The sequence below is a fragment of the Lithobates pipiens genome, unplaced genomic scaffold (assembly GCF_037356315.1).
Source record: "Lithobates pipiens isolate NorthernLeopardFrog02 unplaced genomic scaffold, aLitPip1_a1.2 Scaffold_1, whole genome shotgun sequence".
NCBI lineage: Eukaryota > Metazoa > Chordata > Amphibia > Anura > Ranidae > Lithobates > Lithobates pipiens.
This window is the reverse complement of record NW_027507685.1, coordinates 155,091,154-155,163,242: the sequence shown is the minus strand read 5'-3', so window position 1 is coordinate 155,163,242 and position 72,089 is coordinate 155,091,154. Positions and strand designations below refer to the sequence as shown.

Below are 72,089 nucleotides of genomic sequence, written 5' to 3'. Positions count from 1 at the left end.
GAGCGGTCTTGCAAGGTACACCCCCCGTAGGGATATTAGTACATGTAAGCTCTTTTGAGCAGGACCCTTCCAACTATATTGTCAAATGCTGGAGCATCATTTCCATGCCTTTTATTTATTTTTTAAACCCAGGTACATTAATGTAACAAATGTTTATACTACTGTTGAAATAAAAAGTTGATTGTTTTTTGCTTTATGTTTGACTCTTTATACATTTTTTCATATTTTTTTGTTATTTTATAAGTGCTATTCATATCCCTTTAAATCTGTATTAAATCTAGTTGCATACAAAAGTATTTGGTTGTGCACACATGCTTTTCCTTAATTAGAAAAAAAAATGATATATATATATATATATATATATATATATATATATATATTGTGGCAGCAGGCAGGTAAAGTCACCTGGTTGTATCCAGGATGGGAAATATGTATGCCTTAGATTCAGGCTTTATGCAGACTTGTACAACTAGAGGGGAAGAGTTAATGAGCCCAGCTGAAGTAAGTGGGCTCATTAAGACCTCTACAAAAAACCCCAGCATGCTTAGGGAGATGCTCCATCCTGGAACCAGTTTTGTGTTGTATAGACTGGGGAGTGTGACACCTGTTCTGTGCGGTGAGTTAACGCCTGTGTGGCAAACCTCTACAACAGAGACAGGGACTGGTGCAGCACAAGGCTGCACTCAGTTGTTAGACAGGGAATCTATGTGTGTAATTAGAGGTCAAGCTGACCAGGATTTATTTTCATGTTTTATTTTTGTTTGGCTGTTATATGTTTCACTGCATGGAGCATAAATAAACCGCATCTTTTGTTTTTTTGCACCTACAACGCTGTCTGCTGTGCCTGATTTTGTGTTGTGAACCCATCCAGGGGGTCACACACACCCGCTGCCGAGCTAACCCCTCACAGTTGGTGGAGAATTTTGGCAGTTTTTTTTTAAGGCCAGCATGGAAGAGATACTGAGACAGCTGGCTCTAGCAAATGCAAATCAGCAGCAATCAAATGCAAATCAGCAGCAAACAAATGCAAATCAGCAGCAAACAAATGCAGCTTTACAAAAGAGCCTTGCAGCCCAGCAGCAGGCAAATGCAAATCAGCAGCAGACAAATGCAACTTTGCAGCAGAGTCTGGAAGCTCAGCAACAAGCCCAGCAGCGATCTGAAGCCCGCTTCATAGACCTGTTGCAGAAGCAAGAGCAGAGTTTTCAACAGCAAATAGAGACATTAATACAGCAACGTCCGCAGACCAATGAGGCAAGTGGTTACACTAATACCGCATCCTTTGGTGTGAGCCGTTTACTGACAAAAATGACTGGAGAGGATGATCCGGAGGTGTTTTTGACCACATTTAAAAGGACTGCTGAAAGGGAAAAGTGGCCTAAGGAGCAATGGGCTGGACCGCTGGCCCCTCTGTTAACTGGGGAATCGCAGAAAGCTTATTATGACCTAGAGCCTGACCAAGCAAAAGACTATGTGGTGCTAAAAACAGAAATATTGGCACGGCTGGGTGTCACCCTGGCCGTCCGGGCTCAGCGTGTGCATAATTGGACTTTTCAGGTTGGAAAACCCCCCAGGTCTCAAATGTATGATCTCATTCACCTGAGCAGAAAGTGGCTGCAGCCAGAGATTTTGACCGCACCAAACATTGTGGAACGTGTTGTTATGGATCGTTTCCTGAGAGCTCTTCCTACTCCCATCCAAAAATGGGTAAGCCATGGAGATCCAGAAAATGCAGATAAACTTGTGGATCTTGTTGAGAGGTACTTGGCTACAGAGAACCTGACCACCTCTTCCAGGGACTCACGGACTTTCCACCCTAAGACCAGATCATTCCCAGTGGCGGGTAAGATGACTCCAAGGGGTGAGGGTGGAGAGAGTGAGAGAGTGGGAGTTCTACCTAAGGTCTGGCGGGAGGAGCCCGGGAAGCCCAGGCTGCAAGAGGCAGCGAAAAAGATTATTTGCTACCGCTGCCGCCAAGAGGGACATATTGCAGCCAATTGCCCAGTTGTGGATGAGCCTATGCAATGTGACTTTATAAGGGAGAGACGTCAGTCGCTGTTTGCGACAGTTGCATGCACTGCCATTCGGGGACCTGAGAAACATTTATGTAAAATGTGTATTAATGGTAGAAATGTTGATGTGTTGCTGGATTCAGGTAGCCTGGTAACATTGATAAAAGCTGAATTAGTTACTACAGAGGTCTCTGGGAAGAACAGGGTGGCTGTTATTTGTGTGCATGGGGACACCCGAGAGTATCCTGTAACTTCAGTGTTTTCTGAGACCCCCAAAGGTAACCTCTCTCATCAGGTGGGGTTAGTGTCTCACTTACCACATGATGCTATTGTGGGAAGGGATTTTCCAAAATTCTGGGAACTCTGGGATTGTCCTGAGCCCCCCACTGGTGCCCCTATAGACCAGGAAGATGACCAGAATTCCTCTGGGAGTGGTGAGGACTCTCCTGAATTTCCCTTGTCGGTATTGGCCGGGGAAACTCGAGAAACTGGGGAGGAGCCAACATCCTCAGATGAAAACATGCCGTCTGTGGAGTTTTCAGATCTTGAGGTTCACAGGGAAAATTTTGCCACAGAACAGTTAAAAGACCCCACCCTAATAAAGGCACGGGAAAATGTGGTGAAAATAGATGGCGAGTTAGTGAACCCAGATAAGACTTGCACTTATCCTTACTTCACTATGGAAAGGGACCTGCTGTATCGAGTGGCTCAAAGGGCAGAAGAAACCATTGAGCAACTTGTGGTGCCCAAACCTTACAGAAAGTTGGTGTTAGAATTGGCCCATGGGCACATTCTGGGAGGTCATCTGGGGACCGAGAAAACCAGATAGAGGGTACTGCAGAGATTCTATTGGCCTGGGGTCATGAAGGAAACAGAAAATTATTGTTCCTCCTGCCCTGTGTGTCAGAAGTCGGCACCTATCCCACATTTCCGTAACCCGCTGGTACCTCTTCCTATCATTGAGGTCCCCTTTGAGAGGATCGCAATGGATTTGGTAGGTCCGATAATGAAGTCTGCTAGGGGGCATCAGTACATTTTGGTTATATTGGACTATGCCACCCGTTATCCGGAAGCAATTCCTCTTCGAAATACCTCGGCCAAAACCATAGCCAAAGAGCTATCTCTTGTTTTTAGCCGCGTGGGTATTTGTAAGGAACTGCTTACGGACCAAGGTACACCCTTTATGTCCAGGGTTATGAAAGAACTATGCAAGTTGTACAAAGTGACACAATTGCGTACATCTGTGTATCACCCCCAAACAGATGGGCTGGTTGAAAGATTCAACAAAACCCTAAAACAAATGTTAAAGAAGGTGGTGGATAGAGATGGAAAGAATTGGGACTGTCTAATACCCTATCTGATGTTTGCCATTAGGGAGGTACCCCAATCCTCTACGGGTTTCTCACCCTTCGAGTTGCTCTATGGGAGACACCCAAGAGGGCTGCTGGATATCGCCAAGGAAACTTGGGAAAATGAGAGTTCTCCTCACAGGATCGTGATTGAGTATGTCGCCCTGATGCAAGATAGAATTGCACAGGTAATGTCAATCGTAAAGGAACATTTGACCCAAGCGCAGTTAGCACAGCAGAGAGTGTACAACCGTGGGGCCAAGACCCGTACTTTTTCCCCGGGGGATAGGGTCTTGGTGCTAGTCCCTACGGTTGAAAGCAAATTTCTGGCCAAATGGCAAGGTCCATACGAAGTGATTGAAAAAATTAGTGAGGTGAACTACAGGGTTAGACAGCCAGGAAGACGAAAGCCGGAGCAGATCTATCACGTCAATCTGCTGAAAGCCTGGAGGGATAGGGAATCCCTAGTCGCAGAGACTTTGTCACAAGCACAGCCTGATTGCTTAGTTCCTGAGGTTGGAATAGCAGACACCTTATCGAAAGCCCAACAACAGGAGGTTAAAGAGTTTGTAACAAAGAGATTTTCTCTGAGCTGCCGGGACAAACATCTGGCGTAGAGCATGACATTATCACCCCGCCAGGAGAAAGGGTAAAACTAAAACCTTATAGAATACCAGAGGCCCGACGGGAGGCAATACGTGGAGAGGTTCAAAGGATGCTAGAATTGGGTGTGATAGAGGAGTCCCAGAGTGACTGGTCCAGTCCTATCGTACTAGTGCCCAAACCTGATGGGAGCTGGCGGTTTTGTAACGATTTTCGACAATTGAATAAAGTTACAAAATTTGACACCTACCCCATGCCGCGTATAGATGAGTTGATTGACCGGCTGGGAACAGCCCGATATATGACAACTCTTGATCTCACCAAAGGGTATTGGCAAATTCCCCTGGCCGAGTCGGCCAAGGAGAAAACTGCGTTTGTAACCCCATTATAAGAGAATGAGCATTCCAATATAAGAGAATGCCGTTTGGGTTACAGAATGCACCGGCAACATTCCAGCGGAAAATGGATAAGATTCTGAGGCCCCATCAGAAATATGCTGCAGCTTACCTGGATGATGTGATTATCCATAGCACAGACTGGGTCTCACATTTGCCAAAAGTACAAGCAGTCCTAGACTCTATCCGGGAAGCTGGGTTTACGGCCAATCCAAAGAAGTGTACCATTGGACAGGAGGAGGCCAAATATCTTGGGTACACTATTGGGAGGGGGGTGATAAAACCCCAAGTCAATAAAGTCGAGGCCATACAGAGTTGGCCACGTCCCAACAGCAAGAAACAGGTACGAGCCTTTCTGGGAATCGCTGGCTATTATCGACGAATCATTCCCCATTTTGCTTCTCAGGCTGTGCCCCTCACCAACCTGACAAAAGGGAAAGAGTCTGTTATGGTTAAATGGTCCCCAGAGGCTGAAGAAGCATTTCAGTCCTTAAAAACAGCCTTATGTAGCCAGCCAGTGTTGTACTCACCAGACTTCTCTAAGGACTTCGTGGTACAAACTGATGCATCAGACGTTGGGTTAGGGGCAGTGTTATCCCAGGTCTGGAACGGGGAAGAGCACCCAGTCATTTACCTCAGCAGGAAGTTGAAGTCCCATGAGGTAAATTACTCCACGATTGAGAAGGAATGTTTAGCAGTGAAGTGGGCTCTAGATTCCCTTCGGTACTATCTACTAGGTAGGCACTTTGACCTGGTGACTGATCACGCTCCTTTAAAGTGGATGGCTCAAAACAAGGAGACCAATAGAAGGGCAAATAGGTGGTTCCTGGCCCTACAGGAATTTAACTTTACAGTTAAGCATCGCCCTGGTGTTAAAATGGGGAATGTGGATGCTTTGTCTCGGATACATGCGTTTCTGACTGCTTGTGTTACAACGCCAAGGTTGAAACAAGAGGGGGGGGGGGGGGGTATGTGGCAGCAGGCAGGTAAAGTCACCTGGTTGTATCCAGGATGGGAAATATGTATGCCCTAGATTCAGGCTTTATGCAGACTTGTACAACTAGAGGGGAAGAGTTAATGAGCCCAGCTGAAGTAAGTGGGCTCATTAAGACCTCTACAAACAACCCCAGCATGCTTAGGGAGATGCTCCATCCTGGAACCAGTTTTGTGTTGTATAGACTGGGGAGTGTGACACCTGTTCTGTGCGGTGAGTTAACGCCTGTGTGGCAAACCTCTACAACAGAGACAGGGACTGGTGCAGCACAAGGCTGCACTCAGTTGTTAGATAGGGAATCTAAGTGTGTAATTAGAGGTCAAGCTGACCAGGATTTATTTTCATGTTTTATTTTTGTTTGGCTGTTATATGTTTCACTGCATGGAGCATAAATAAACCGCATCTTTTGTTTTTTTGCACATACAACGCTGTCTGCTGTGCCTGATTTTGTGTTGTGAACCCATCCAGGGGGTCACACACACCCGCTGCCGAGCTAATCCCTCACAATATATATATATATATATATATATATATATATCTCTTATATATCTACTCCAAGCTGAATTTCAGGGCTCTACTAATTTTGTGGACTAGGTAAGCCATGAAATATGTCAACTAAATGTGAAGGACCACATTTTAAAAAAAATACTACAAAAACAATAGTTTAAACAAAGTTTGGTGTGTGCCCCCCCCCCCCCCCCCCTCCAAAAAAATCCATATCAGGCCCTTTGGGTCTGGTATGGATTTTAAGGGGAACTCATGCCAAAAAATGGCATGAGGTTCCCCCCAAAATCCATATCAGGCCTTTTGGGCTGGCATAGATTTAAAAGGGAACTCCACCCCAATTAAAAAAAAAATTGGCGTGGGGTTCCCCCCAAAATCCATACCAGACCCTTATCCGAGCATGCAGCCTGGAGGTCAGGATGGGGGCCCCCAGATCCCACCCCCCCATGTGAATGGGTATCACCCCAAAAGCAGTGAAAAATAGCTCTGAGCTGTCTTCTCCCAGAGACGCTTTCTCCTGGCGCCGTCTCTTCTGCCGCTATCTCTTCTGCTCCCATCTTCTCTTGCCGCTGTCTCTCCCGGTGCCGTCTCTCCTGCCGCCATCTGCTCCTTCCGCCGTCTTCTCCCGCTACTGTGTTCTTCCTCGCTGCTGTTTACTCGCTAAAAAAAAGGGACAGGCTCTCTGGATGACATCATCGGATGGCCACAGATGGCTAGATACGAGATTGCAGACAGCGGATGACAACACAATGGAGGAAGAAAGCCACAGAAGAGAGACGGCACCGGCAGGAGAAGATGGCGGCAGGAGAAGATAGCTTGGGGAGAAGACAGCTCAGAGCTATTTTACAATAAAGAACTTGTCAAAAACTGGCTCTTGTTTTTTTTACATTTCACTGATTTTTGGGGTGAATGTGTAGGGGTATGATGTACCCAATACCCATTCACATGGGGGGGCAGATTCTGATAAGCCCCTTGTCCACAGACCCCAACAACCACAGCCCAGGGTTGTCGGAAAGAGGCCTTGTTCTCATCAACATGGGGACAAGGTGCTTTGGGTGGGGGAGTAAAGAGCTCCCCCGCCCCAAAGCACCCACCCCCCCATGTTGAGGGCATGCAGCCTGATATTGTTCAGGAGAGGGGGGAGCTTACTTGTCCCCTCCCTTTCCTGACCTCCAGGATGCATGCTCGGGGGACCCCACGTCATTTTATTTTTATTAATCAAATTTTGGCATGAGGGGGTCCCCCCCAAATCCATACTGGACTGGACCTGAAGGGCCTAGTATGGACCTGGGGTGGGATCTCACGCTGGTTTTTTATTTTTTGTATTTTTGCTGGCAATTTTTATTTACATTCAGCTGTCAGTAAGGAATCCCGCTGGCATCGGTTGTTAAGGATGCAGATTCCCTGCCCCTTGCTTAGCAACCAGCTACAGTGCCTTGCAAAAGTATTCGGCCCCCTTGAACTTTTCAACCTTTTGCCACATTTCAGGCTTCAAACATAAAGATAAAAATTTTTTTTTTTTTGTGAAGAATCACCAACAAGTGGGACACAATTGTGAAGTGGAACGAAATCTATTGGATAATTTAAACTTTTTTAGCAAATAAAAAAAACTGAAAAGTGGTGCGTGCAAAATTATTCGGCCCCTTTACTTTCAGTGCAGCAAACTCACTCCAGAAGTTCAGCGAGGATCTCTGAATGATCCAATGTTGTCCTAAATGACTGATGGTGATAAATAGAATCCACCTGTGTGTAATCAAGTCTCTGTATAAATGCACCTGCTCTGTGATAGTCTCAGGGTTCTGTTGAAAGCACAGCGAGCATCATGAAGTCCAAGGAACACACCAGGCAGGTCCGTAATACTGTTGTGGAGAAGTTTAAAGCCGGATTTGGATACAAAAAGATTTCCCAAGCTTTAAACATCCCAAGGAGCACTGTGCAAGCGATCATTTTGAAATGGAAGGAGTATCAGACCACTGCAAATCTACCGAGACCTGGCCGTCCCTCTAAACTTTCAGCTCAGACAAGGAGAAGACTGATCAGAGATGCAGCCAAGAGGCCCATGATCACTCTGGATGAACTGCAGAGAACTACAGCTGAGGTGGGAGAGTCTGTCCATAGGACAACAATCAGTCGCACACTGCACAAATCTGGCCTTTATGGAAGAGTGGCAAGAAGAAAGCTATTTCTCAAAGATATCCATAAAAAGTCTTGCCTAAAGTTTGCCACAAGCCACCTGGGAGACACACTAAACATGAGGAAGAAGGTGCTCTGGTCAGATGAAACCAAAATCTAACTTTTTGCCCACAATGCAAAACGATATGTTTGGCGTAAAAGCAACACAGCTCATCACCCTCAACACACCATCCCCACTGTCAAACATGGTGGTGGCAGCATCATGGTTTGGGCCTGCTTTTCTTCAGCAGGGACAGGGAAGATGGTTAAAATTGAGGGGAAGATTGATGCAGCCAAATACAGGACCATTCTGGGTGACAACCTGTTGGAGTCTGCAAAAGACCTGAAACTGGGACGGAGATTTATCTTCCAACAAGACAATGATCCCAAACATACAGCAAAATCTACAAAGGAATGGTTCACAAATAAACGTATCCAGGTGTTAGAATGGCCAAGTCAAAGTCCAGACCTGAATCCAATCGAGAATCTGTGGAAAGAGCTGAAAACTGCTGTTCACAAACGCTCTCCATCCAACCTCACTGAGCTCGAGCTGTTTTGCAAGGAAGAATGGGCAAGAATTTCAGTCTCTCGATGTGCAAAACTGATAGAGACATACCCCAAGCCACTTGCAGCTGTAATCGCAGCAAAAGGTGGCTCTACAAAGTATTAACGCAAGGGGGCCGAATAATTTTGCACGCCCCACTTTTCATTTTTTTATTAGTTAAAAAAGTTTCAAAAATTCAATAGATTTCGTTCCACTTCACAATTGTGTCCCACTTGTTGGTGATTCTTCACAAAAAATAAAAATTTTATATCTTTATGTTTGAAGCCTGAAATGTGGCAAAAGGTTGAAAAGTTCAAGGGGGCCGAATACTTTTGCAAGGCACTGTATATACTGTAAAAATGTCAGGGCTGGCTTAGCCCTCCCTACTCTGGACTGGCTGACTACTCGATCCGGTTACTGGACTCTGGCTATGCTTTGACTACACTTACTCTATTTACCTTTTTATTTTTTATTAATAAACAAGTGTGATTTAATTGTACTTCTGTCTTGGTCTGGTTCATGGTTTCTGACAGAAAATAAAAACCGCAAAGCTTACATCTTAATCAGCAGCATATGCTGACAATAGGCGAATGCCTAATAGTCAATGCCACATGAGCATGGTCTTTACCGTAATATTAATGCCTCAAATGCAAACCATTATTGTATAGAATTAAAAGAACCAAACATTAGTACATGTATTTCTTATGCATGATTGTGGTCAGCTCAGTAGTGTAGTGGTGTGCCCTGCTACTTTCAAAGGTTCAAGCCATGGGTTTAAATATCACTGATAGTATCACCTGCTGAAAACTTGCATTGTACTCAGCAGCATATGCCAAAAATTAGACACTAGTTAACGTGCAGGGTGTTAGTGTACTTTTAATTCACTTGTGAACTGAAAAACACAACACAGCTACCTTAGGTGGGTGGTAAGTTGGCTGGGAACTCATAACCTGAATGCCTTGTAGACATCAGTGCACACACCAAGCCATTGTGCTAAGTACACTGAGATGTGAAGTGGTTACAATTGCCGGCACCCAGGTATTAAAACATCCAGGCAAAAAACACCGTGCTAAATGTTAAAAAAAATTGTGTGGGCCCCCCCCCAAAAAATCCAGACCAGACCCTTATCCGAGCATGTAGCCCGGCAAGTGAGGAAAGTGAGGGGACAAGCAAGCCCCCCCTACTGAACCATACCAGGCCGCATGCCCTCAACATCAACATGGGGGGATGGGTGCTTTGGGGTGGGGGGGCTCTGCCTTCCTTGGCCTTTTTTAACACATGTTGCCCTCCAATGCTCCTTGTTGCAGAGGCCAGTTATAGGTGGGGGCAGTGGCTTACCTTTTTGTACTGTTGATATCAGTGGTGGCCGGCGGCAAACAGTACTACCACCGGCCCCCCGTCGGTCGGGTCTGGAGCACTTACCCCATCTATGGTGGGCAGCACTTCTCCCGGGCTTCACCGGTGGCCTCCCGTACTCCAAGGTGGCAGTTTCTCTTGCTCCATGGGCATCACGGCGGCAGCGGCTTCCATTTCCTCCCTCCTCCTCGGCGGCCAATCTGGACTCTTCTATGTTCGGCCAATCGGAAAACAGGTCCCAGACCTGCTTCTGATTGGCTGGATTGAGGATCAATGTCTAAATAGCGAATGTTCATTCGCTGTTGTAACACCTGGGTGGGCTCATAGCTCAATGCTCTGTGCCCAGAGCCCACCCTATTTTGAAGCTTATTAGAGCCTCTGGCTCTAATCACATACTTAAAAAAAAAAACACTGCTGTAATTCATGCGCCCGGCCTCCTGAAAGCGGACAGACACATGAATAGGGGGTGCTGGTCGTGGACAGAGGGGGTGGTGTCTGGGTGCCCCTATTGGGCAGGCCGCCACTGGTTGATACACTGGTCAGGCAACGCACTGACACCTTTGCAGCCATTGTGCTATGTGCTGGGTGTTCAGTGTGCCCCTGTACCTTTAAGAAGCAGTAGGCTCCCTTCAGTCCATTTGCCCTCCACCTATCCATCAGAGTTCATGTGCTTGCACTGTGGAACCACTTATAAGTTAGTGGTAGGACTACAGATACCAGGGTGCATTAGAGGTTGACCGATATTTTGGCCGATATTTGGCCTTTTTAAGAAATCAGCATTGACACTATACCCGGCCCGCGATTGTTCCGGCCTGTGGAGATAAGTGCAGATAAGTGTCCTGAGACTCCTGACTGTACTCTGTGTTTTATAATAAAAAAATCTGCAATACAGCTCTGACCTCATAAGAGCGCCACTCGGCACTCAGGAGACTCGTCATTCACAGCCTCTCTCCTCCTCCTCTCCTCCTGACTGACATCATTCTCGGCCCCACCCGCTGCACTTGTTGGATGAGGAGAAGAGAGAGGCAGCGGCCGGCGAGTCACGTGCAGCACTAGTCTTAAAGACAAACTACAGTATTTATTTATAATAAACAATTCAGCTATACATAGACACTTTACAGCCACCTCTCTGCAGTTCACACCCCCCCCCCCCCCCCAACAATTTTCTGTATCCCTTCTTTATTATTTAACTTATCTGTTAGATTTTATAGGATGAGGGAAAAAAAAAAAAAAATCAGCCTAAAATATCAGCCGCAACAATCGACATCATATATATCGGCCATTGGCCTCTCAGATTTCTATATATCGGCAGCGGCCAGAGAAAAACCCATATCAGTCAACCTCTAGCCTTGGTGGGGCCTGTAGCTTACGCATGTATTTGCAAATGTGTGCAGACTAAACCCCTGTTTTTAACGCATTCTGTTAAAAACTTTGGTTGTCCACCGGCTGGTCGGTAAGTGAGCTTGGAAATTTCCTTGGCCCTTTTCTAACATATGTTGCCCTCCAATGCTCCTTGCTGCAAAGGCCAGTTATAGGTGGGGGCAGGGGCTTGCATTTTTGTACTCTACTGTGTGACACAGCTGTGTAAATCTCAGGACTGGATGGACAGGAATACCAATGCTTTGGCAGGTAAAACTAAACTCTTTCACCTCATTCACACAGGACATATAACCATACACCAGTGGAGGGCTGTGTTTACCCTTAAAGTGGAGTTCCACGCAAAAGTGGAACTTACACTTTAAGTACTCCTCACCCCCTTATATGCCACATTTGGCATGTAATTTTTTTTGGGGGGGAAAGGAGTGGGTACCCACTTTAGAGAGGGACTTCTTGTCCCACTTCCTCATTCAGTGTTCAGGCCGCTTAGGTGACTCCTCCCCTCCCTTTAGGTAATCTTCTGGGACACGTGACAGGTCCCAGAAGACTGCCTGTCCACTCTGAGAGCGCAACGTGACTCGCGAATGCGCAGTGCACGCTGTGAAACCACAAGCTCACACGGCCGGGTGCCCACAGTTCCAATGACAGCGCCGCGGAGAGGAGCGAGGCTCTGTGCGGCCACATTGCTTGACCGTGGGACAGGCGAGCAGCTGTTTATTAAAAGTCATCAGCTACACTTTTTGTGGCTGCTGACTTAATAAACTAAAAATAGCCTGGATCTCTGCTTTAGGGGGTACATAGGTGTTCCATGCATTCCCATATAGGCAATCCATTGTTATCAACTGGGACAAGGCTGCTCCCAATGTAACATCTATGTGATTGCACACGTCCCTCCATGGCATATGAGTCCTGCTTTAATGTGCCCTCCCAGGACTCACTGATCTTTGGCTGAGGGACCCTGTATAAGATTACAAGCTCATATGGTTGCACACTCCTGTCAATGAACTTTATTTATAAATCCAAGAACTGAACAAACCACGTGACAGCCCTCAGTGTGCAGACTGCTATCCGCAGCTGTTCTCTCACTGCATAGCTTTTCTGCTGACATTCTGAGCTGTTATGTGACACCAGCACATTTATTCTGTACAGAAACTGTCTGGGACTTTCTCCTGTGCTTCGTCACCATAACAACCGATGACAGCTCGCACTTCCGACTCTGCTGCGGGGCACTTCCGGTGAGAGTAGCAAGATGGCGGCGCCCATATATCTGCAGCTGGAGTTTGGGTGAGCAGGGAGTTTCGTTTTGGGGGGGATAATAGCGATGTAAAGAGTGTGCTGAGTGTGAGCAGGGGGTATCCAGAGAAGCTGGGGGCTCTGTAGCTCATTATTATGGACATCATACAGGGTGGTGTACAGGAAACACACGTGCACAGTATACACGATAGAAAAGGTCTGTTACAGCATCTGTGGCTCCAAAAAGCCTTTCATAGTACACCATGGGGTGGAGGGGTGGCATCAATAAGGGAACATGCAATGCCCAGCTACCTGTCAGCAAAGTATGGGCATATGCTATCACACATATTTATAAAACAAAAAATAGTACATCTGCAATATGCAAACATTTCTTATGTTGTTTTCTCTTTAAACTTGCAGCAAATATTGGAAAAACTTGTTGATCCTGCCATAAATCCAATGAGCTCACCATTTCCTGTTTCTTAAAGTGGAGTTCCACCCAGAACTTCCATGGATCTGATTCCTCCCGCTTCGTAATCTGTGCGGCGAACTATGCAATGTCCAGCCTCTTCTGCCCCCCCCGCTGCCTTCTATGAGACATACAGGTCCCAGAAGACAGCTAGGGCCATTCAGAAAGCGTAGCATGACTCGCACATGCACAGTAGGAAACAGGCTGTAACGCCGCAAGGCTTCACTTCCTGTTTACCTTAGGAAGGATGCCAGCGCTTGCACTCGGATCCCTGGACAGGTAAGTGTCCTTAAAATAAAAGTCAGCAGCTACAGTATTTGTAGCTGCTGACTTTTTTTTTCTTTTTCCCAGGTGAAAGGAAAAAAAGCTGCAATTTATCATGCCACACAATTTTTGCGCAGCTATTTGTCAAACGCATTTTTCAGCAAAAAGGTAAAATATTATTATTTTTTTTGTAAGCACGCACACAATTTAATACTCAATTTTTTAAATAAAATATAAAAGATGATGTAGCGTTGAGTAAATGGATACCAAACATGCCAACTCTTAAAATTGCGCGTGCCTGTGATATACCCAAAAACTATGGTACCCAAAAATCTCCAAAGGTGATGCTTTAAAAACCTTTACAGCTTCTCAGTATAGAGTTAACTGTGAGCTCTGGTGCTTGAATTACTACTCTCACTCTCATGTTCACGACAATGGTGCAATTGCAGTTTACATACATGTGCCCACATTTGCGTTTGTGGGTGTGTGCAGGGAAACAGGGGTTTGCTATATATATATATATATATATATATATATATATATATATATATATATATATATATATAGATATAGATATATATATATAGATATATATTATATTATATATATTTTATTATAATTGACATCCTTCTTTTTTTTTTTTTTTTACTTTATTGCTATTACTAAGGTGTTAACAAACCCCCAATGTGATAGCATTGGTTAGGTGACAGGGTACTCTTTATGGTGATGTCTATTAGACCTCCAATTTCCTAGAGCTGCATGATTCTGTCTAAAACGAGAATCACAATTTTTTTGCTCAGAAGATAGATCACGATTCTCGTGGCATTACATCATCTTTCACGTTAAAACAAAACAAAAAAAAAATTGGGCTAACTTTACTGTTTTTTTTTTTTTTTTGTTTTTTTTTTATTAATTGAAAGGCATTTTTTCCCCAAATTGCATTTGAAAGACCCCTGGGCAAATACAGTGTGACATAAAATATTGCAGCAATTGACATTTTATTCCCTAGGGTCTCTGCTAAAATATATATAATGTTTGGGGGTTCCAAGTAATTTTCTAGCAAAAAAAATTATTTTAACTTAAGAAACAAGTGTCAGAAAAAGATTTAGACTTTAAGTGGTTAAACTTCTTGCATTTACACATTGTTAAAAACTTAGCAGACTGCTTGGAATTTTTCTTTACACGGAAGTTTATCCCTTTGATCTAAGAAGGAAGAGTTAGTTACAATGTTTTATGTTAAAAACTTGGCAGACTGCCGGATGCTTTCTTTTGACAGCTGAGTGAGCAGATAAGTCTCTCCACTTGTTATATGAAAGAATTGCAAACTCTGCAATAGAAATCTCAGGGGGGTTGAATCAAGATCACGATTTTTTAACGATTAATTGTGCAGCTCTACAATATCTACCTTGCTCTCCAAAGCAACTAACAAAGCGCAGATCAATCTCTATCAGCCAGGGAATGACTGCTCTGAAACTGGTAGTGACAAAATCATCATTGCTTCCAGCTTTATTCACTGCAGAGGAGATCGATGAATTGATGTTCCTCGGTCTCCTTCTGCACAACATCTATTTCGGTGGTTCTCAACTCCTGTCCTCGGGATCCACCAACAGGCCAGGTTTCCAAGATAACTGAAATACATCACAGGTGATATCATCTGCTGCTCAGTGATTGCAGTATTCTAGTCTGCGTCTCCCCAAAGCAATACTTAAAATTTTACCTGTTAGTGGGCCCTGAGGACAGGAGTTGAGAACCATTGATCTATTTGATGTGGTCAAAGCCCAGAGAGATCCCAGGAGCCATGGGGGGAGGAGGACCTCCCCACCTGCACGGTAACAGTGATCAGTCGGCTATACAGATCGCTTTAACTTTATAGCTAGGAACCTTTTGAAGAATTTAAACACAAGCTTATGGCTGTTACTGCAGGCATGCACTTTTGCTTAAAACCAGCAATAGATGATTTGAATCTAAGCTGGTTCGGCAGGGACCAGCCAAGACTCAATCTATCTATGGGCAGCCTGGTTGTATCCAAGTCGATTTATCGATCAACTTGGATGTAACCAGCCTGTCTGATATATTACTTGCGATTACTACCGGCAGCTATAGATGCCAGCAGTAAACATGTTCTGCCGGCCGGGAAGGTTCCCTACAGGCAGAATATAATAGCCCTGCGGCAGGCATTCCTCCATCAACACTGACTGTGCTGATGGATGAATCAAGAAATGTTCTTTCCTTCCAATCGTGTTGGAAGGAAAGAAAATGTAATCCATGAATGGCTTGCCTAACCCTACACTCTCTGGATGTATTACGTCCAAAGAGCTGAACTGGTTAGGCGGACAACACTGCCTCTGCTTGCACTGAAATTCCAACCACTGTTGCCAACCTCACCCAGTTCTTTTTGCCATTATGATTCCCCCCCCCCCGCTTCTTATCCTTCTTGTTCTCATCTTCCTTTTCTCTTTTCTTACAACATCATTGCTGTATATACATCCTCATTCTGTACTCCACAACTTCCCTCAGCACTGTACATTCCATCTGGCACATGGGACCTCACCTGAACCCAGACCTTGTAAAACGAATGCACAAAGCAGGCACCAGAGAGTCATGCATGTATTAGCTTTCATTGAGGATGTCACCTATAAAGCCCAACTCTAGGCACAAAAAAGGAAACTACCTGTACACTGGGGTCCCCGCACTACAAGGGTTAAAGTGACACTAAACAATATCCTTATTTTCCAAAAATAATCCAATCACATTCACTACTTAATGGTCCTGTAATCTGTTTTTCATGAAATTATTTCTCCAAAACCTCTAATTTTCTCCCTAACCCCTGTTTGTTTTGAATGGGCCGTGCAAGTTACTTGTGGTTATCTAAACTGCTGTATGCACGCTACACTTCCCATGGTCCATCCTGGGAGTGTGCAAGAGATCATGGCTGCATTCCTACATACAGTGGGACCATGGAGGACAAACGTAGCCACCTTCTAACAGCAAGTCAGATCACAGTAACAAAAAAAGGGAATGTGGAGATTTGGAGGAGCCTGAGGTAAGTACCGTTGGGCTCCTTTTCACATGGGAATCCTGATCAGATCCCCCTGTCTGTTTCTCAGGTGGATCTGATTGTAATCAGGTCCACAAATTCAGAATCAGGTCCACAAAAAAAAAATTGTCTTCTGTTTTTGTAGAAAGGAACGGAGGCAGTTGGATGTGAATGGCCAGCGAAGTCTGTTTACACCCAGCCACCCATAGAGATCAGCGGGGTCTGCCAGTGTCTGCTTAGCATAAACTGATATGACAACTCCTCTGTTTAGCAGGGGATCCGCTCACAAATCCCCTGCTGATTGGAGCGGAATCCACAACATGTGATAAGGGCCTAAGGTGCACTGTCCAGCCACAGCAAGTGTCCGCTTCCCATAGAGTTTGACAGGCTGCTGGCAGCAGGGCTGGATGGCGCATAACTACTGGTGCCTCATAGCCTCATACACCAGGGCCAAACGCTCAGTGTGCATGGGGCATGGGGCCATGGTCACACACCTGCCTCCTCCACGTACAGATCTGAGATTGAAGCATCACCAAAATGTAATTGTCTGATTTATAGATTTATTCCAGGATAGGATCAAAGACGTTAACAAAAAAGAAACGCGTTTCAGAGGCCAGGGAATAACCCTGTTCATCAGGGCTTGTTTTTGCTGCCTGAGCCAGCTGTGGACAGACTCCAGTATCCAATACCTCTCTATTAAAGTCCTGATGAAGGGAGAAACCCCTGGCTGCTGAAATGCATTGGAATTGTTGAAATTGAGTTCTTGTTGTGGTACTTCAATCTCAGATTTCTCACAAACGAGGCAGTGGAGGTCCCTTGACATGGAGCAGCTGCTAGTCCCGACAATCCAGACATCTCAGTCGAATACCTCTATACCCCTTATAACATCAGGATTACCATAAGGATGCACCATACCATAAGTAATAACCCATCCAAAATTATTTTCCAAGTCCTCAGCATACAGTGCAGGGTTAAGAACCCTGCAATGTACATAATGGCACTGAAGGACCGCCCGGAGGGAGAGGAGGACAATGTCCCATCAAATTGTATATATAACCAGCAATTAATCCTTCCAGTGCAAGCAGGGGGCCACCCCAAGGGTTTTTTGAGCTTTAAAGTTTAAACTAAAGATAAACTTTTTTTTTTTTTTTGTTTGGATGTAGTGGAGAGAGATTATAACACGTCAGGTTTTTATTGCTGTATGTGACCTTGAGGCAGCCAATGAGTGGGTACCATTGGTCCTCCTGTATGGGGCCTGGGCAGCAGAGGGAATCAGATGTGGGCAGGGAGGGTGATCTTTGAATCGGGGGGGCAATTACTGGAACCGATCCCCTGTTTGGCTCTCTCTGAAGCAGCTGAAAGTCTGCTTTTTCTCCTCTCCCTCCTGCCAGCTTTGGGCTACTGCAGAGAGACCCATACAGGGGTTGGCTTCCAGTAGAGCCACACCGTTCACTTTGCTTGTGCACAAAACAAACTGCCCAGTGACAGTAAATGGGATGGACTGTAACACTGCCATGGCTGCTTACAATGGTCATATAGATTTTTTTTAAATGTTACCACAATTTACTCCGACTTTATGGCTAAGTTCTGCCAACTGCTATGCCCCTGTCCAATGAGAGCATCCCTCCTGGTCTCATTGACATTAAGGACAGTTTTGTAGAAATTGGTGACCAAAAACCGCAATGAAATCCATTTTATCTGCAAGTTGTAACCCTGTACAATGTGAAAGAGTCCACAGGATATCCATGCAAGCCACTGTACATGGTGGAAATATAGCGCAAAAGTAGGCAACCTTGGCACGCCAGCTGTGGTAAAACTACAAATCCCATAATCTTATGTCCTTGCCTCCAGGAGTCAGCTCTCACTACAGTATACTTCCTAGTGCTCTGACGCTGGACCTTCCAGCCTCTGATACAACAGTTTGCTTTGTCCACCCCTCCTCTCCTCTTATCCAGTCATGCAAGGTTTATATTATTCAAAGTAGTCTGTGAAAAGGCAGCAAAGTAGAGGGGCTGATAGAGCAGTTAGTGTGTAGCAGAGCACAACTTTCCTGGCCCTTATTAAAAATGTAGTTACATCGTAGGTGAGGTTGAAAAAAAAGACCATCAAGTCCAAGCTATGTGTGTGATTATATGTCAGTATTACATTGTATATCCCTGTATGTTGTGGTCGTTCAGGTGCTTATCTAATAGTTTTTTTAAACTATCGATGCCCCCTGCTAAGACCACCGCCTGTGGAAGGGAATTCCACATCCTTACCGCTCTTACAGTAAAGAACCCGCCACATAGCTTAAGGCTAAACTGCTTTTCTTCTAATTTTAGTAAATGGCCACGTGTCTTATTAAATTCTCTTTTGCGGAAAAGCTTTATCCCTATTGTGGGGTCACCAGTACGGTATTTGTACATTGAAATCATATCCCCTTTCAAGCGTCTCTTCTGCACAGAGAATAAGTTCAGTGCTCACAACCTTTCCTCATAACTATATCCTCCAGACCCTTTATTAGCTTTGTTTCCCTTCTCTGGACTCTCTCCATTTCCAGTACATCCTTCCTGAGGACCGGTGCCCAGAACTGGACAGCATAATCCAGGTGCGGCTGGACCAGAGTCTTGTAGAGCAAGAGAATTATCATTTTATCTCTGGAGTTGATCCCCTTTTTCATGCATGCCAATATTCTGTTTGCTTTGTTTGAGCAGCTTGGCATTGCATGCCATTGCTGAGCCTGTCATCTACTAGGACCCCCAGGTCCTTTTCCATCCTAGATTCCCCCAGAGATTCTCCCCCCAGTGTATAGATCGCATTCATATTTTTGCCACCTATTATTTTACATTTTTCTACATTAAACCTCATTTGCCATGTAGTTGCCCACCCCATTAATATGTTCAGATCTTCTTGCAAAGTTTCCACATCCTACAGAGAAATTATTGCCCTGCTTACCTTAATATCATCCGCAAATACAGAGATTGAACTGTTTATGAATAAATTAAATAGGATTGGTCCCAGCACAGAACACTGGGGGACCCCACTACCCAATCCCTGACATTCTGAGTACTCCCCATTTATCACCACCCTCTGAACTCGCCCCTGTAGCCAGTTTTCAATCCATGTACTCACCCTATAGTCCATGCCAACGGACCTTACTTTGTACAGTATATGTTTATGGGGAACTAACTATGTACAAATAAAAAAAAAAAAAAAAAAAGGTTAAGCCCATGAGGTGGCATAGACCTTATTAGACTTAACTCCAGAAGGACGTGCTGGAACTGGGGAGAGTCCAGAGGAGGGCAACAAAGCTAATAAAGGGACTGGAGAACCTCAATTATGAGGAACAACTACAAACATTAAACCTATTCTCTCTGGAGAAGAGATGCTTGAGAGGAGATATGATTGCAATATACAAATACCATACTAGTGACTCTAGCATAGGGTAGAAACTTTTCAGTGGGGGGGAGTTTAAAAAAACACTTGACCATTCGAATCCCAGCCATGGCACTACCTGCCTGGAGTTTGGATAGTCTCCATATTCCTGCGTAGGTTTCCTCCAGGTTCCCCCGCTTTCCTCCCACACTCCAAAGACATGTTGGTGGGATAATTGAATCCTCTCTAAATTGGCCCTAGTGTGTGTACTGTATGTATGAATGTGAGTGCAGGGACTTATGTGAATGTGAATGTATATGTAAAGCGCTGTGTAAATTGACAACGCTATATAAGTACCTGAAATGAAACATAAAAATAAAATCAGTAAATTGAAAGAGAAGCAGTTTAACCTTAAAGGCAGGGCTCGACAAACCCCAGGCGCCAGGTCGCCAATCGGACCAGAAATCGTGACCTGGCGCCTAAGCTGCCACCAGCCGACTCACTATCGATGCCCCAGACATGCAGCAGCATTAACACTGACTGCCGTCCTCCTCCCTCCTTCACACTCTGCAGCACCGCATTGTGTGTGAAACTGACACGCAATGGAGAGAGGAGGATCTGTCAGCCTGATGTCGGGGTGGGCGGGACCCGGCTGGGGTGGGGGCGGGACCCAGAAAGCTATCAAACACCAGCCAATAGGATCTGGGCGGGCCGCTACGTGTATGTGGCCCGCCCCTTTTCTTAAGCAGCCCAATCGTTGGCTGGTGTTTGATAACTGCTGAGTCCCGCCCACCCCGGCCGGGTCCCGCCCACCCCGACATCAGGCTGAAATCTAACATATCCACCTCTCTGTTACTTGTCAGTTTCACACCCCAGCAGGGTCCCGCCAGCTCCTCTGTTACATTTCAGTAACAGAGTGCTCCGTGTGAAACCTGCCAGTGCCAATCAGTGCCACCTGCCACCAATCAGTGCCAACCAGTGCCATCTCCAATCAATACCACCTGCAACCAACCAGTGCCACCTGCCAGTGCCAACCAGTGGCACCTGCCAGCGCCAACCAGTGCCACCGCCAATCAATACCACCTGCCACCAACCAGTGCCACCTGCCACCAACCAGTGCCACCGCCAATCAGTGCCACCTGCCACCGCCAATCAGTGCCAGTGCCAACCAGTGGCACCTGCCAGTGCCACCACCAATCAGTGCCACCTGCCAGCGCCAACCAGTGCCATCTGCCACCGCCAATCAGTGCCACCTGCCACCACAAATCAGTGCCACCTGCTAGTGCCAACCAGTGCCACCGCCAATCAATACCACCTGCAACCACCACCCAGTGCCACCTGCCACCACCCAGTGCCAATCAGTGCCACCTACCAATGCCACCTGTCACCGCCAGTCAGTGCCACCTGCCGCCGCCAACCAGTGCCACCTACCAGTGCCACCTACCAGTGCCACCTGCCACCACCTACCAATGCCACCGCCAATCAGTGCCACCGCCAATCAGTGCCACCTGCCAACACCAACCAGTGCCACCGCCAATCAGTGCCATCTGCCAGTGACAACTAGGGCCATCGCCAACCAGGGCCACCTGCCATCACCAACCAGGGCCACCTGCCATCACCAACCAGGGCCACCTGCCATCACCAACCAGGGCCACCTGCTAGTGCCAATAGTGCCACCTGCCAGTTTCAAACCAGTGTCATCTGCCAGTTTCAAACCAGTGTCACCTGCCAGTTTCAAACCAGTGTCACCTGCCAGTTTCAAACCAGTGTCACCTGCCAGTTTCAAACCAGTGTCACCTGCCAGTTTCAAACCAGTGTCACCTGCCAGTTTCAAACCAGTGTCACCTGCCAGTTCCAAACCAGTGTCACCTGCCAGTTCCAAACCAGTGTCACCTGCCAGTTCCAAACCAGTGTCACCTGCCAGTTCCAAACCAGTGTCACCTGCCAGTTCCAAACCAGTGTCACCTGCCAGTTCCAAACCAGTGTCACCTGCCAGTTCCAAACCAGTGTCACCTGCCAATGCCAACTAGTGTCACCTGTCGGTGCCATCTGGCAGTTCCACGTGCCTTCCAGTGGCAACCAGTGCCACCTGCCAGTGCCAGCCAGTTCCATCTGTTGCCAGCCTTACTTTTTCTGGTCAGCCCATACCCCTATTGTAACAGCGTTTCAATGGAGTTATTGACTGGGTGCTCCATTGTGAGTTAGGGATAGGGGGTGAAAATGAGTGGCCTTACCCCGGGAGCTGAAAAAAAACTGGCTCCTAACTTTTTTAACTGGCTCCTAAATTCAAAGCAAATTTGTCAACCCCTGCTTAAAGGGGTTGTAAAGGTTCATGTTTTTTCACCTTAATGCATCCTATGCATTAAGGTGAGAAAACACCTGGCAGTCACCGGCCCCCTAGCCCCCTGTTTTACTTACCTGAACCCCTTCATTCAGTCTTCAGGGATGTGCTGTCTCTCTCTCCACAGGCTCCCGGCTCTTGATTGGATAGATTGATAGCAGCGCAACCATTGGCTCCCGCTGCTGTCAGTCAAATCCAATGATGCAGGTATCGGGGGTGGGGGCGAAATCCAGCATTCGGCGGCTATGGACACGGAATGCTGGACTTGGGAACGCGCCCGCAAGGTAACCCCCTCGGGGAAGCGCTTCTCCGAGGGGGTTATCAAATGTGGGGAGGAGCAGCGAGAGCCATCGAGGGACCCCAGAAGACGAGGTTCGGGGCCACTCTGTGCAAAACGAGCTGCACAGTGGAGATAAGTGTGACATGTTTGTTATTTAAAAAAAAAAACCCTTACAATCACTTTAAACGGTGTAGAGGGTTCTTTACTGTCAGAGCAGTAAGGATGTGGAACTCCCTTTCATGGGCAGTTGATACCACTGCTCAATACCACGAGCAGTGGTATCAGCAGGAAGTATCAAGGGTTTAAAAAAACTATTAGATGGGCACCTTAACTATGGCAACATACAGGATTTGTTATTGACATAAAGACACATGCGCACACACACACACACACACACAACACAGGTTGAAAAGGATGGACTGGTGTCTTTATTTAACCTTACCAACTGTATAACCCCTTGCATGCCAGCATATTTTTAAAATTGCTGCAATTCCCGGAGTTCAGCTTTAAATGTATAGATTTGCTGACTATGCACTACAATACACAGGTTAACAACTGTTGAGATAAAATATCAGCCACACAGGGAGCCAGATAACTCATATGCTGGCCATCTACAGCTCAAATTCAAGCTGCAGTTGGCCCTGTTGGCACCATCCAGCTCATCAAACTTCGATCTGAAAATCCACTGAGCCCGGTGGAGAATTGTCCGGTTTACAATGACTTCAACCAATCACATGCAGCCACTGTTTGGGTATTCTGACAGCTGCAGATGTTGACTGTCAGTATGCAGTGGCTGGCTGGGTATATTCCTTCATCTATGCTGTTAAGCGTCGATGGGGAATCTGAATGAGAAAAATCTTAACTTGTATGGCTATCCTTAGACTTTTATTGTGAAAGGAGCAGTAAAGCACAGCCATTGTGTTGCACAGCAAAGCAGTAAGCCAAATCTACCTATGTAATACATGACTACATTATCTTTTAAAAAGCAATAGACATATTTAATCATTTAATTTGCATCAGGTTGATCTCGCAGACCTATATACTGAGAAAATAATGGACAGCCTAGACTGTAGACTCCATTTAATGAAGCGGGTTGGTCATGTGCCCCCGCCGGTTTTATGTCTTTTGACCTCCTGTATTTGGTTTTAATAATTCAGCTGTAGGAAATGCTCTGTTCATCCCCCATCTATGGGAGTAAATAAAACCTTCCTGTCGTTTTCTGTCAGCTTTGTGGACTGAGCTTGTCCAGCGTTCCGTTGGTACCCAAGAGAGCCTGATATAGAGATGCTAATGAGTAGCCCGTGTCCTGCAGGAGCCTGCGGGGAAACCTTTGTCTGCTGCTGGCTCTGTTGTGGCACTTTGCTGTGTGTGTGTTAAACCCCCTCCTCTGTGCCGGGGATGTCAGCATATCTCATGTATTTATTATCTCTTTTCAGAGGTGGAGCAGAGCTGCTATTTGACGGGATCAAGAAACACCAGGTGACCTTGCCTAGCCGGTCAGATCCTTGTGAGTATCCTTCATAGTGATGCTTTAGGGTTACCCCTTTATGATGAGATTGGAGGTAAGTGCGGGTCATTCATACACCTGCTCGGCACATGTTTCGTGGGTTAGCTGACGATGATCAAACGAGAGTCTGTGAAACATCTGCATACCTATAATTGTGATGTTTTTCAGGGGTGGTAGGCTCCTCTTTTATTCATTATTTTTTCTTAATTGTACCTGTGTGTATAAAGGAAAGTACACCTCACCTTTTTATTTTTTTATTTTTTTATTTTTTAGGGGCACACCATTAAAGCTAAACTCCAGGCAAACAACTAAATTCACTTACAGGTCTCCTCCCCACCCCTTCCATGTGACAGCATAGCAAAAGGGGAAGTGGAACACTGATGAGTTTATCTCTGTCAGTCTGCTCTCTCTCCCAATCAGCATGCTCCTTGAACTATAGCATACCTGATTTGCTTCTTGTGCTGCACCTTCCTTCTCCACTTTAAGCTCTACTGTACAGAAGACTGCAAAAGGGTAATATTTACCGTACTTATTGGCGTATAACATGCACTTTTCCCCCCTGAAAATTGGGGGCAAATCACGGGTGCGTGTAATACGCCAATACTGTACCTCGGAGAGGAAGAAGGGGGATGAGCGCCTCCGAGCCCCACCTGAATTCACTGGGCCGTCATCTCCTGTATAATCGGCTCCCACTCAGCTCTGATGTCACACACACAGTCCTGCCTCCACCACCGGCATTGGACCAGTGTTCTGTCAATCACAGGAGCTGGTCCAATGCCGATGGCAGAGGCAACAGGAGATGAGAGCTCTGTGATTTCCTGCATGAGAGATGGTGAGGCTGCAGATGGGCATCAAGCTGTATTGATGGGAGATGGGCACAGAACAGGCTGCAGACGGGCACATATCAGGATGCATTGAGGCTGCAGATGGGCACAGATCAGGATGCATTGAGGCTGCGGATGGGCACAGATCAGGATGCATTGAGGCTGCGGATGGGCACATAGGCTGCATTGAGTCTGCAGATGGGCACATATCAGGCTGCAGATGGGCACAGATCAGGCTGCATTGAGGCTGCAGATGAGCACAGATCAGGTTGCATTGAGGCTGCAGATGGGCACAGATCAGGCTGCATTGAGGCTGCAGATAGTCACAGATAAAGCTGCATTGAGGCTGCAGATGGTCACAGATCAGGCTGCATTGAGGCTGCAGATGGGCACAGATGAGGCTGCAGATGGGCACAGATGAGGCTGCATGTCAATGTACGCAGTGATTTACATATATATTATGAATTTACATCAGTCCCTGCCCTCAAGGAGCTTACAATGTAAGGTCCCTAACATTCATACACACTAGGGCCAATTTAGACAGGAGCCTATTTACCTTCCACCGTGTCTTTAAAGTGTGGGAGAAAACCTACGCAGGCACAGGGAGCACATGCAAATTTCGTGCAGGTAATGCCGTGGTTGGGATTCGAACAAATTACTCTGTACTGCTAGGTGGAAGTGCCAACCACTTAGCCACTGTGCTGTCAAGTCAAGTTCAGGTACCTACACTGCTCTCATTTGCAGAATTCATGTACTGATGTATAAATAATTACAAAGGTGCACTCATGTCTATATCTGCCCCCTTACCAGTATTTCAGTTATAGGTAGGTTTGGTCACCCTCTGGTTTCTGTTATGTTAGGGATTTTCAATAAAATTGGCACCTGAAAGCTCTAGGTTTCCTGACAACCAAGCCCACCCCCCCCCCCCCTCCTTTATTTTGTATACATTTCTTTCTTTTATAGGTCTTAAGTCTGACCACTGCATTGTGCGGATGTAGGGAAAAGCTTATTTCGGTATTAATCTCTTATTCACGTGAGCGTACGCCTTTGCGTGGTTGGTCTTTACCTGCACTGGATGAACAGGTGTTCTGCTTGTGCATTCTTACACCTCTTCCAGATTAGGGATGAGCTCTGGCGTGTTCACACCCTCCACGTGCAGAGCCGCACCAGGAAGTCAGCGCAGCACTGCGCTAATCACAGGCAGTGAGACATTGCCTCGATCTCTGCAGCCGCTCCAAAGACATGCAGGTAGGTTAATTGGCTTCTGTCCAAAATTGGCCCTAGTATTTGAATGGGGACCTTGGATTGTGGGCTCCTTGAGGGTCGGGACCAATGTGAGTGTGCAATGTACAGGGATAGGGACAATTGTAGACACTCACTCAGGTTGAACTGGATGGACTGGTGTCTTTATTCAGCCTTACTAACTATGTAACTATGTGACTTCCTGATGGGCTCTGCACGTGGGCTATGCGAACATGCCGGAGCTCATCCTTATTCCAGATCACACATTTGCTTACCAGTGAAAAAGGGGAAGGGTGACAGTCCAGGAAAATGCACATTCGAAAGCAGTGATAGATTCCATTGATTTCTGTCTCGATGAGTTCCCTTTAAGATGAAGTGGAATTTTATTTACTCTGCTGAGGCTCACATAGGCTGAGCAGTAAAACAGCTACAAAAGATTGTCAAAAGGAAGGTTGCTGGAGTGTTGTGTTTATGAAGTCTAAACTTTTATTGCCGTGATGGAAAGCCTCACAAGTCATCTCCAGCTATGCTCAAATCTGTAATTTCTCTTTCTAATATCAGCCTGTATATAGTCAACTTGTCTGTTCAATCATCTCATTAACCACTTCAATACAGTGCATTTTTACCCCCTTCCTGCCCAAGCCAATTTTCGTTTTTCAGCGCTGTTGCATTTTGAATGACAATTGCGCGGTCATGCAACGCTGTACCCAAATTATATTTTTATAATTTTTTTCCCCACAAATAGAACTTTCCTTTGGTGGTATTTGATCACCTTTATTTTTTGTGCTATAAACAAAAGAAGAGGGATAAGTAAAAAAAAAAAAAAAACACAATATTTTTAACTTTTTAAATATCACAAATTAAAAAAAAAAAAATGTTTAGGCCGTTATGTATTCTACATATTTTTGGTAAAAAAAATCGCAATAAGCGTATTTTTATTGGATTGCGCAAAAGTTTTATAGCGTCTACAAAATAAGGGATAGTTTTATGGCGTTATTATTATTATTATTATTATTATTATTATTCTTTTTTTTTTTACTAGTAATGGAGGCGAGCTGCAATTTTTATCGTGACTTTGATATTGCGGCGGACACAACGGACACTTTTGACACCATTTTGGGACCAATGACATTTATACAGCGATCCATGCTGTAAAAATTAATTGAGTATTGTAGAAATGTCACTGGCAGGGAAGGGGTTAACCAAAGGGTTAACTGTGTGTCCTAGGGAGTGATTCTAACTGTAGGGGGAGGGGACTCACAAGGTGAGGAGACCGATCGGTGTTCCTCTGTACTGGGAACACACGATCGGTCTCCTCTCCTTTGACAGGACATAGATCTGTGTGTTTACACACACAGATCTATGGTCTTGCTCGGTTAACGGGCAGTCGCGGGTTGCGATGTCCGCCGGGCACGTGCATCGGGTCCCGACTGATGCGGCAGGGAAGCCCAGGACGTCATATGACGCCCACCCAGGATGGGAGATCCCATCTGCGGATGTCATATGACAATGGGCAAGTATCAAAGTGGTTAAGGAGGACCTATACTGGGAAAGCTGTGCCCAAAAAAGCTAAATTGAGAGTAGTGGAGTAGTCACTAGTTTTGCCTGTGGTCCCACAGCAGATAGGCTTTCCCCGTTACTAAAGCTGGCCATAGATGGCCATAAACTAAAAGATTCCTCCATCCGCACAAACCAGCTGGATGGAGGAATTTGGCTGATCGGCAGAGACTGGACGAAGTTCAATCCATATATGGCCACTGTGGTTAACTGGTTCCTGACCAGCGCATGCTGATATACTTCTGCAGAATAGCACGGGTGGGAAAATGGGCGTACCTGTAAGTCCCTTTAAATTTGCCGATGTGCCATCGCGTGCGCCAGCCGTCAACCTGCTTGAGTTGGACTCGATCGCCGCGGGCATACCCGCGAACGTCTCATGGGGAGGAAGAACGGGAGATGCTAATGTAAACAAACAACTCCCGTTCTGCAAAGCAATCAATAAACGCTTATTGCAATGTTTTTTTTTTGTTTTTTTTTCACCAAAAATATGTAGAAGAATACATATCGGGACTAAACTGAGGGAAAAAATTTTTTTATATATTTTTGTGGGATATTTATTATAGCAAAATGTAAAAAATAATGTGTTATTTTTTTCAAAATTGTCACTCTTTTATTGTTTATAGCGCCAAAAAAAAAAAAAACGCAGTGGTGATCAAATACCACCAAAAAGAAGCTCTATTTGTGGGGAAAAAAAAAGAACGTAAATTTTATTTGGGAGCCACATCGCACAACCGCACAATTGTCAGTTAAAGCGACGGAGTGGCGAATCGCAAAAAGTGCTCTGGTCAGGAAGGGGGTAAAATCTTCCGGGGCTGAAGTGGTTAAACAGAAGTCGATCTACCAATATATTTTTTGTTTAGCCACCCTGTTGGTATTTTTTCACTCGATCAGCGCAGCAGGTTATAGACTGCAGCACGGATTTGTGTATTCTGATGGCAGAGTCTCTGTACTGTCAGCATACGAAACAGCAGAGGATGTGTGAATAGGGTAATCCGGTTCATTTTTTTCATTCAACCAACTGGTTGAGTGAAAAAAGCTAGCCCATGTACGGCCAGTTTAAGAACAAGAGTGGCTAGGCAGAGTCGCATGTCGGGAAGGGTACTGCAATTTTTTAATGGAAATTTATGAAAATAGGTAAATCTTTCAAGTTTACAGCATTGCATATGCTGTAAACTTGAAAGATTTACCTATTTTCATAAATTTCCATTAAAAAATTGCAGTACCCTTCCCGACATGCGACTCTGCCTAGCCTAGCAATTACAATTTCTAGGTGTTGTAATTAGGTCCTCCTTCTTTTTTTTTTTTTTTTTTTTTTTAAGTTCAGGTCCAGTTTAGAGAGCACAGGGAGAACTTGCATACTCCATGCAGGTGGTGTCATGGTTAGAATCTGAACTGATGACATTAGTGCTGCAAGGCAGAAGTTGTAACCACTGCTATATCAATTATCTAAATTGTTTGTGCCATGCTGTTAGTATTTCTTTAGTAATATATTCCAGCTTACCAATCCTTATATGTGGTGGCTGCATCAGTTTTCTTTTCTTTGGGGGAGTGTTAAATGTATTAACAAATGTCAATACACTAAAAATTGAAGCCAAACTCCAGCTCACACATAATAAGCAGTTACAGCAAACATTTTTTTTCTTTTGGGACAAAGGTTTTACATGAATAAATGAAAGCTGATCATTTGAATCACCCCTGGCAGTGTTAAGTGTTTTTTATCATCCATGTAAACTGATACATTCTGCTGGAGAGCTTAGGCTTTAGAAAAACTGCAGACTTGCTGGCTGGATCACCAGATAAAAATAGAAGAAAGAAAGTCTAAAAAAAGGAAACTAATACATATGTAAGAATTGGTAAGCTGCAAAATAATAAATGTTTGCTTTTGGGTTTAATACTGCTTTAAGTTTATTCATTACTCAAGATAGGCAGGAGCGAATATGGCCTCTCTCTATAGATACATTTATTTGGGACGAGTGATTAAGAGTGTTACATGGAGGACAGTCTAGGAGCAGCCTCTGTCTCTGTGGAATTTATTGTCAGGATACTGCATAAGGTGGGGGGTGGGCTATGCTGGGAACTCTTTAAACTGATTAGGATGCAGCTCACACAGAAGATGATGCCAGCTGTTCCAGTGCCCTCCTCCCACTCCCTCTGCCCCCCTCCTGCTAACTGACCGCCACTGTTTGCTCAGCGCTGAGCCCCCTGCGCGAAATTGCTTTTCAAAAGGACCACTTTCTGCTTAATTAAACAGAGAGTCAACACATCTGTGAAGTTTTCCTGCTCCCCTATTATCTTGATATTGATCCCTCTCAATCCCACCCAGAGTCCCAGACTCTTCACTTTTCAAATACACTGGCTACCTGTGGCCAGGCCTACTACAGAGCTAAGTCTTGTAAATTTTGTACTTACTGAAAGGTAAAATAAAAAAAGTATGCCTACAACTAACACAAGAGAACTCAAATCCCATCAATCTTAAAAAAAAAACAATAGGGCTCACTGTAGTGTTGGATAGTGGTAATCTCCCATTGACCATTCCCACCATCACGATGGGGTTAGTCCTGGATATCACCTTGTTTCTTCCTTTATTTGAGTCTACTGAATGGAGACTGAGGACTTTTTTTTGAATCAGAGCAGCTCAGGTCTTTACATGTCTTGGTCAGACTGCCAACTAGGGGCTTCAAACCAAAGTGGTCACCAGCCATTATAGCAGGGGCTGTTTTATTCATGTATTTTTTAAAGTGATAAAGTTTGTCTGCGTTGTCATATAATAAAGTTAAAAGAGTGCCCTGAAAAAGAAGAGGACTAATACCTCTGCCTCTGACCTTTGCTTCCTTGAGGAGTTAAGCCACAAAGAATCTCCAAGGTCTGATACACTTCTGGGTGTTTTAGATGCCTGGTTCCTTGCTGGTAAGTATAAAGCAGGCCATACACGGAGTGAATTTCTTTCTTGGAACCATGGGTTCCACAGACAGTGTTGACAGGGGAATGCCTCCAGCTGAGCCATTGTATTCTCCAGCAGGGGGGTGCGAGGGAAGCTGTCCCTGCTGGGAGAACTCAGTGATTGTTGCTAGTGGTTATACCAGCCACTAGTGATAATTGCTTGTAAAATTTGGCAGGCTGGTTGTACCCAAATTGATCGATCGGTCTATCAGCGTGGGTACATTCAAGCTGCCCATACATGGTTTGAATCTCGTCCGGTTTCTGCTAAACTGACCGGACTTCGAACCGTCTATGGCCGGCCTTAGTCCTCATTTAGCCGTTAGTGTATGCGGTTATTTAAGTTAATTTTAGGGTTAGTTAGTTCCATAAAATCCAGTTTAAAATTCAAATACTGCATTCACACTTTTATGAGAAATGCTCCACAAACTGCTCATAAATGCCCATTTACACTAATTTGATTACAGCTCATTGCCAAATCTATAATATATTGGAGGTACATCATTGCATTGTTTTACTGATCTTAAGGCCCCTTTCACACTGGGGCGGTGCGGGCGCCGCTTTACCGTTCTTTTAGTGGCGCTATTTGGCCACTAGCGGGGCGGTTTTAACCCCCGCTAGTGCCTGAAAAGGGTTAAAACCGCTGCAGCAGTGCTTTTCCGGCATTATAGCCGCGCTGCCCCATTGATTTCAATGGGTAGGAGCGGTGAATACACTGCTCCTTCACCGTTCCAAAGATGCTGCTAGCAGGACTTTTTTTACCGTCCTGCCAGCGCACCGCTCCAGTGTGAAAGCACTCTGGCTTTCACACTGGAGTGAAGGGAGCCGCTTGTTTCAGGCGCTATAAAGGCCCTATTTTTAGTGCTGTAGCACCTGAAAAAACACCTCAGTGTGAAACGGGCCTAAAGCAGGTTAGGCACAAACAGCAGTCTGTTCTGAAAATCTGCCAATTAAATGAACGTCTCCTAAAGTCTGGGGAAACCCCCACCCTTTACATTTTCACTGCTGGGGGAAATCTCTTCTTCCCCTGTTCTATTGACAACTGTAAAAGTTCAGAGTTCCTTTCCATTTCAGGGATAAGAGTAGTAGTTAGGGTTGATTTCTTCCAACAGGGGCAGAGCAGTAAAAATCAGGCGGAGGATCTGACACTTTCCCACTGTATCCAGAACTGGGATAAAATCTAGTGAACTGGTTCTCTCCTTTGGTAGTCTGGGAGCCCTTTTTTCTTACCTGTGTATATTTTCAGTATAGGAATTCCAGATGGGTCCACTGTAGGCTCCTCGCTGTCTCCCCCCACTGAAATTCTGAACATCAGGTTCATCCAGATTTAAAAGGATGAACTTGGTGTCTTTTTTTTTTTTTTTTGCCTTATTCACAATGTAAATTCATTGTAACCACTAATCATAATTAAAAATTACTTTGGCTGCCTGAGTCTAGTTAGTTATACATGAAGCAGAATGAAAGTAGGTTTCCGGTAGCAGATACACCCACCGGACGTGTGAAGAACTCTGCTAATACAGTGCAAAGTTCGGTAAAGCTTAACTCCATGTTTACTCTGTCTTTAAATAGTTCATTTGGGCCACAAACTGTTTCCTTCACTTGGATGCGGCAGCTGTGCGCTCTGTATAAAGTATATGTAACCTCATCTATGTACGGTATACAGCGTTGTGTTCCAGCAGTGGGACGAAGACTTCCCAGTCTTGGTACCAGAACAAAATCGAGTCGGGTTGAACGTTGATTGGCAATGCAAAGGAAACTTTGTATTCTATGAATGAATGCAAAGATTCCTCTAATTGGCAGAGAGGAGGGCAGATGATGTCACAAACTCTACCTCAGCCAATCAGAAGAAGCTTTGTATTCCTGGAATACAAAGCTCCCTGTGAATGGCAGAGCAGCTCTCAGCTCAACTCGATTTTGTTCCTGGAGCGAGGTGGGAAGTCTCCCATCATGCTGTAGGAACACAGTGGGGGTTATTTACGAAAGGCAAATCCACTTTGCACTGTAAGTGCACTTGGAAGTGCAGTCGCTCTGAATCTAATGCCGTGTACACATGGCCGGACTTTTCGACAGCAAAGGTCTGACGGAACGAATCCTGCGGACAATTCAATCGTGTGTGGGCTTCATCGGACCTTTGCTGTCGATAAATTAGACGGGCTTTAGATTTAGAACGTGTTTCAAATTTTTCTGACGGACTCGAGTTCGGTCAAAAAAATCAGTTCGTCTGTATGCTAGTCTGACGGACGAAAACCGAAGCTAGGGCAGTCATTTTTGCGCACATTGCACTTTATGAAATTTGGAGAACTGTTTTTTTGCACATTATTTGAACTTTATTATCACATGGATTTACTAATGATGCTTCTCCTTTTCTTGCACATGGAGATACATAGTGTGGACTAATTGAATGATATAGAAGCATTGTGATTGAGCACCTCACATTTATACTTATGGTCTGATATATATAGAGTTTTTTGCTTGATATTGATATTCATAATCATTTTTTACATTTACTTATAATTTTTCATTGGTTTAATCCATCCCAACACTCTGTATTGTCTTACGCAATAGGTTTGGGGGTGTGTATGCAGAGGATGAGGTGTCCAATTTGTCAATTTTAAGTGTATGGTTGTACACGCGCTTAGCATAGGGAAATACTGTATACAATTTTGATAGCCTCATTGGATATCATAGTCCGATAAAATATACGTAGCGTGATCTCACTATTAGAGAAGACATTCCGGTCTTCCTTTTTGCTTAGGAGGGTCTTTTTCCTCGGGTGGTAGAGAGGAATTTGGAGACTCCCCCTAAATATTGATTTAGTTCATATAATAATTCTTTGGGGTAGCGCCTAGAGCCCTATTACTTCTTTATAAATTATCAGCTATTGACTACTGGCTATGAACATCCTTATTCTAGTCCGGTCGTACGTCATCACGGTCGAATCCGTTGGACTTTGGTGTGATTGTGTGTAGACAAGTCCCTTTGTTCAGAAAGTCCGTCGGGAAGACCGTCAGACCTAGTCTGCCAGAAAGTCCGCTCGTGTGTGCACAGCATAAGGGGTAGATCTGCAATGAGTGGGAGCTCTGCTGATTTTAGCATCCAATCATGTAAAAGCTAAAATGCTGTTTTTTTATTTACCTTGCATGTCCCCCTCGGATGTACAGCGACTGCACTGCCAAGTGCACTTGCAGTGCAAAGTGGATTTTCCTTTAGTAAATAACCCCCAGTGCTATAATGCTACACTGATGCAATGTACTGTTTATGTAGCACTCCCAGCAAGTGCACCTGTCCGTCAAGGGAATAGGCCCCAAACATGCACGTTAAATATGGAGTTGGGCTTTAAAGTGAGTGCACTTTCCGCCTTTAGTACACTTGCAGGGTTAGCTGGATAAATTAGCATATTGTCAGTAATTTTTTATTTATTGGCTGCAATTGTTCTTCAGTAGGGCTTAATAAAAAATGCAAACGCTATAAAAAGGGCTTGAGACCGGAATTCCCTTCAGATAAAAAAAAAAATGTAATTTTAGAGAGCGGTGAAATTACATTGGCAAATCCAGCATCTAGTACAGCAGCGATCTGTACATTTGGTTCACACGCCAGAGATCGCTGTAGATGCTGCTGTGCCCCGACAATATGGTGAACGGGGGATGACGCCCACTGTGTAGGAAGGGCAGAGAGCCATGGCTGCTACATGTAATGGAGAGCGGCGCTGGTCATTGCAGGGTCAGGTGCAGGGATGCGAAGGCTCGTTTATCAGCCTGACTCAGGAAGGTCAGATAGTTGTGCCTGCTTCCCACCCGCCCACATTCTCTATCCAGGGAAGCTATTGTATAGGGGAGTTACCATGGAGAGCCCAGCATCAGCTCGCTATCCCCATTGTTCCCAGTCTGGGAAGGGGCCTTTCCTTCTGTCTAATGAGTAACCAGAGGGCTATTAAAACCTGCTACAAGTGTACAGGCCCATGCAGTCCATCCCTAACAAAGAAATGGTAGGATTCTTGACGGCAGAGCCACGATATCTGATTTACAGTAGCAGCCTTCATCATTCTGGCAGCTTGCTGTACAGTACTGAATAATCTCTCTTCTTTTTTATTGCCACCTGCAGATGGTTTTCAGAAACCGCATCCAATGGTATAAGACACTGCATGCTTTGAACTCCGGTGAAGCTGCCAAATATACTGCCGATAACCCAAGACAAGAACACAGTTTTTAAAAAAAAAATATGGAGACCGGTGATCTCCTTCTAAAATTGCTAGTTACTTGGCTGTCCCAGGAATAAGCATAGGTACATAGCTACTTAATAGGGGAGGTTGAAAAAAGACACAAGTCCATCAAATCCAACCTATGTGTGTGATGATATGTCAGTATTACATTGTATATCCCTGTATGTTGTGGTCATTCAGGTTCTTATCTAATAGTTTTTTGAAACTATCGATGCTCCCCTCTGAGACCACCGCCTGTGGAAGGGAATTCCACATTTTTTCTGCTCTTACAGTAAAGAACCCTCTATGCAGTTTAAAGTTGAACCTCTTTTCTTCTAATTATGATGAGTGGCCACGTGTCTTGTTAAATTCCCTTCTGCGAAAAAGTTTTCTCCCTATTGTGGGGTCACCTATACAGCATTTGTAAATTGAAATCGTATCCCCTCTCAAGCGTCTCTTCTCCAGAGAGAATAAGTTCAGTGCTCGCAACCTTTCCTCATAACTAATATCCTCCAGACCCTTTATTAGCTTTGCCCTTCTTTGTACTCTCCCCATTTTCCAGCCCATCCTTCCTGAGGACTGGTACCCAGAATTGGACATACATAGAGTCTTGTAGAGCGGGAAAATTATAATTTTATCTCTGGAGTTGATCTCATTTTTAATGCATGCCGATATTCTGTTTGCTTTTGTTAGCAGCAGCTTGGCATTGCATACCATTGTTGAGCCTATCATCTACTAGGAGCCCCAGATCCTTTTCCATCCTAGATTCCCCCAGAGGTTCTCCTCCCAGTGTATAGATTGCATTCATATTTTTGCCACCCAAATGCATTATTTTACATTTTTCTAAATTGAACCTCATTTGCCATGTAGTTGCCCACCCCATTAATGTGTTTAGATCTTTTTACAGGTTTTACACATCCTGCAGAGAAATTATTGCCCTGCTTAGCTTAGTATCGTCATGCACCAAGTGAAGTTAGAACTCCTGATGTACATGCTTGTTCCGGGACAGTGACTCGAGTTATTTATGTCATTGGATTAGCATGATAGCTAGCTAACATTTTCAGAAGGATAGGCTAATCAGTAGAAACCTACACAATTCTTTAGTCAGACATGGCTAATTTTCTCACTCTCATAACTGCAGGTGCCTAGGTTGCCACCTCATCCCTCTATAACAAAGAGCATATTAATTACACAGGTTGTGAGGCTGATTTAATGCAGATAATGCACCAAGTGAGTTTAAGTATCACCTTAATCAGCCACAGAACCTGTGTAATTAATATGTGTTTGGTTTTAAAGGGATGAGGTGGCAACCTTACAGGTGCTCCTCGCTTATCTACTCCAGGAAGGGTGCATGGAAACTCTGGACTTGTAGTTTCCACAAATCAAATATCCATGCTGCAGATGGAGGTGGTGCACCATTTTCTTGACAGATCAATAACTTTATCAAAATAAACAGCCACTGGCATAGTGCTAGACTTCTCCCTATGGCGCTTTTCACTCTAAACGGAGCGTAATCACTAAGTACTCTCTAGTACTAGAGGTCGACCGATATATCGGCCGGCCGATATATCGGCCGATATTTGCCGTTTTTTAAATAATCGGCATCGGCCGATTTGGACTTTGAAATGACTTCTGTAAGAAGTCAGTCTAAGTTGACTGAGTCGTCATAGCAACACTTTCCTCCTCTCTGGGCAGGCTGCCAAGAAAAGAACTAAATGATACAATGTTTACACTTGAATGAATGAAGTCATCTCAGTGTGTAGAAGTTCTCAGTTTAACCATTTAAAGACTAAATCTTTTCTGACACTTGTTGCTTACAAGTAAAAATCCTGTATTTTCTGCCAGAAAATCACTTAGACCCCCAAAAATGATATATATTTTTTTAGCAGAGATCCTAGGGAATAAAATAGCGGTTGTTGCAATATTTTATGTCACACGGCATTTGCACAGAGGTCTTTCAAATGCATTTTTTTGGGAAAAAAATACACCATTTAAAAAATAAAAATAAAATAAAAACAGTAAAGTTAGCCCATTTTTTTTTTTTTGTCCAAAAGTTTTGACTACCTGTTTTTATTTAATATATATATATATATATATTTTTTTTTTATCTAAATCATACATACAAGTAAACTGATTGGAGGTTTGTTTTGTTTAATAAATGTTTAAGTGTAAGAAATTTTCTGTATCACGTATGAAGGCCGCTTTCACACTGGAGCGCAAGTTTTAGCGGCTCTTTACCATCATTTTAGCGGTGCTATTTGGCTGCTAGTGGGGCACATATAACCCAGCTAGCGGCCAAGGAAGAGGTTAAATGCGCCCATGAAGCACCGCTGCCAAATCGCATTGCATGCGCTTCGGCAGTGGTGCCCATTCATATCAATGGGCAGGAGTGGTGGAGGAGCGGTATACACCACTCCAAACGTGCTGCTTGCAGGACTTTTTTTTAAGATCCTGCCAGCGCATCGCCTCCGTGTGAAAGCACTCTGTCTTTCACACAGACTGCAGGGGAGCCATTTTACAGGCACTTTACAGGCGCTATTTTTAGCCCAAAGCACCTTAAAACGCCCCAGTGGTAAAGTTGTGTTAGATCAAGGGGGATTAAAAATAAATAAATAAAATAAAATAAAATCGGCCTAACATATCGGCCCAAAAAAATCGGCATCATATATCGGCTATCGGCCGCCATGATTTCTAAATATCGGCATCGGCATCGGCCAGAGAAAAACCCATATCGGTCGACCTCTATCTAGTACTCTCTAGTAGGCTATAGGAAGAGCATAAAACCTGTCGCCAGAGGAGCCCGGAAGGGTGTGAGTGACTGTTTATGAAAGATATCAAACATGACTATTGTCAAATATTTGAAAGTTAGCAACAAAAAAAAAATATTTAAAGTACATCTAAAAGCAATTTTTTTTTTTTTTTAATAGAGTAGGGAATGATTAAAGCGGGATTCCGCTGCCAAATTTTTTTTTTTTTTTTACCTGTGTCACTGGTGGGCGATTCGTAAGGTGTCTTTGTAGTCACGATCGGCGTCTTTTTAACCCCCGTCTTGACGATTTCATTGGTAAGGAAAACTTTTAAAAATTCAGGCCGCCGGTTTCCATTTTCAGTGTGGGCGTTTGAAGCCCACAAGCATTTCCTTCCTGGATGCGATGACGCTGTGCTCCCAGCATCCATCGCTCCATTCCGCGCATGCTCATTGATGGCAGTGAGCAGCGCTGTAAAAGTTTCTGGTTGCCATCAAAACGGGCGGCGTCCTCGGAAGTTCCCGCCCTGTTGTGATGGCAACGAAAGTAACAATAAGAGAACAAAGAAATGTGACCGGCGTCCTCCTTCCGAAATCTCACAAGATTTCGGCATGACTGTGTCCCCCACGGATTCTTGGGAAATAACTAAAAAAGTTCCCAGGGATCATTGCGAAGCAGGGGAAAGGCGATAAACACGCCTACTCCCACGGGAGGAGAGCCCGGAAGTCGTTGTAAACATTACATTTAAAAGGTAATTACTGGATATTATTTTATTTAAATGGTCATATATGAATCTATGGTCCAAAGCAATTTGGATAAGATTAACTTTCAATTTTCAGTACAAAACCGCTTTAAAACAGTCATTGTTGCCATCGGTGTCTCATTACAGAGATTTCCCTTCACTCCCTGTCTTGTAGACTCAACAGGAAGTAAGGGGATATCTTTGTAAGATGAGAAAAATCACCTATTGGACATTTGTCAGTGGAAAAAGTGCCCCCTTTGGAATATTTCCCTTCTATTCCTGTTCTGGTGACTATCTGGGGGCTATCATATCCCCTCTCAAGCATCTCCTCTCCAGAGAAAATAAGTTCAGTGCTTGTAGCCTTTCCCTATAACTGAGTTCCTTCAGTCCCCTAATTCGTTTTTTTGCCCTTCTCTGGACTCTCTCCAGTTCCAGCACATCCTTTCTGCGGACCGGTGCCCAGAACTGGACGGCATACTCCAGGTGTGGCCGGACCAGAGTCTTGTAGAGTGGGAAAATTATCATTTTTATCTTTGGAGCGAATCCCTTTTTAATGCATGCCAATATTCTGCAGGCTTTACTTGCAGCAGCTTGGCATTGCATGCCATTGCTGATCTCATCATCTACTGGGACCCCCAGGTCATTTTCCATCTTATATTCTCCCTGGAAGTTCTCCCCCTAAAGAGTAATCTGCGTTTGTTTTTTTTATTTTAGCACCCAAATGCATTATTTTAAATTTTTCAACATTAAACCTCATTTGCCATGTAGTTGCCCACCTCATTATTTTATTTAGGTCTTCTTGTAAGGTTTCCACATCCCACGCAGAAGTAATTGCCCTGCTTAACTTTGTATCATCTGCAAATACTGAGATTGAACTATCTATCCCATTCTCTATATCGTTTATGAATAAATGAAACAGAATTGGGCCCAGAACAGATCCTTGGGTGACCCCACTTACCACACCGGACCATTCTGAGTACTCACTATTTATCACCACCCTTTGGACTCGCCCCTGTAGCTGGTTCAATCCAGGTACTCTCCCTATAGTCTGTACCGACAGACCTCAATTTGTAAATTTCCTGTGTGTTATCCTGCGGTGCACTGAATCACACAAAAAGTAATCCATGCCCTACTTTTGAAAAACACGCTGCACCAAATTACACGATACTGCGGTACAATGCAGTGCAGTGCCTGCAAACACGCTGCGTTTTTTTATCTACATTTGGGGTGTCCTTAACAATGTAATGGCATCCACAGCATATCACAGAGGCAGCACGTTTTGGACCCAGTGTGGTAAACGCGCTCGGAACTCGCCTTTCCCGCACCGCGTTCTGTTGTGGAAGTGTCCACTAATACCTTTTATAGGCCAAAATAGCCATTTGGATGGCCCTTCGTGATTTAGTTTGACTTTGTTTCTGGACCTGACTTAATGGCTAAGCTAGATGAGCTGCTATCTCCCTGTCCAATGAGAGTGAGGTTTGGCAACTGGAGGCAGTCTTATTGGACAGTGGTATGGCAGTTGGCTATGAAGTCGATACGGTCAGGGCCCAGTATTCAAGTGAAACTAAATCAGTAATGTGCCAAAAAAATGTGTTTAAGAGGTTGCTTACAGAAGAGAAATGTTTATTGAACCTTAATGAGAAGAAGGCACTTTAAAGGGGAAGTCCAGACAAAGCTTGTTTTGGCTGGACTTCTATGGATCACATGAGTGCAATTCATTTTACACTCCTGTGACCCGGTTTCAGCAGAGAGTTGACTGAAGTCCACGCTCTGCTGACGTCACAGAAATCAGTCCAGGCACCGTGTCATCCTGACAATGAAGTCTGGATCCGCCAGGTGCCTGGACTGACTCCAATCTCAGGCTCTCGGCAAGCCGCTCAGTGCCTGAGACAGCCACTCCTCGCCCCTCCACAGCTCAGAGCTCCAGTGAGTGAGGAGTAGCAGAGTGGAGAGATACGGATTGACAGTCAACAGCTCTCTGCTCGGGGAGCTGTGAGAACCGAGCCATCTGCGATGTTTGGTGGCTCTGGTCTCAGTATAGAGGCGCCGGGGGTCAGATGCAGCATCGGACAAATGCTGCATCCACCTAGGTAAGTATGATGGAGGAAAAAACCCCAAACCCATACTTCTCTTTTAAGGTGTTCTTTGAGTCCCTCTGGCTTGTTCAAGAAATCTATGGCTTTTCTGCAAGCAACCTTGTAGATCTATGTTTTGATCTAACTGCTTATCTAGTAGGACCAGGCAAGTCCCAGTAGCCACAGCAGAGGGTGGATGTTATTGCTGGTCTAGCTGATGGCAGCAGGAGAGGCTTATGAGAAGTCCCGGAGGCGAGCATGGGAGGAGATGACAAGGGAACTAGAGAGCAGGGGGTCTTGGAAGGAATGAAAGGAACAATTTGGACCATGTCCACATAAGTTCAGCCACGGTTTTCAGCATGGGTTCCAGTGCATTCCTGTTCACCGGTTCGGGTGTGATTCAGGCCCAAATTTTTGCCTGAATTCTTACCTGAACCAGACCCAAAAATGCAAAGGACTGTTTTAGAATTGGCACTGCCTTCCCCGGACATATGTGAACTGGCTCCATTGAGAGATGGTCACACTCACATGTCATGTTATATAAACCCGTCCTTAGATTGGTATTTTGAAACTAGGTTAATGATGTAGCTGGGGGGCCAAGTTCTGGATGGCTTGTAAGTTGTTGTTGGTATTTTTAATTTAATTTGTTGGGTGAGTGGCAGCCAATGGAGGGATTGGCAGAGAGGTGTAGCAGACACACAGCGATTGGTAAGGTGGTAGAGTCTGGCAGCAGCATTCATGATGGACTAAAGGGGGATGGACTATGTGAAGGTAAGCCAATGAGGAGGGACTTGCAGTAGTGGAGGTAAGAGATAATCAGAGTGGATTATGAGCATTGTGGTGTCATTGGTTAGGAAGGGGTGTATTTTGGAGATGTTGAGGAGGCAAGCTTTGGACAGTGATTGGATATGGGGCCGAAAGGAGAGTTCAGAGTCAAGGATTACACCCAGCACCCTGGCATGTGGGGATGGGTTGATAGTTAAGTCATTGCTCTTGGCAGAGAAATTAGGGGAAGGGACACATGGGGGAGGAAATATGGTGTGGTGGGATAGGTAGAATGAGAGCCAGTGAAGAGCACAGTTACAGAGACCAAAGGAGTAGAGTCTTTTGAGGAGGAAGGGGTGGTCAGCTGTATCAAAGGCAGCAGAGAAGTTCAAGAGTATGAGTACAGAATAGTGTCCATTGGATTTTGCTGTTAGTAGGTTGTTTGTGAGTTTTAAACGAGCAGTTTTGATGCAGTGTTGAGGGTGAAATCCAGACTGAAGGGGATCAAGAAGATTAATGTGGGTTTTGGGGGATCACCCCCTTATTTAGAGCTGAACTCTAGTTCAGCTCTGAGGAAGGGGTTGTGCCCCCAAAATGCATCCATTTGGCTATACAACGGGATACAATTGGAGTACACATACCTTACACTATATGGCTTCTTGTGGTCTATATGTTTTTACCAGTTGCACTTTTGTAAGTATCCCATTTTTATCCATGTTATTTGCTCAAATAAAAGTTTTTGCGGTAATGCACTAGGTGTTTGTGCCTTCCTGTCTTCTCATTTTTGTAGTTACACATGATGAATGTATTTAGACAAGATTAGCTTATTCCGGAGTTTAGCTTTAATTATACGGGGGGCTGTAAAGGACCCATCTTATCCACAGATCAGCAGATTATGCCTTTTCCCATAGTACCCCTTACATGGTCTTCATGAACCTAAATGACTGTCACATAACTGTACTTTTTTGCTTTTGTCAGGGGACATCAAACATTTGTTGGTGTGGATCAAAGAAAATTTGCTGAAGGAACGTCCTGAGCTGTTTATTCAAGGAGATACAGTGTAAGTATTGTGTATTATTATAGAGTGAGCTTTCTGGGTGCGAGGAAGCCTTTCAATGAGTGTAAGGCTGTACCAACACTAGTGCACTGGTATCTGATACCAGCGGGCACTGGTATATCAATCGCTGCATTAACAAAATGTGCTACTTATTAGCTGAATTATACTATCAGTACCATAAAAGGCTGTAATTATTCCTGAAAATAACACAGAACACAAGTATTTGCCACACAAGTATCTCCGTGTCAGGGGGACTTTGTATAGGGTCATTTTTGATTTTGATAATGTGATGTTTAGCATCTTCAAACCAAGACGTGTCCTCTCTCCATTTTGAAATGTGATGGGTGTCTTTCTGTTCTTTTAGGAGGCCGGGGATTCTGGTTTTGGTTAATGATGCAGACTGGGAACTGATGGTAAGCAAATAAATACGTACGTCTCTTATTTTCATGCACAGGTAAACTCTTAAAGCGGAGGTTCACACAAAAATGGAACCTCCGCTTTTCGGAACCCCCCCCCCCAATATAATACAGGTATTTGCACCCACTTCCAGGCATAGACTCCTGCGCCTCTTCCCCCACCCCCCAAAACAACCCGCCCCCCCGCTGTCTGCTGGGAAAAACACGGATCCCAGAGACAGCAGGGACCATCCGGATTATGCAGTGCAACTCGCGCACGCGCAGTAGGGAACCAGGAAATGAATTCAAAAGGCTTAATTTCCTGATTCCCTTACCGAAGATGGCAGAAGCAGCACCCGAGAGCCGAGCAACAGATCGGCTTCGGGTTCCGACATCGTGGGTGCCCTGGACAGGTAAGTGTTCATATTTTAAAAGTCAGCAGTTGCAGTATTTGTAGCTGCTGACTTTAAAAAAAAAATGTGTCCCCCTCTCTCTCTCTCACTGTCGTCCCCCTCTCTCTCTCTCACTGTCGTCCCCCTCTCTCTCTCTCACTGTCGTCCCCCTCTCTCTCTCTCACTGTCGTCCCCCTCTCTCTCTCTCACTGTCGTCCCCCTCTCTCTCTCTCACTGTCGTCCCCCTCTCTCTCTCTCTCTCACTGTCGCCCCCCTCTCTCTCTCTCTCACTGTCGCCCCCCTCTCTCTCTCTCTCTCTCTCTCACTGTCGTCCCCCCCTCTCTCTCACTGTCCCCCCCTCTCTCTCTCTCTCTCTCACTGTCGCCCCCTCTCTCACACTGCCCCCCCTCTCTCTCACTGCTCCCTTCTCTTTCACTGTCCCCCCTCTCTCTCACTGTCCCCCCTCTCTCTCACTGTCCCCCCTCTCTCTCACTGTCCCCCCTCTCTCTCACTGCCCCCCCTCGCTCTCTCTCACTGCCCCCCCTCTCTCTCACACTGTCCCCCCCCCCTCTCTCTCACACTGTCCCCCCCTCTCTTTCTCTCACACTGCCCCCCCTCTCTTTCTCTCACACTGTCCCCCCCCTCTCTCACACTGCCCCCCCCTCTCTCTCTCACACTGTCCCCCTCTCTCTCTCTCACACTGTCCCCCCCTCTCTCTCTCTCTCTCACACTGTCCCCCCTCTCTCTCTCACACTGTCCCCCCTCTCTCTCTCACACTGTCCCCCCTCTCTCTCTCTCACACTGTCCCCCCCCTCTCTCTCACACTGTCCCCCTTTCTCTCTCTCTCTCACACTCCCTCTCTCTCTCTCACACTGCCCCCCCTCTCTCTCTCTCTCTCTCACACTGTCCCCCCTCTCTCTCTCACACTATCCCCCCTCTCTCTCTCACACTGTCCCCCCTCTCTCTCTCACACTGTCCCCCCTCTCTTTCTTTCTCACACACTGTCCCCCCCCTCTCTCTCTCATACTGTCCACCCTCTCTCTCTCACACTCCCTCTCTCTCTCCCCCTCTCTCTCTCTCTCTCTCACTGTCCCTTGCGCTCTCTCTCTCTTTCTCACACACTCTCACTGTCCCCCTCTCTCTCTCTCTCTCTCTCTCTCCCCCGTCCCTCTCTCTCTCTCTCTCACTCTTACTCTCGCTGCCCCCCCTCTCTCTCTCTCTGCCCCCCCTCTCTCTCTCTCTGTCTCTCTCACTCTTACTCTCACTGCCCCCTCTCTCTATTTCACTCTTACTCTCACTGTCCCTCTCTCTCTCTGTCACTCGCGCTGGTCGGGACCCCCGTGAGTCCGGTCGCGGGACCCGCGGACTCGATCGCCGCGGGCATCCCCGCGATCGTCTCACGGAGCGGCCGAATGGAGGAAATGCTGTGTAAACAACATTTTTCCATTCTGCCTAGCAACTAGTGACGCTGATCTCTGCTCCATGTGATTGGAGCAGAGATCAGTGTACACTAAATGAAAGCCCAACCCCCCCACAGTTAGTAACACACCCCTAGGAACACTTAACCCCTACACTGCCACCCACTGGTTAACCCTTTCACTGCCAGTGTCATTTACACAGGAATCACTGCATTTATATAGCAGTGATTACTGTATAAATGACAATGGTCCCAAAAATGTGTCAAAAATGTCCGATGGGTCCCCCACAATGTCGCAGTCACAATAAAAATCGCAGATCGCCGCCATTACTAGTAAAAAAAAAAACAATAAAAAATGATTAATAAAAATGCTATAAAACTATCCCTATTTTGTAAACGCTATAACTTTTGCGCAAACCAATCAATAATCGCTTATTGCGATTTTTTTACCAAAAATATGTAGAAGAATACGTATCGGCCTAAACTGAGGGGAAAAAATTTTTTTTTATATATTTTTGGGGGATATTTATTATAACAAAAAGTAAAAAATAATGCGTTTTTTTCAAAATTGTCGCTCTATTTTTGTTTATAGCGCAAAAAATAAAAACCGCAGGGGTGATCAAATACCACCAAAAGAAAGCTCTATTTGTGGGAAAAAAAGGACGTCAATTTTGTTTGGGAGCCACGTCGCACGACCGCGCAATTGTCAGTTAAAGCGACGCAGTGCCAAATCGCAAAAAGTGGTCTGGTCTTTGACCAGCAAATTGGTCCAGTCTGAAAGTGGTTAATATGAAAAGCCGGGGAGAAGCACACTGTCCCATAGAAGCACATTCTCCCTGGACAATTTTAGCCTTTTGCTGGTAATAAAATAAAAATAATAAAAAGACACTAATTTGTTAAAATTTACCTAAAAATAATTCTAGCAAAAATACGATTTTCCTTTTATCCGTATTTGTGAACTAGGAAATATTTCCATATTCCTATGCAGCCTTGCAAGAGGCGGGCCAGTACAAGCCTCAGCACACGCTCCTTCCTATGGTTTACAGTGTATGTCAAGGGCAGAAAGGCCTCCCATTGACTTTACATTGTGAGCCGCATAGGAAGACAACACAATGAGGCTTTCACTCCCCCTGCTCGTGAAAACAACCCACATTAACAAAATCATTGTTGTGTAGGCCTGTAAAGCCCCTTTCATGCATTTGCTTCATTTGTAATGTTTTGCATAGTTTCTGCAAGACAAAGGGAATCTGTCCACATTGGACTATTGGAGCTGCTTGCTTTGTTGCTGCAGGTTCCGGGGCTTGTCCTCCGTACTTCAGGCCCGGGACAAGGATGTGTCGAGACACACAATATATGCGCATGCTTGTTCCAGGTAGTAAAGCAAGGGTATGGATAAGCAGCCCAGAGCACACATGGTCAAAAACAAATGGCAGCAACTATCATTTGAATTTGATCTTAAAGTAAAACTTTTCTCATCCATAATGAAGCAAAAGTTATATTGTAGGACAGGCCAGTCTTTGACTTTCTCAGCAAAAGTTAAGATTTGCATATCGCAGAGCGCCTAGATTTTGGGGGCAACTGGGCTATGGTAACAATAATAAAAGGTAAGTGGTGGCACATGGGGACACTTGTATCACATTCTGGCTGTCAATTAACTACATTAAAGGGAGAAAAGGATGAATCTGAAGTTAAAGTGTATATCACGTGCTACCCTTTAGAGCAAATGAAAAGTGGACTCCTTCTACAGGCCATTTATGTAGAAGAACATTTGCTAGTTCTCATATACAAAGTCAGATGAGAGCTCCAAACATTACAAAACATTTAATAGCAGTATTGGTTCACAAACAGCGACACAGAACATCTGGCGCATTTTGGGGGCTTAGAGATCTTCTTCTTCAGAGCTTTAACATACGTGGTAATCAAAAGAACTTCTGGGTTTGGCTGGTTATTTGATTTCTGGCTAAAGCCTATGCAGCAAACAATTTACTCGTGGTGATTCATAGAATTTTTGAGTTCTTTTGATTACCAATGTTTAAAGTGATAATAAAGGCAATCAATTTTATTTTATTTTTTTAAATAACAAACAGGTCATACTTACCCGCTCTGTGCAGTGGTTTTGCACAGAGCAGCCCTGATTCTTCTCTTCTTGGGTCCCCTGCCGGCCCTCCCTTCTGTCAAGTGCCCCCGTAGCAAGTAGCTTGCAATAGGGGCACCTGAGCAGGCGCTCCTGAGCCTCTGCTCTGCGTGTCCATTCACACACAGCCGTGGCTTGGCCCCACCCCTCTCGCTCCTCATTGGCTTACTGGCTGTGATTGACAGCAGTGGGAACCAATGGCTCTTGCTGCTGTCTCAGCCAATGAGGAGGGAGAGACCCAGCAGAGCCTAGGCTCCCCTGCATATCGTTGGAGAAAAATCAGGCTCAGGGATGGTTTTTACCTTCATGCATGTGGGCAAAAAACCTTGAGCCTCTAGAACCACTTTAAACCATTAAGAAGGGGGTGGTCTCTCGTTTCTGAGCCCCTGAAATGCAGTGGCTGTTCTGTGTTGTCATTTTTGAACAGATACTATTATCAAAGTGTTTTCTACTCTTAGACTGGTTGGTGCTCTCATTGGACTGTACATGTGAATCTTTGAAGCTAGGCCCCCTGTTCGATGGACACCCCGAACTTCCTCACCAGAGCCATAGTTCCATATTACATTCTGACTAATCTGATGATCTGAATCCAGCACCTCACTGATACTTATTACATTCACTAATTCACAGACTGCTCTTCAAAGCATCACTGGAGAGAATATTGTGTTACTTTTTATTTATTACCCCAGCAAGACTTTTATGCCAACATCAGGGTTTAGGTCCATTTGGATACCCAAACTGAAATCGCTGTATAATAAGCAATCAGCCAATAGCTGTGTGAAGTTCTATGTGAACGTTGGTGATGTCTTTGCTGTTATTCTTCCTATACCACCCTCATATATAGGTCATTCTGTCTGCAGGGTGAGCTGGATTACAAACTGCAAGACCAAGACAACATTATATTCATCTCCACATTACACGGAGGATAGTGAAGACCTTGTGATTTGGTTTAATCCAATCATGATGTTCCAAGTGGGGAGGGGATTTTCACGGTGTCTTCATCAGCTCCAGTGGCGGTTCCTTGTAAAGTGACTTCAATTCTGAAAAGGACATGTCTACATACCACACCACCAGGGCAGCTGCTGTGTGAATAGGTCAGAGCCATCCGTTTGGTGACATCTGGGACATCTCATTTACTGGCGGCCTTATATAGTATGTCACTTGCATCCTTATGTCACATTTTGAACTGCCTCCGACCAATTGCCTTTTTTGTGCTTCCTTTAAAAATATTGTGTTAGTATGGCATGTTTCCTCCCGAAATCAGATTGATATATGCTACTCTTTACCTACACACGTGGGATCAGCTATTGTGGTCCTATATGAAGTGTCTCTGTTTCCTTCCCAGCAACCAATATGCTTTTCCCTATTCTGCTGCTATGACAAAAGAAAACCATCTTCTCCCTTTTCAAGGAATGAAAGTGACACAAAGCACTGTGAGCCGTATCGGTCTTGAGGTCAAAATACAATAGTGAGCAAGTGCTCATGAGGTCTCCCAAGGCTCATTAGAAGTCTAGCAGTCACCTATTTTAAGTCGGTATAAACAATAACTGGATGCTATTAGGTTTGCTAAAGCACTGTGTATCATAAACAATTGCAATGTTTTCTTAATAAAAAGGTTTCCACATTTTTTCATCCATGGTTGCATCTTAGTGCTGCTGATCTCTTGCAGCTCCTTATCAGCCACTTCCTTCAGCAGTGGCTTTCTGACGGGCTTCCAGATGGTGATAACAGCACATGCCTTTACAATGTGTATTGGCACAGCCACTTAATGTCTTTACTGGAGCCATGTGTAACAAAGGGACAATGTAGAAGCATAATTAAGAGTCTGTAAGATTGTGTAGTCACCCCGTAACAGCAAGTGCCTATACAAGTTTCCTCATTGCAGGATCAAAACGTATTATTTGAATGATATTTAAACATTAAAATGACTTGTGAATTAACCTTAAAGCCCCATTCTGGGCAAATTATGAACCCTTTTCCACCGCTCGCTAAAACATCCTGCAAGGATTTATCTATTTCTTACCTGGTAAAGCAAGTTATGGTCAAGGTCTCTTGGCAGCACCCTTTCTGGGTGCGGGAGACCATTAATCCATTGCTGTAGATGCTCCATCGCCGACTGGTCCCTGACAGTCCACTTGCACTGACATCACACCTCTTTTGGACCCTGGGAAGACCCCACTGTTGGCTAGCCAATTGGAAACATCCACCCAAGGAAATACCCCATTGGATGTAAACAGAAGAGGAGAGAAGGCTTGAGACAGCAGCGCCACATGATAGTGGTGCCATGTTTACCTTCATGAGATGCATAGGTTTTCTGTGCATCCCATGCAGGCAGCCCTATCAATGTCAATTGGGATGCAGAGCCTGCACAGACACAGCCACCACTCCCAATATTACATTTGTATGAGTGCAGGTGTGTGTCTCCGAACTCCCTGTCTGCGTTTGAGGCCGTGTACCCACACCCACATGGATGTCTGAATGGTAGCAGCAGCTGACTCTGTGAAGCCATTGCACCCCAATTGACATCAATGGGACTGCATGCCTAGGAAGGCACAGAACACCTGTGCATCCTGTGCAGGTAATTATGGCCCTTGCATCGGGTATGCATTGATACGCCCCGTCAGAACGAGGCCTTATGTGAGATTTTAGTGATCAGGTTTACATACACTTTATTATTATTATCATTCACGATTGATATAGCACCAACAGTTTGCGCAGTGCTTTACAGTGTAGAGGGGAGATATCACAATTACAGTACAGTTAAATACAGAAGGGACAGGAGGGCCCGGCCCGTAGAGCTTACATTCTAAAGGGAGGGGGTGGTGGTACAAAAGGTAATAGATGCGGGGAATGATTTGATGGGGTTGTTAGGTGGGTGTGGGATAGGCTTCCCTGAATAAGTGAGTTTTCAGGAATCTCCTAAAGGTGGACAGTTTAGGGGTTGATCGGATATACCGGGGCAGGGAATTCCAGAGGATGGGAGAGGCTCTGGAGAAGTTTAAAACTAGTTTAATACTTTAAGTTTAACATGTTAAAACTAGGTGTCTGCCTGCTGTGGGCATCCACTCCATTTTTGCTCCAGTTTCTGTTAATTATATTCATTAGGACATTTGCCCACAAGTAAAAAAAATTCTGCTCTTGTAGCTTTTTATTTTTTATTTTTTTAGTTTTTTTAGTTTTAAGAATCTGAATACAGGTGTCTGTTGTGTCTATAGGACAATGCAAGCAGCTGTGTGTATGAGCATGTCTATTCACATTTGCACGCCTGTACAGTTGTGCTCATAAGTTTACTGGCAATTTTTCAGAGAATATGAATGATAACACAAAAACTTTTCTTTCACTCATGGTTAGTGTTTGGCTGAAGCCATTTATTATCAATCAACTGTGTTTACTCTTTTTAAATCATAATGGCAACAGAAACTACCCAAATGACCCTGATCAAAAGTTTGCATACCCCCCTTCTTAATACAGTATATTGCCCCCTTTACCATTAATAACAGCTTGAAATCTTTTGTGGTATTTGTGGATGAGGCTCTTTATCTTCTCAGATGGTAAAGCTTCCCATTCCTCTTGGCAAAAAGCCTTCAGTTCCTATAAATTCTTGGGCTGTCTTGTATGAACTGCACGTTTGAGATCTCCCCAGAGTGGCTCAATGATATTGAGGTCAGGAGACTGAGATGGCCACTCCAGAACCTTCACTTTATTCTGCTGTAGCCAATGACAGGTCAACTTGGCCTTGTGTTTAGGATCATTGTCATGTTAGAATGTCCAAGTATGTCCCATGTGCAGCTTCCTAGCTGATTAATGCAAATGTTCCTCCAGTATTGTTTGATAACATACTGCATTCATTTGCCAACAATTTTGGACAAATTTCCTGTGCCTTTGTATGTCACACATCCCCAAAACATCAGCGATCCACCAGTGATCTTCTCTAAATGTAGCGTTTATGGTTTTGCCCAAAAAGCTTAATTTTGGTCTTGTCAAACCAAATGACTTTGTGGCAGGTTTGAGGCTTGTCTCTGTACTGTTTGGCGTATTGTAAGCGGGATACTTTGTGGCATTTGCGTAGTAATGGCTTTCTTCTGGCGACTCGACCATGCAGCCCATCTTTCTTCAAGTAAAAAAGGAGGAGGATGGAGTGCTGGTGGGAGCTGCTAATGAACAGTCATAAGATGGTTGATAAAAAATGGGGATGAGAATAGGCTGTGGGGGTTTTTTCGTGTGGCAATTCAGAACAGTTTTCACAGTTCAGACTTATGTTAATAAGTTCTGGTTCTGGTGCTTCCTCCAGAGAGCAGAAGAGACACTTTAACATACGAGAAAAGAGGTAGAGCAGCGCCGCTCTGAGAGTAGTATGTCTATTAAAACATGGCTTTATAATTTAAAAGATGTGCACTCACATTTGAGTAGATAAAAACAATAGATCTCTGTGGCCGTCCTCAGCTATAATCCGGTGTGTCTTGCTGGGCTGTAGTAGGGAATCAGACCCCGGTCGCTTCCGGGGTGTTTGTGTCCTACAGTGAGCACGTCAGCAGGTGGAGAACGTCAGCCGCTTGAGATCGAGGGGCGTAGCTACAGTGCTCGTGTTCGGAGCATGCGTGCTCCTTCATCAGGAAGGAACGCGAGCGCTGTAGCTACGCCCCTCGATCTCAAGCGGCTGACATTCTCCACCTGCTGATGTTCTCCACCTGCTGACGTGCTTATTGTAGTACACAAACACCCCGGAACGACGGACGCCACCGGAAGTGCCCGGGGTCTGATCCCCTACTACAGCCCAGCAAGACACACCGGATGATAGCTGAGGACAGCTACGGAGATCTATTATGCCTGTTTTTATCTACTCAAATGTGAGTGCACATCTTTTAAATTATAAATAAAGCCATGTTTTAATAGACATACTACTCTCAGAGTGGCGCTGCTCTACCTCTCTTTTCTCCCATCTTTCTTTAAAGAGGAGTTGCGCCTTTAAAAAAAAATATTAAAAGCCAGCAGCTACAAATCTTGCAGCTGCTGACTTTTAATAAATTGACACTTACCTGTCCCAGGGTCCGGCGATGTCGGCGGCAGATGACGAGCAATCGCTCGTCTCTCCGCTGCCCCCGCCACCATCCTCTGTCAGGGAATCGGGAAGTGAAGCATTGCGGCTTCACTTCCCAGTTCCCTACTGCGCATGCGTGAGTCGCGCTGCACATCGCCACTGGTCCCCGCTGTGTCCTGGGAACCGTGGGTTTCCCAGAACACAATGGGGGCCGTGGCATCTGCGGCTAGCTTGTCCCGGAATTGGGTGCAGATACCTGGATTATCCAGGTATCTGCACCCCCCTCCCCCCTGAAAGGTGCCAATTGTGGCACCAGAGGGGGGGAGGGATCAGATGAGCGGAACTTCCACTTCAGGGTGGAGGTCTGCTTTAAGTGCCTCCTTATAGTGCATCTTGAAACAGCCACACCACATGTTTTCAGAGAGTCCTGTATTTCACCTGAAGTTATTTGGGGAATTTTCTTTGCATCTTAAACAATTTTCCTCGCAGTTGTGGCTGAAATTTTAGTTGGTCTACCTGACCGTGGTTTGGTTTTAACAGAACCCCTCATTTTCCACTTCTTGATTAGAGTTTGAACACTGCTGATTGGCATTTTCAATTCCTTAGATATCTTTTTATATCCCTTTCCTGTTTTATACAGTTCAACTACTTTTTCCACAGATCCTTTGACAATTCTTTTTGCTTTCCCCATGAATCAGAATCCTGAAACGTCAGTGCAGCACTGGATGAAAGATGCAAGGGTCTGTCAGGAGTCCAGAAACTCATTGACCTTTTACACACACACTAATTACAAGCAAACAGATCACAGGTCTTTGTGTCAACTTGTGTGCATGTTATCAGACCAAAATCGCCAGGGTATGTAAACTTTTGATCAGGGTCATTTGGGTAGTTTCTGTTGTCATTATGATTTAAAAAGAATAAACACAATTGATAATAAATGACTTCAGCCAAACACTAACCATGAGTGAAAGAAATGTATTTTTGTTATCGTTCATATTCTCTGAAAAATGGCCAAGAAATCATAAATTCTGGCAGGGTATGCAAACTTATGAGCACAACTTTATGTATGTATGCACCAGGTTTTTACAAAACACAAACTTGTGTTTTTTACTCAGGATCTTCCTGCTAGCACTACCCTGTGTATAAACATCGGTAAATGATTGCGTTTGTGTGCGAGAGGCCCTAAAGAGCGTACCCATATGATGAATAATGTCTTGGAGATCACTGCAACACGCATGAATAAATCCGATTTTTCTGGCTGTGTTTATAGGGCAGAATGGGATATTGAGAGGGATATGATCAGCTGCTTTACGCAGCATGGTCCTCCTTCAGACATTTTTTACATAATGACTGTCACTCCCACTGTTTTGTTATGGTTCAACTCAATGGACTTTTTTTTTTTCACCCCAGCTATGAAAGCATCAGCTGGATAAAAATACTGCCATATTATCTTAGCTCAGATAAAATAAAATAGCATTTGCAACCGTTATATTACTGACGCTTTTTTTTCCCCTCCATACAAAAGAAGGTGGATTTATACACTGAAGAAATATGACTTGCCATCAGCGTTCTGTTCCAGCACGACCGTGCTCCTGGTGAAACACCCACAATGCGTTTCGTGGGGTAAAAAAAATCGAATTCTCTCCGACCTCCGGAGTAGCAGGAGAATTGAACATGATGCAGTGTCTTGATTTACCGGAAAAAAAAGAATAAAGAATCGTCAGGTTGAGTCATGATTTATATCTTCATAGTTGTCATGTGGTACACCGGCCACCCCTGCCAGGATCTTGCTCATGGGGGGGGGGGGGGGGGGGTTCGCTGCGAGTTCTGGGATAGTCTCCTCCTCCATTCTATATGGCTGCCCATTCGCCCCGTTCATCCCCTTCCCTCCCCACATCCTGCCTCCTCACTGCTGCAGTCTTTGCTGTAACATGGTTGTAAAAAGCTCCTGTCCATTCATTGGGATGTGAAAGGTCCCCATTGCTTGACATTTTTCCGGCAAGGACAGTGTGAGAGGCGATTCATTCCCGGCCAAGTGGGTCAAGGAGAATTTCCGCAGCTTTTCAAGCGGTTAAAGTATAATGTAATTGATACATTGGGTTGTTTTATCATTATTGTATTGATTTTTTAACCAAGAGCTGTGCATAATATTGTCACCTATTGGGTTTATTTACCAATAATCAGTAGTGTTGCTGGGTGGTCATGATTTTTTTAGGTGGGCTTTTCTAATAAGGGCGATGGTGATGTGCTTATTGTAAAACTGATACCACTGCATGGGTTTATACCTTTCATTGGTTTAGAGTAGTTGTAAAAATGACAAATGTTTTAGATGGCAAGTTGCTGAATCTTTCACATACTTCTTAAGCTCACTTGTTACAATCCAATTGTTCAGGGCTCCTTCACACCAGCAGCAGCACTGAATGCCTGGCCAACGGTGTGCGCTGGGAGGACCGCCAAGTACTAGAATTTTTTTCTCTCTTTTTTTTTTTTTTTTGTTAGAACTTGATTAAAATTAAGTTTGTAATGTTCACATCGCATGAAGTGCAGTGATTTTTTTCTGCATCAAAAACACATGGAAAGTAGGTTATATGGGTTCCAATGGCAGAGTTTACACCAGTGTTTTTCAGTTCCAGAAAAAAATGTACAACATGCTGCTTTTTTCCAGTACAGAACTGTACTAGAACATGTTAAAAAGCATAAAAAATGCACTGGACCCCAGTAAAGTGAAAAAAAAAAAAATAGGAAAAAAGAAGAAAAAAAGTATCTGAAATGCACGCAGAAATGCATAGGAAAATGCAACAAAAATGCATCAAAAACACATTAAAAACGGAACGGATCTGGAGGACATATTTGTGGTGTGAACGGGCAAGTGATACTTCATTGGGTTCTAATCACTGCAGTTGTGTTCCAATGTGGTAGTTTGCATTGCAGCATGCTTCACTGCAAAACAATACCACATTCACTACACACCACCCTAACCTATTGGTGTGCGCTGACTTCATGGCAAACACGGCAGATTGCCTTGTCTTTGTGTTTGAACTGCATTGGGCAATGTTGCCCAAGTCAGCCCAATGCAAATAGTGTTAATGGGCCCTCAATATTTTAACTGGAAAAGGAGCACATTATCAGGTTGGCAAATTTCCATTCTTGTTTGGTGGAGTGTTAAAGCGGAGCTCCAGTCATTTTTGTGTTTATTTAAAAAACTGTAGCTGCTGACTTTTCATAAACACACAGTCACCTGTCCCTCGATCCGCAACCGCAGCCATCTTCATGCTCCTTCAGCGGCGCCGGCATCTCTACTACGGGCACCCGGCTGTGACAGCTTGCGGCTTCACAGCTGGGTGCCCATTGTGCAAGCATGAGCAGTGCTGCGCTCTGTGACTGGTCTCAAAGTCTTCTAGGACCTGTCATGTGTCTCAGAAGTCTTCGGTGGGGAGGAGAACTTCTGCGTTCGATCGCCTAAGGAAGTGGCAGTGGGAGCGGGTACCTGTCAAAATGGGGTACCTGCTCCTTCCCAAAAGCTCAGTTTCACAAACCTTAAAGTAGAACTTCCACTTTTGGCTGCAACTCCACTTTAATTAGACTATATACTTTACAATATTATACAATCCAATTGTTGGCCATACATGACACAGTCTGACGTTACAATCTTCTTTCGATTTTCCAAACCCATGTTAAAAAAAAAAAAGATTCAATTGAATTTTTATCCAGTCAGGCAGGCACTTGTGTTACATAATTGTTGGTAAATTGTAAAATTTGATAGTAACGTGTGTCAATCTTAAAGTGGAGGTAAAGGCACTTTTATAAAAAAAAATATATATATATATATTTTTATGGCAGAAGAGACTGTCACACTGCCAAATGCGATCTGATGGGGAGTGTCATTATATGTTAACGACACCCCCATTTCAGCTGGCATATCGCACTGCGAACTGACAGTTAGGACATGAATCGGATCGCATATGTGTGAACACACATGCGATCCGATTCTGGTCCAAACAGAAAAAAGGGTCCTGTGCGTGTTTGGACCGAATGCGGTGCGATATCAGCCATATTATCTGTATGGCTGACATCGCATCCACACAGACATCGCATGTAATGTGAACAGCCGTGCCCTGCGAATTACATGCGATGTCTGGCATCGCGCTAGTGTGAACCGGCACTTACAAAGAAATTGTAACATGAATTTCCAACTTAAGCATATGGCATATTGAACTTTTTTTCAATTTTCTCATTTATCACTTCCAGCCATTAAGGTTGATTAAATGGCAACCATATTATTATTTATGTATTTATTTTTTATTTGCAGCACTGAATGATTTTGTAACTTGATTTTTCAATCAGACTTGATTCAAACAGAAAAGGACTAAAACAAGTATGGTCAAATAAAAAGAGAAAATCCAGATCCGATCAATTGTTTTATATTGCATAGAAAAAATGTGTCTTTGAATATGGCTAGCATCATTTAGCGGTTCATTCAAAAGGCAGCGGTGTGCCAATTAATCAGAAATCGGCTTGAAGTATTTAAGATATGCAGATTAAAAAATGTGTTTTCCGGCTGCTGCAAGTTTCTGCAAACAATATTTTTACCATGTTCATTACTTTGCAAGAGAAATTAACTCTTCCTAACCCCCCCAAGTTTAAATCCCTGACACTGGTCCCTGCCTTAAAATAATAAAAAATCCAGTGTTGTCTTGCTTGAAGTATCACCACCATCTTTAGTTGGAGATCCAACACATTCACAGACATGCCCTTAATATGCCAGGTCTTTGTGGCATGTGTGCATGCGCAATATCTTACAAACAACTCATGAGATGGCTAAGTTGCACATCCCAGGGGGCAGCTTGTGAGATGTTGCCCTCGGTATGTATGAGCATGTGTGGGGATGGGTAGCCTGACGTCATCCTTCACTAAGCCAGGATTTAAAAAAAAAATTTTTTTTTTGTTTTTTACTACTGTGTAAAAGGAACAGGTGACCTTGTAAAAATGGGTAAAGTTTGGTTCGGAATAAGGTAAAGTGACGTAATAAACATGCTGTTAAAATTGTGGCTTGTGTGACAGGTGTATTACTTGTGTATTGCTTGTACATTTAACCATAACATCCAATTATCTTTGGAGTCTGATGTCCTGCTTTCATTGTATCTTGGATGCTCCAACAGCAAGAACACCCTCTCGTAATTTCTGACTCCATTCCTGTCCACCTGGGAGTTTGGGGAATCCTCTCACTAATACAGTCCCTGAAAAACTGAAGAATCGGCAAGGTGGTTTAAAAGGTAAGTTCATCTTTTCATGAAAAATGAAAAGGTGAGTTCATTCCAACTGGCCTGGCCACCTCTCTGGACCCCACTGTGTATAGCGGGTGCGATGCCCCGTGCTGCCGGTCTGTACACCTCACCGGAGGGGATACTTCGTAGTCTCATATTCCCATCACAGACGTTCCTGGATAAGCTCTCAATGTTTAGGTGCTGCAGCAACAACCAGCTGGATACTGGTTCAAGTCACAAAGTAGATATTTGCCAGCACACCATGGATCAACAAAAAGTAGCGTCCAAATTGATTATTTATTGCATGATCACAACACTCTCTTTGTGTTGTGATCATGCAATAAATAATCCGTTTGGACGCTACTTTTTGTTGATCCATGGTGTGCTGGCAAATATCTACTTTTTTACTAATCATAAAGCTCACAATGGCAAGAATGGCAAGCAGGCAAGCATATATGACCATGCTAACCAACGAGAAGCGTATCTGAGATTTCTTCTTTCAGTAAAGTGCCCCAGAAGAAATAAGAACTTCTTATTACAGCAAAGTCACTGATCTCTGACCATTGAGCATTATTGATACTCACTTTGGGGTGCATATTACAGAGTACAGACCACAGGATGGAGTATCATGGTCACTATGTTCAGTGGGGGGGGGGGGAGGGGGGGCCTGGATAGTTGAGGTTAATTCACCTTTGTAATTTTCATGAAACTTACCCTTTAACTTTCTATCATCTATCAAAAAATACTGAAATATCAGTATTGGCCACACTGATCCTTTAGGTCTGGTTCACACCTATGCTTTTCATAGCACATTTTCAGTTTTGTAGCAACACGCTACAGTCCATTAGACATAGTTTCCTATGGATCATGTTCATATCTGTGCATTTTACAGAAAAGGCCGGGGACTTTTTTCTGGTTTTTGGTTCCATAGACTTCAATGACTCAAAAATGTGTATTGAAAAAAATGCAAAATGCACCTGGAATATGCAAACTGCAACATGCATTGGTGTGAATCAGGCCTTAGGCCCATTCACATGTATGCAATGCAGTAACACACATTTTCAAAAGCAAACATATATTATATTGCAGCTTATCATTTCTTACCTGTGATGGCCACATTTGTTTCCTTTTCTTAGGCTTGCTTTTTTCTATTCTCCTCTGGTGATCTGGCCTATTGTTTTTCACAAGCTCTCCAGCAGAATGTATCAGTTTATAAGGCTAAAACAAACCACCTAACACTTGCAGAGGTAATTAAATTGATCAGCTTTATACATATAAAACCTTTATCCCAAAAGGAAAAGTAAACTGTTTGCTCTAACAGCTTATAAAGTGTCTACTAGAGTTTGGCTTCAATTTGTTAGGGGATCTAAATCTGCTAATATATTTAACACCCCTCCACCCCAAAGACTGACAATGTCTGCTGTGCTTATTTCTCCAGAGTTGTTTCTCACTAATGCCGGTAGTGTGTTGGTGACCCAATCACCAGGTTAAAACAAAGGGAAAAAAGCCAAAGAAAAAAAAACGAATGCAGCCATCACATCTAATGATTGGTATGCTGCAACATATTACACTTTTGGGCTTTTTAGCTTTAGGTTTAATACTGCTTTAAGGTAACCCTTTCATTTTAAATGGGTTATCAGTGGGTTGCACCATTTTTGACAACCCACTGTATCAACTAAACATTTACTTTTTTTACTATATATGTGTGTTGGGAGTGAATTGCACTGCATTGCAAATACCGCAATGCACAAGTGTGACTCCAACCCTTAACTATCTACAGCAGTGATTTCCAACCAGGTATTGCTATGGATTCCTTGAGCATTTGCTGTCTAAAATCCTATTTAATAGTGCCTGTATAGTTACAGGGCCAATGCCATTTGGTTGAGTAAGGGTGGCATTCTGACCACCACTGAGGGGGTTCAAACCTCCTACTGACCACCAATGTAAGGGACATTTTTCCTAGCGACTCCCCCAGTAGTAAGGGTTCCCCAAGACCTAAAAATTATTTTAGAGATTCCTTTGGGGTAAAAGGGTTAAAAAATACTGATCTATAGGCTAAAATTGCATAGGTATACAACTAATTCTAGGGCTCATTCATACTGGCAGCCAGTGGAGCAACTATCCTCATGCATGTGTTGTGCGTGAGCAACCATGGCCAGATCTGTACCCTGTACAAATAATTGCCTGGCGCTGCCGCTGTTCACCTGTTACCAGCTACATGCATTCAGGAACTTTGGCCCTAAATGCAGACAGTTTGCATCTAAAGATGGCGTTTTTAGATGTAGCTAATTGTTTTGCTTATGTGCGGCTATAGCATAGAATTCTTCTGCGTCTAGAGGTGGCGTTTAACCACTTCTGAACTCAGTAGCCTATCTGCCCTTATTCACTCTTATGAGTGAGGCTTTATGTTTTAAAGACCAGATCACATATCTATTCACCTGTAATCTTTGCCTTTCTTTTTTATGTATTTAAAAAAAGCAAAATTTCTGATTAAACCAGTAATGAATAAAACCCGCAAACCTTTAATGTTTAGATGTGTGAACAGTGAATGTGACATTTCCATGTCTTTCTATGCAGTATACCCAATTACCTTTTAGATGACCCCTCAGTGTAATGTCCTTGTACACAAGGACCCTTCAATAGCTCCCTTCCTAGAAAGCCAGTACACACCAATAGCCTGTGATAAATTCAGCTTGTTCACGCCAAGCTTTCTATTCCCCCTCTGCCTACAATCCGCCCCTTTTCTTGCTTGCACACATAGTAGAAAAAAAAAAAAAAAAAGGAAAAAAACCTCTGTGCCTTTACGCCGTTAAATTACTGCTTACGGAGGCGTTTTTAAACCTGAAGGTCATTTATCAATGTCTGGCCAGTTTGAAATGTAGTGATCTTGATAAATTCCTTTCATTCGTATTACATTCTCCTCAAAGCGCTTGCAGCAGGGGAGACCGGCGCCATGCTAGCAGCAGAAGAGACACGGATCTGAATATGTGGGATTTGGGGACCGGTCTTACCATATATTGATCTTTTACTAAAGGTGAAACGTTTCACTTGGTCATTACAGAATCCGACATTTCAGGTGGTGCTCCATGTTGTGTTTTCTCAAATGAAACCAAAGCATGAAACTCTTTTCATTTTATTGTATTATTTATGTGCTTCAGCACCGGTATTTTCTGTATGTGAAGCATTTGGTATGAAAGGACCTGAATGTAAAGTGGGCAGTATTTTTTTTTTTATACTATCAGGAGGAAATATGAGAACATTTGTCATTATATATTAGAATAAATATCACTTGATTGCACCCAACAAGCCATATGTTATGCATTGAAATAATCACAAACAGTGCAAATTCAGCTCTCAGGGCACATACAATTTCTATCTTTGCTCCAAATAATACATATACTCGTGTATATACATACCAAAAGTTAATTGCGTTCCACCATCTGTTTAATCCAACAAAGTCCACAATCTGTGTTAGATTGTGGAAAAGAATGAACTTTTTGCACATATATAAAATATAGAGGTTGTTCAGAATGATTTTGTGCACTTAGAGAATTTTATATCTATGAATTTTGTGCTATATAGAGTCGTTTTCATTTCTTGTCATTAAGTGTTCTTGCATAGCAAGACCACTTACTGTTATCTCACATATATATTATTATTATTATAGCCAAATTTACCACCCTAACTCCTCCCACAGCTTTTACACTACATAGACAGTAATATACCAAAACGTGCGGATTGTTCCCGATTGGTGTGCTATTACTTTGTGGAACGTTTCGCCGGATGGTTCACGAAATACCGTAGTTTTTGCGGCATAGGAATGAATGCCGAAATGTTCAAAACTAGAGTGGGAGGTGACAAAAGCTGACAACCCCATGATCAGCCAAAACATTATGACCCCCCATGATCAGCCAAAACATTATGACCCCCCCATGATCGGCCAAAACATTATGACCAGCCAAAACATTATTCCCCCCCCCCCCCCCCCAGTTACTCTCGCCACTCCAGTAGGTGGAGACAAGAACACTTCACACAATTTCCCCAGAAATTGTAGCTTTTCTAGTTATATATTAACATTCCTAGCCACTGAAGACATTATAAGGAAATTTATAAAAATCACACCCTGGCTGAGTCAGGGCCTTCAAGAAAACAACACATTATGCTAATGAGTTTGCTGAATAGTAAAATTATTCAACTGTTATATATAAATCTTTTCTTGTAGCTCTAACAATGGATAAGGCAACCATTTATAAACGACTTGTATATTAATTAAATGATATTAATAAATGTTATAATAAATATATCTACTATAAAACTAAATATATATGTATTATAAAAATAAATAATTTATGACTGATATAGATACAGTGGATGTAAAAAGTCTACACACCCCTGTTAAAATGTCAGGTTTCTGTGATGTAAAAAAACAAGACAAAGGTAAATCATTTCAGAACTTTTTCCACCTTTAATGCGACCTATAAACTGTACAACTCAGCTGAACAACAAACTGAAATCTTTTAGGTGGAGGAATGTAAAAATAAAAAAATAAAATAATATGGTTGCATAAGTGTGCACACCCTTAACCGCTTGCCGACCAGCACACACCGATTTATGTCGGCAGAATGGCACTGGTAGGCAAAAGGACATAAAGGTACGTCACCTTAAATAAGCAGTGTCGTGGGCGCGTGCGACCGTGATTGTGGGTCCCGCGGACTTGATGTCCGCTGGGTGCCCGCGATCGCGTCATGGAGAGGTAGAACAGGGAAATGCTTTTGTAAACCAAGCATTTCCCCGCTCTGCCTAGTGACAGGACAGAGATCACTGCTCTCTGTCATTGGGAGCAGTGATCACTGTCCTGTGTGTTGAAGCCCATCCCCCTCACAAGTAGAATCGCTCCCTAGGACACGTAACCCCTTCATTACCCCTAGTGGTTAACCCCTTCAATGCCAGTGTCATTTACACAGTAATCAGTGCATTTTTGTAGCACTGATCGTTGTATAAATGACAATGGTCCTAAAATAGTGTCAAAAGTGTCTGATCTGTCCGCCTTAATGTTGCAGTCCTGATAAAAATTGCAGATCGGCACCATTACTAATAAAAAAAAAATGCCATAAAACTATCCCCTATTTTGTAGACACTATACATTTTGCGCAAACCAATCAATATACACTTATTGCGATTTTTTTTTTTTTTTTTACTAAAAATATGTAGAAGAATACATATCGGCCTAAACTGAGGAAAAACATAGTTTTTTTATATATTTTTGGGGGATATTTATTATAGACAAAAGTAAAAAATATTGTATTTTTTTTCAAAATTGTGGGCCTTTTTTACTTATAGCGCAAAAAATAAAAAACACAGAGTTCATAAAATACCACCAAAAGAAATCTCTATTTGTGGGGAAAAAAGGACATCGATTTTGTTTGTGTGCAATGTCGCACGACCGTGCAATTGTCAGTTAAAGCGACGCAGTGCCGAATCGCAAAAAATGCTCTGGTCAGGAAAGGGTAAAATCTTCCGGGGCTGAAGTGGTTAAACTAATACTTTGTTAAATAATTTTTTGAATGATTTTATTGCAGCACTTTTTGAGTTTATCAGCATGACACATCTTGACTTGGAATATTTTCCCACTCTTCTTTGCAAAAACACTCCAAATCTATCAGGGCATCTGATAGATGGCGAGGGCATCTCCTGTGCACAGCCCTCTTCAGCCCAAATCAACAGCCCTCTGTTGATTTGGATGTATGCTTTGGGTCGTTATTAGGGATGAGCCGAACACCCCCCGGTTCGGTTCGCACCAGAACTTGCGAACGGCCCCCACGTTCGTTACGAACGTTAGAACCCCATTGAAGTCTATGGGACTCGAACGTTCGAAATGGAAAGTGCTAATTTTAACGGCTAATATGCAAGATACTGTCCTAAAAAGGGTTTGGGGACCTGCCTCCTGCCTCAGGGGACATGGGTCAATGCAAAAAAAAGTTTTAAAAACGGCCGTTTTGGCGGGAGCACTGATTTTAATGACGATTAAAGTGAAAAAAAAAAAAAGTGAAATATTCCTTTAAATATGGTGCCTGGGGGGTGTCTGTAGTATGCCTGTGAAGTGCCACGTGTTTCCCGTGTTTAGAACAGTCCCTGCACCAAATGACATTAAACGGAAATAACACCATTTAAAACTGCTTGCGGTTTTAATGTTATATCTGGTTCCTGCAATATGGTTGAAAATCATTGAGAAAAATGGCATGGGTAGCCCTCCCTGCCCATTACCAGCCTATTTGGGTCTTGTACGCATATTAAGGGGAACCCTGTACCCATATTAAAAAAAGGAAATGCGTGTGGCCCCCAGGCCCTATATACTCATAACAGCAGTATACAGGCAGTGCAAACAAGACAGGGACTGTGTAAGTTTGTTGTGTTAAGTTGAATCTGTTTGTAATTTTCAACTGGTACATTTTTAAAGTGTAGCTCCAGTCAAAAAAACTATTTTTAAGCTTTTTGGAAAACATAGGGAAGGGTTATCACCCCTGTATAATTTGTTTTGTCGTCCGTCTTTTTTCATCTCACTTGCTGCTGTCTCCTTGCGTTTGCAAGTAGGAGATGTTTGTAAGTTGGATGTTTGAAAGTAGGGGCCTGCCCTATATTATAGCGGTATGTACTGGGTACAGAGCACGCAGACAGCATGCATCTCCTAACACTACTGACTGCAAGCTCTATTATTAACCACTTGACCACTGGGCCCTTAAACACCCTTAATAACCAGACCAATTTTCAGCTTTTGGTGCTCTCACATTTTGAATGACAATTACTCAGTCATGCAACACTGGACCTATATGAAATGTTTGTCCTTTTTTTCACACAAATAGAGCTTTCTTTTGGTGGTATTTAATCACCTCTCAGTTTTTTTATTTTTTGTGCTATAAAAGAAAAAAGACCGGAAATTCTGCGAAAAAATGAATTTTCTTTGTTTCTGTTATAAAATTTAGCAGATTAGTAATTTTTTCTTCATAATTTTTTTTTTACTGGTTACATGTTTTGAGTTGCAGAGGAGGTCTAGGACTAAAATTATTGCTCTCGCTCTAACGTTCTCGGCGATACCTCACATGTGTGGTTTGAACACCGTTTTCATATGTGGGCGGGGCTTACGCATGCGTTCGCTTCTGCATGCAAGCACATGGGGACATGGGCGCTTTAATTTTAATTTTTATTTTTTTTATTGTTCATTTTACTTTATTTCTTTTAGTTTGACATTTTTTTCCCCAAAAATATATTTTTGATCACTTTTATTCCTATTACAAGGAATGTAAACATCCCTTGTAATAGGAATATGGGGTGACAGGTCCTCTTTACAGTGAAATCTGGGGGTCAGTATGACCCCACATCTCACCTCTAGGCTGGGAAGCCTGAAATAAAAAATAAAAAAAAGACTCTGGCTTTGATCGTACTGGCGAGTTGGTAGAAGCACCGGAGGGCGGTGAGGGGTGGGGGGCGTCTATGGCTGGGTATTTCAGGGTATCACCGAGTATGGCTGGGTATCTCCGAGTATGGCTGGGTATGGCAATTTATGGCAGGGTATTGCAGAGTATTGGCGGGGTACTACAGAGTAATAGCAGGGTACTGCAGAGTATTGGGGAGTACTACAGAGTAATGGCAGGGTACTGCAGAGTAAAGGCAGGGTACTGCAGAGTAATGGGGGGTACTGCAGAGTAATGGCAGGGTACTGCAGAGTATGCACTGGTATTGCAGAGTATTGGCGGGGTATTGGTGGGGTACTACAGAGTAATAGCAGGGTACTGCAGAGTATTGGGGAGTACTACAGAGTAATGGCAGGGTACTGCAGAGTAAAGGCAGGGTACTGCAGAGTAATGGCAGGGTACTGCAGAGTAATGGCAGGGTACTGCACTGCAGAGTAATGGCGGGGTACTGCAGAGTAATGGCGGGTACTGCAGAGTATTGGGGGGTACTGCAGAGTAATGGCAGGGTACTGCAGAGTATTGGGGAGTACTACAGAGTAATGGCAGGGTACTGCAGCTGCTGACACCGATCTCTTTCCCCTCCGCTGTACCGATCGGTACAGAGAGGGGAGGGAGGAACCGGCGTCATAACATGACGCCGTTTTGTTTACAAGTGATCACTCCGTCATTTGACGGAGCGATCACATGGTAAACGGCCGCGACGAGCGGCCGTTTACCGTGATCCGTGATGCGCCGGGTCCACAGATGCTCTCGAGTGCGCGCCCCAGGGGGCGCGCGAGAGCAGAATTCTGGGAGGCCGTTAATTAACGGCCTCTCAGAGTTAAACAACCGCCCTGAAGCCGTTAATCGGCAATGGGCGGTTGTTAAGTGGTTAAAGATAGATCACTAGCTAGCTATATAGGTGAGGTGAATATAGTGTAGTGGTGTATACTGCGGTCAGGGCACAGACAATAACCACCACACAAGAGCAAGATAGGAAATCAGCCAAAAACGATTGGTGTGTAACTGTGTTGAAGGTACACAGAACACCCACTGCTTCAGATGCCAACACACTACACGAGGCCGCCTCAAAGGCGGCCTTATATAGTGTGGGGCGTGCACTACACAGCCTGAGCTATGATTGGCCACAGGCAGGATTGGCCACAATCATGGCTCTCCTCGCTGCTGGCGCTGCGATTGGCCAAGCATGCGGGGTCACAGTGCATGCTTGGCCAATCACGAGCCAGCAATGCACTGCGCCACCGCAGTGCATTGTGGTCCGCGCGCGCCATACGAATTTTGACGCGAACGGACCAAGAGTTCGGATTTCGCCGAACGCCCGAACAGCCAATGTTCGAGTCGAACGTACGTTCGACTCGAACACGAAGCTCATCCCTAGTCGTTATCATGCTGAAAGATGACGTTCTTCTTCATGTTCAGCTTTCTAGCAGAAGCCTGAAGGTTTTGTGCAAATTTTGACTGGTATTTGGAACTGTTCAGAATTCCCTCTACCTTGACTAAGGCCCCACTTCCAATTGAAGAAAAACAGCCCCAAAGCATGATGCTGCCACCGCCATGCTTCATAGTGCGTATAGGGTTCTTTTGGTGATGTGCAGTGTTGTTTTTGAGCCAAACATATATTTTGGAATTATGACTAAAAAATTCAACCTTGGTTTCCTCAGACCATAACACATTTTCCCACATGCTTTTGGGAGACTTCAGATGTGCTTTTACAATATGTAGCTGGAATTGGATGTTTTTCTTCATAAGAAAAACTTGCTAATCTACCCCATAGCCCAGACATATGAAAAATATGGGAGATTGTTGTTATATGTACCACACAGCCAGTACTTGCCATATATTCCTGCAGCTCCTTTAATGTTGCTGTAAGCCTCTTGACAGCCTCCCTGACCAGTTTGTCTTATCATAAATTTTGGCGGGACATCCAGTTCTGTGTAATGTCACTGTTGTGCCATATTTTGTCCACTTGATGAGGACTGTCTTCACTGTGTTCCATGGTATATCTAATGCCTTTGAAGTTCTTTTGTACCCTTCTCCTGACTGAAACCTTGTTAGCCCTTGTACACACGGTCGGAGAATCCGTCGGAATGTGTCCTATCGGACCGTGTTGTCGGATAATCTGACTGTGTGTGGTATGCATCGGACTGATTCCGTCGGAATATCCGTCGGACCCAATTTTCCAACATGTTGGAAATATTTTCCGACCGACTGGTCCGATCGGACATACTCCGATCATGTGTAGAGAATTCAGATCGGACCAAGTGCCACGCATGCTCAGATCAAATTCCTAGACCAAAGCTATTGGCTACAAGCCTGAACGTAGTCCCATCATAACGAAATAACGTCATCACGTTCTGAATGATCAGATTTTCCGACAACTTGGTCCGACCGTGTGTATGCAACAGTTTCGGACACAATCCGTCGGACAAAATCCGACGGATTTGGTTGGCAGAATGTCCGACCGTGTGTATAGGGGCTAACTGATGCTTTGGAAGCTCTCTGCAGACCATGGCTTTGGCTATAAGATGTGACTAAGAAAATGAGGTTAATCGGATGCACTTTAAATGATGGCATGCATGTAGTGACTTCTGCAGTTTATAGGTCACATTAAAGGTGGAAAAAGCTCTGAAGTTATTTCTTTGTCTCATTTTTTTACATCACATTTTATATCCACTATATACACACACACATTTTATATATATATATATATATATATATATATATATGTATATATATATTTTATATTTATATTTTTTTTATTTATATTATGTGTGTGTGTGTGTATATAGTGGATATAAAATGTCAGGTTTCTGTGACGTAAAAAAATGAGACAAAGAAATAACTTCAGAGCTTTTTCCACCTTTAATATATATTTAGTAAATGCATTGTAAAAAAAAAAAAAAAAAAAACTATGTATATGTTATTTAGGAGACAATTGCATTTTGCACGTCATTGCAAGTTCATATTTCTGGTGGAGTGATTTTTATAACTGTACCCATTATTCAATTAAAAAAAAGACCCTAGGTGGCATATAGTTATAGCCAGTCAGGTTGAAAAACATGCAAGTTCATCTGGTTCAACCGATAGAAAAAAAAGGTAACAAAAAGCCTCCATATACACAATCCTTAAAGGATAGGTTCACCTTTTCGGGCCGAATTTCACTTTTTATAAAAAATAGAAGCGTTTTCAAAAGCCATTTCTGGTCCAGCTATCCCAATGTGCTTTTCTTTCACCTTATCCACAGGAGGAGATTTAAAATCTTGTCAGTTTATTTGTATTTTTTTAAATGATTTTCAGATTCCATCACTTCCTGTAGATTGTCTCTCAGCATTCACTTCCTGCAGGTCATCTCCCAGAAGCCTTCACTTCCTTGTTGCATCACAGAAGCGGGTGTGATAGGGTGTTTTCACCACTCTGGACCACACCTCCCTCATTACAATATCACCTTCCACCTACTTTCTATACAATCTGATTGTACAATTTACTTCAGATCTAGAATTTTCTAATTGAATGGATTGACCAGGTGGATCCACCTATTCCATAGTTCTGGTAAACCTAAAGGAAATTGTGCAGAGATTGTACAATCAGATTGCATAGTGTACGTCTATTTTAATACAAGTACACAGGGGGGGAGTGGACAGAGACTCAGTTGCCAGGCCCCATTCACATCTCCAAATAGCGAAAACTCACATTCCCGCATTAATTTTTTGTATGGTGTGTTACCGCATTTTTTGGTGCATTTGCTACACTTAAGGAGCCTTTAACATTTAATAACAACACAAAGCTTGCATTTTCTGTGCGATTTGCCATGCATTTGGAAACACACAGCTGTTAATGGAGCCTCATTGTTTTTGTGTAAATGCACCAATTTCAGGTCCCGTACACACCTAGAGTAGTGGTAGTGCATGTTTTTTGGCTAGTTTTTCCAGTGACACACAGTGCAGCCTGTTGATTTCAATGGGCTGTGCTACTCGTGACAAAGTAGTTCATGGGACATTTTGGCATAGTACAAGTTGCACATTTTTTACTGTGCATTTTGCTGCATTTGTCACCCATTTTTTCATGTGGCAAAATGTGTGATTTCTTCTGTGTTTGCCCCCATGGGACCCGAAGAATCCAAAAATTTGGGCCTAGGCCTCACTGCAACGAGGGAAATGCCAACAGCCCAAAGATAATAATCCTGCAATGCTGTGCAGTAGGTAGTAGTAACAATTCTGTTGCAAAGCAGTATGCAAATTAAACTAGATAACTCCCCAAAACCCTCCTTGGAAAATATGTAACGTTTACATTCATCCGGAGAAGTCCAGAATTGCTTGTGACCGATATAAAACAGAGAAAAAAACTTAAACACAGGAGCAAACCACTATTGCAACTGTCTCAAGGCTAACTTGTTCCAGAAATCCAATGGGCTCTGGAATTCAAGATTGTACATTACCCAAACGCAAACCACCTCTGTTGGTGGGAAAAGATCAAGAGCCAAAGTGAGCATCAGGGAAGATCAGCCATGGCCCACTGTTTGGAGCACCTGGGAGTGAAGGACTTGCAAGGCTTGCGACTTTTGTGAGCCCGGTCTGCGATTTTGACGTGCTGATCCCACTGAAGTAGATCTTATGCATGGGTTCTGCAAGGGTGCAGCTGGTTGAGAGTGGAGCTCAGCAGGTACATCCAATCTAAGCGACTGTAGGTGAGTGCCGAGTTCCCCAAACGTTGTGGCTTCATAATTGGAGTCCTGATAGTCAAAGGAGACTTTAAAGGGGAACCCCCACTGATATCGTATATTTTGAGCTTGCAGGAGCTGTAGGAGGGGTTTTAGAGTTTGACGTTTCAGAATAGTCAATTGGGATAGATCAGAGAAAACTTGGTAGGGATGGCCTTGGAAAGTAAGGGAACGGTAATCTCTGGAAGCCCACATCACCACTTCCTTGGTAATAGTGAAATTTCAGAATAACATCTTGTGGTGGGCCATCCGGATTTCTGCAAGTCAAAGCTCTATGCACTCTGTCTATTTCTAATCTGTCTGCAGGGATAGAGGGAACCAGCTCCTGCAACAGGGCCAGCATGGAGCCTTGCAAATCAGTGATAGTTTCTGGGAGCCCCCGAACTCTGATATTACCCCTGCGGGCCCTAGTCTCTTCAAGTTGAGTGCGCAAAAAGGCAATCTCGCCCTGCATCTCCTCCAGGTCTGTCTCATGGGCATCTAAGACAGCAGTAGCAACATCCAGCCTAAGTGGTTAAAAGGACTTCGTCTACAGACCGAAGTTCATTCATTTGATCTAAGAACTGAGAGATACATTGTATTTCTTTATTATCTCTCTGCGCTGAGGAATGTCTTTTTTTTTTTTTTTGCCAGCTCTGGCTCTGCACAAACAAAGAGCCGACAATTACATTTAAAAAGCTGCAAGTGATAGTCAGCATCGGCAAGTGAGAGAGACTTCCTCCTCACTGTGTGTACTGCTCTGTCCTGCCCCTCTCTTTGCACACACTGGATTTAATAGATGGAAAGATGAAAAAACGAAGGTCCGCTTTAATACAAGAAAGGATTTTGTTAGCTTTAGAAACCATAGCTTGGCATTGCATGCTATTATTAAGCTTATGATCTATCAGAACACCCATTTTCTTCTTCACCATTGACTGCCCAACTGTCCTAGTATGTATGATACATGCATGTTATTGGCTTTCACTTTTATAACTTTACATCTATCACTTTAGATTGTAAGCTCCTTGAGGGTAGGGGCCGATGTGAATGTACATGTAAAGCGCTGCGTAAATTGACGGTGCTATATACCGTATTTATCGGCGTATAACACGCACTTTTTTCCCCTTAAAAGCAGGGGAAAATCGTGGGTGCGTGTTATACGCCGATCCCCGAAATTCCGAGCCTCTAGGCAGCTTTCAGCCGCCTTCGGCTCTTCAAGGCGACTTTCGGCGCTTTCGGCCATCTTCGGCTGTTCTCAGCAGCTTTTGCCCGCCTTCGGCTCTTCTCGGCAGCTTTCGGCCGCCTTCGGCCGTTCTCGGAGGCTTTCGGCTGCCTTCGGCTCTTCTCAGGGGCCGAAAGCTGCCGAGAATGGCCGAAAGCTGGCGAGAAGAGCCGAAGGTGGCCGGAGGCCCGCCGAGAACTACCGCACGCCGCCGAGATTAACACATCCGGCTCTGTATCTCGGCGGCGGCATTTTTTAAAAATAAAATAGACACGGCTGCAATGGGGGACATGGCTGCAATGGGGGACAAGACTGCAATGGGGGACAAGACTGCATAAGGCTACAATGGGGGACAAGACTGCACTGGTGGATAAGGCTGCAATGGTGGACAAGGCTGCATAAGGCTGCAATGGGGGACAAGGCTGCATAAGGCTGCAATGGTGGACAAGGCTGCATAAGACTGCAATGGTGGACAAGTCTGCAATGGTGGACAAGGCTGCATAAGACTGCAATGGTGGACAAGGCTGCAATGGTGGACAAGGCTGCAATGGTGGACAAGGCTGCAGATGACACTGATGGGCATATAAATGTAAGTTTTTTTGTTCCCCTTAAACTTCCCTCCTAAAAGTTTTTTTCCTTAAAATTCCCTCCTAAACTTGGGGTGCGTGTTATACGCCGATAAATACGGTAAGTAAAGTACCTTAAATAATAATAATTATTTATCAAGATTAAACATAATTTGCCACATGGTTGCCCAATTAAACAGTGTATTGAGGTCGGCTTGTAAGTTGGAGACATCCTGTAAGGACGTTATTCCACTGCATAGCTTGGTGTCATCTGCAAAGGCTGAAATGGTATTTTTAATCCCAGACCCAATATCATTATCATCACTGAATCTTGGGGTACACCACTGATAACCTTAGACCACTCAGAGTAAGAATCATTAACCACTACTCTCTAAATACGGTTAACCAGTTTTCTATCAATTTACAAACTGATCTTTCAAAGCCTGCATACTTTACCTTACACATTAGCCGTGTGTCGGGAACTAGGTCAAACACTTTTGAAAAATCTAAGTTTACCACGTCCACAGCCACTCCTTTTGTCTAAGTTTTTGCTTAACTCCTCATAAAAAGAAATCCAGTTTATTTGACAACTTCAGTTTTTCGTGACTCCATGCTGACTATTGCTTAAAATATTATTTTCTAGCTAAAACATTTTTATGCATGGTTTATGCGTGGTTCTTTCATTAAACTCTCAAGTCTTTTAAAATATAGGCACCACATTGGCCTTACACCAATCCAGTGGTCCCATGCCAGTCTTAAAAGAGTCTCTTAAATCTAGAATCAATGGCCGGGATTCGGGGGTCCCCTTGTTAAAGGGGGCTTCCAGATTCTGATAAGCCCTCCGCCCGCAGACCCCTACAACCACCGGGCAGTGTTGTGGGGATGAGGCCCTTGTCTTCATCAAAATGGGGACAAGGTGCTTTGGGGTGGACCCCAAAGCATCCTCCCAATGTTGACGGCATGTGGCCTGGTACGGTTCAGGAGGGGGGGGTGCTCTCTCACCCCCCCTCTTTTCCTCTGGCCTGCCAGGTTGCGTGCTCGGATAAGGGTCTGGTATGGGGTTTTTGAGTGGGACCCCCATGCCATTTTTTTTTGGGCGCGGGGTTCCCCTTAAAACACATGCCAGACCTGAATGGCCTGGTATGGATTTTGAGGGGGACCCCCACGGCATTTTTTTTTTTGGCGCGGGGTTCCCCTTAATATCCCTACCAGAGCTGAAGGGCCTGGTATGCTCTTGAAGGGGAACCCATGCCGTTTTTTTTTTTTACATTAAAGTCGTGTTGTAAGTTGCGCTGTGATTCACACTCAAGTCGTGTCCAAGTTGCCTCCCAAAGTCGCGCTGAAAGTCGTGTTGCCCCTGTGTGAATGGACTGTTATGATACAAGTTCAATAGACACAGATTGTTATTGTTCTGTATCTGTATCGAACTGTGTCAAAACGAAAACGAAAATAAAGCATTTATTTATAGAAAAGAATCACCCCCCTTTAAACTATTCACATTTTGTTGCTTTGCAGCCTGAAATGAAGACAGACACAGTTTTTGTTTTAACCAGCTGTATTT

At 44.1% G+C, this 72,089-nt stretch overlaps 1 protein-coding gene across 3 annotated transcripts; it reads left to right on the top strand.

Moving 5' to 3' along the window:
• Positions 1-12,436: 12,436 nt before the first annotated feature.
• On the top strand, positions 12,437-47,907 carry URM1 (ubiquitin related modifier 1). Of its 3 annotated transcripts, none has more exons than XM_077478733.1 (5): positions 12,437-12,590; positions 23,721-23,791; positions 41,857-41,938; positions 42,300-42,348; positions 47,134-47,907. In XM_077478733.1, the coding sequence occupies exons 1-5, from the start codon at positions 12,556-12,558 to the stop codon at positions 47,200-47,202; spliced, it is 306 nt and encodes a 101-aa protein (XP_077334859.1). In that variant the 5' UTR covers positions 12,437-12,555; the 3' UTR covers positions 47,203-47,907. The 3 variants fall into 3 exon arrangements, with proteins under 3 accessions (XP_077334859.1, XP_077334860.1, XP_077334857.1); XM_077478734.1 differs by lacking the exon at positions 12,437-12,590 and adding an exon at positions 13,241-13,287; XM_077478731.1 differs by lacking the exon at positions 12,437-12,590 and having other exon boundaries at positions 23,668-23,791.
• The last annotated feature ends 24,182 nt before the right edge of the window (positions 47,908-72,089 follow it).

Excerpts from the sequence above, each read along its gene's own strand:
- URM1 (XM_077478731.1), top strand. The coding sequence starts at position 23,683 with ATGTCAGCATATCTCATGTATTTATTATCTCTTTTCAGAGGTGGAGCA. Across the intron at positions 23,792-41,856 it reads GCCTAGCCGGTCAGATCCTT|GGGACATCAAACATTTGTTG; the intron begins GTGAGTATCCTT and ends TGCTTTTGTCAG. Across the intron at positions 42,349-47,133 it reads ATGCAGACTGGGAACTGATG|GGTGAGCTGGATTACAAACT; the intron begins GTAAGCAAATAA and ends TTCTGTCTGCAG.